At 55.2% G+C, this 60948-nt stretch overlaps 2 protein-coding genes across 2 annotated transcripts; one reads left to right on the top strand and one right to left on the bottom strand.

The window, feature by feature from the left end:
- The first annotated feature begins 2702 nt into the window (after positions 1-2702).
- On the top strand, positions 2703-5415 carry LOC119945282 (melanocortin 2 receptor accessory protein). Its single transcript, XM_038766393.1, has 3 exons — positions 2703-2839; positions 4386-4485; positions 5003-5415. Exons 1-3 carry the CDS (start codon positions 2734-2736, stop codon positions 5226-5228), a joined length of 432 nt encoding a protein of 143 aa, XP_038622321.1. The 5' UTR covers positions 2703-2733; the 3' UTR covers positions 5229-5415.
- Positions 5416-5743: 328 nt separating this feature from the next.
- URB1 (URB1 ribosome biogenesis homolog) lies at positions 5744-46794 on the bottom strand. Its single transcript, XM_038766254.1, has 39 exons — positions 46592-46794; positions 43437-43576; positions 42458-42609; positions 40077-40209; positions 39496-39592; positions 39130-39215; positions 38372-38497; positions 36722-36843; positions 36064-36259; positions 34855-34992; positions 33209-33382; positions 32791-32908; positions 31631-31753; positions 30548-30660; positions 29902-30021; positions 29241-29357; positions 28365-28503; positions 25496-25666; positions 25106-25299; positions 24033-24284; positions 21532-21711; positions 19777-20602; positions 18752-18962; positions 18408-18591; positions 17542-17600; positions 15232-15449; positions 14508-14618; positions 14194-14257; positions 13551-13722; positions 13328-13430; positions 11407-11567; positions 10478-10589; positions 10040-10146; positions 9086-9229; positions 8473-8582; positions 7741-7920; positions 7262-7503; positions 6413-6988; positions 5744-6323 (listed from the first exon to the last, which is right to left on the bottom strand). The coding sequence occupies exons 1-39, from the start codon at positions 46740-46742 to the stop codon at positions 6112-6114; spliced, it is 6834 nt and encodes a 2277-aa protein (XP_038622182.1). The 5' UTR covers positions 46743-46794; the 3' UTR covers positions 5744-6111.
- Between the last annotated feature and the right edge of the window lie 14154 nt (positions 46795-60948).

The following is a 60948-nucleotide window of genomic DNA, read 5'->3' as shown; positions in this document are numbered from 1 at the left end:
CTGTATTAAGCGCTTGGGAAGTCCAAGTTGGCAACACATAGAGACCGTCCCTACCCAACAACCGGCTCACAGCCTAGAAGGGGGAGACAGAGAACAAAACATGTAGACAGGCGCCAAAGTCGTCAGAACAAGTAATTAAAGCTATATGCTCAACATTAACAAAATAAATAGAAAATATGTCCAAGTAAAATAGAGTAATAAATCTGTACAAATATAGATACAAGTGCTGTGGGGAGGGGAAGGAAGAGAGGAAACAGGGGGCTCAGTCTGGGATCTATCTAAATCTAATCTAAACGCCCGGACAGTTTCCAACTGGATCGGGAGCCGTTGGATACTTGAGTAGCCTACAGTTATTGTCCTCTCCCTTCCAGTGAGAAGTCTGATGGCCAGGTTTCACTTAGGTAGCTGGACAGAATCAATCAATCAATCAATCGTATTTATTGAGCGCTTACTGTGTGCAGAGCACTGTACTAAGCGCTTGGGAAGTACAAGTTGGCAACATATAGAGACAGTCCCTACCCAACAGTGGGCTCACGGTCTAAAAGGGGGAGACAGAGAACAAAACCAAACTAACAAAATAAAATAAATAGAATAGATATGTACAAGTAAAATAGAGTAATAAATATGTACAAACATATATACATATATACAGGTGCTGTGGGGAAGGGAAGGAGGTAAGATGGGGGGATGGAGAGGGGCACGAGGGGGAGAGGAAGGAAGGGGCTCAGTCTGGGAAGGCCTCCTGGAGGAGGTGAGCTCTCAGTAGGGCCTCGAAGGGAGGAAGAGAGCTAGCTTGGCGGGTGGGCAGAGGGAGGGCATTCCAGGCCCGGGGGGTGACGTGGGCCGGGGGTCGACGGCGGGACAGGCGAGAACGAGGTACGGTGAGGAGATTAGCGGTAGAGGAGCGGAGGGTGCGGGCTGGGCTGGAGAAGGAGAGAAGGGAGGTGAGGTAGGAGGGGGCGAGGGGATGGACAGCCTTGAAGCCCAGGCTGAGGAGTTTCTGCCTGATGCGCAGATTGATTGGTAGCCATTGGAGATTTTTGAGGAGGGGAGTAACATGCCCAGAGCGTTTCTGGACAAAGACAATCCGGGCAGCAGCATGAAGTATGGATTGAAGTGGGGAGAGACACCTGTTGTATTACAGTCCAGCCTCTGATCTTGGGCAAGAGACACTACCCACTCTTCCCTTGAACGTTGGGTTCCAAATCCCTCACCTTGGCATTGGCCCAGTTCACTCAGACTCACGGGACAGAGCGGGCCCGTCAGCCCCCTTCCACACCCCTCCCAAAAGCCGGCCGACCTCCCGCCAGGAGCCCCCCACTCACCTCGGCGAGGCCCCCTACAATCCCCCAGACCGGCGTGACATCAGCGGTGTCCTGGGCAACTGTTATCAGCAGGCCTGATCTTCCTCCCTGGAACACAGTGTTCCTGGCAGCAGAGCCCAAGGACCCCGCTCAGTTCAAATCCCGGCTCTGCCAATTGCCAGCTGGGTGACTTTGGGCAAGTCACTTCACTTCTCTGGGCCTCAGTTCCCTCATCTGTAAAATGGGGGTGAAGACCGGGAGCCCCCCGAGGGACGACCTGATCACCTTGTAACCTCCCCAGCGCTTAGAACAGTGCCATTTTACCTCCTTCCCTTCCCCATAGCACCTGTATATATGTATATATGTTTGTACATATTTATTACTCTATTTATTTTACTTGTACATATCTATTCTATTCATTTTACTTTGTTAGTATGTTTGGTTTCGTTCTCTGTCTCCCCCTTTTAGACTGTGAGCCCACTGTTGGGTAGGGACTGTCTCTAGATGTTGCCAACTTGGACTTCCCAAGCGCTTAGTACAGTGCTGTGCACACAGTAAGCGCTCAATAAATACGATTGATTGGTTGATTGATTGCACACAGTAAGCGCTTAATAAATGCTATCATTATTATTATTATTAATTCCTTTGGGAGAGGACCTCCAGTCAATCGTCTGGGGCTGTGGGGAATAAACCGTCCAGAAAGAATTTGTGAGTGTGTGTGTTTGGGGTTGCATGCACGCATATTTCTCTCGACTTTAGTTGGCTCAGGGAAATGTTAGCTAGTGAGAGGGCACCAGGTTAGGACGAAGGGTTTGGAATTTCTTGGTGACCTAGGGCCCGTGGTTTCTGGGATGTCATGAAAAATGCCACAGGGTTGTTCTCCAGCCTTGCCCCCTCACTGACCTCCCAAGGGGGCTCCCCGACTACCTTCACCCCCTCCTCCTCCACAGGTCCCGCACAGAGAACTGGCCGGGACCTTTCGGAGCAGCTGGGACGGGGCCAGGGTTTCTCTTCCACTCAGCAACTGTTCGCTTTAGACTGTGAGCCCACTGCTGGGTAGGGACTGTCTCTATATGTTGCCATCTTGTACTTCCCGAGCGCTTAGTACAGTGCTCTGCACACAGTAAGCGCTCAATAAATACGATTGATTGATTGATTGATTGATTGATTTAGAGCCATGGCCACCGACAGGGAGGCCTACAGACCCCCCTCAACCCCACAGACCCTGCTCCCGGGGGCCCCGGACAGCGGTCGACTGGCTGCCGCGGGCAGGGGCCCGGGGGGAGCGCTGGGCGGTGTACGCGACGCCGTCCAGTCGGGGAGGATGATTTACTCCCCCTCCCTTACGCAACCTCCTTTTAGGGGCGGCCTGCCACCAAGAGACGACGTAAAAGGCAGCCCCAGCCCCGAGCCGCCCAGAGAGGCGGAGATGGACAACGGGATGAACTCTTCCAGCTCGCAGATTCACTACGAATACTACCTGGACTATGTGGATCTGGTGCCCGTGGACGAGAGGAAGCTCAGTGCCAACAAATGTGAGTTTGAAGCCCAAGCCGAGGGGCTCTCCGGGAGGGGCTGGCTCGGAGCCGGCCTACAGGGCTGCCGGGCATCCAGGAGCGAGGGAGCCCGCTGGCCATAGCTTACCGCTCCGCCTGATTCGAACTACGGTGTCGGTTCAACGCCGTGCAAAGCACTGTACTGAGTGCTGTGGAAGATACAGAATCATTAGATCGGACCCAATCCTGCCCACTGCCCAAAGGGCCGCCTCACCGCATGTGCCGTGGCCCAGGGAAAATGAACCCCTGCACCCAAGCAGTGGGTTGGGGGTGGAGGCTATCGACGACTTAGCCCACGCCATTTATCCCGTGAGACTGTGAGTTCCTTGTGGATAGGGATCGTATCTACTATTTTTTTTTTGGTTAAAGCTATTTGTTAAACCCTCCCTATGAGCCAAGCGCTATTGTAAGGGCAGCAGTAGATACAAGCTAATCGGGTTGGACACAGTCTCTGTCCCACATAGCTTTAATCCCTTTTTACAGATGAGGGAACTGAGGCTCAGAGAAGTGAAGTGACTTCCCCAAGGTCACACAGCAGACAAGTGGCGGTGCTGGGATTAGAATTCAGGTCCTCCTGAATCCCAGGCCCACACTCTACCCATTACCACTGTTGGGCAGGGACTGTCTCTATATGTTGCCAATTTGTACTTCCCAAGAGCTTAGTACAGTGCTCTGCACACAGTAAGCGCTCAATAAATACGATTGATGATGATGATTAGGGCATTCATTCATTCATTCATTCATTCAATAGTATTTATTGAGCGCTTACTGCGTGCAGAGCACTGTACTGAGCGCTTGGGAAGTACAAGTTGGCAACATATAGAGACGGTCCCTACCCAACAGTGGGCTCACAGTCTAGAAGATGCTGAGAAGCAGCGTGGCTCAGTGAAAAGAGCGTGGGCTTTGGAATCAGAGGTCATGGGTCACTTCACTTCTCTGTGCCTCAGTTACCTCATCTGTAAAATGGGATGAAGACTGTGAGCCCCCCCGTGGGACAACCTGATCACCTTGTAACCTCCCCAGCGCTTGGAACAGTGCTTTGCACATAGTAAGTGCTTAATAAATGCTATCATTATTATTATTATTTTTCTCTCACACTACCTACTCTATCGTTCTGGACTCTCCAGAGCAGTTAGTGCTCTCCGCACAGCAGGTGCTCAATAAATACCACTGATCGATCGATTGATTATCCGGGCAAGTTGGGGGTCAGGTCGGTCTCCCCTCGATGGCAGACAGATGTGAGAGGATGGGCGGGCGGCAGAGACTGGGGCTCAGCCCAGGCTCTTCCCCTGCCCCACCCCACGGGGTTCTGTCTGCCTTCCGACAGAAAAGTATCTGGGCGGCAGAGTGTTGCCCTGTTCTGTTCCCTGCCCATGACGAGCTGGCACAGCCGTGATGACCGGCTCTCTGGAGGCCCCAGCGTATTCCCCTTCCCCTACTGAGCCTCTGCATCTCTCCTCCTCCTCCCCTGCCTCCCTGTGGGGCCAAGACTGCCCTGACTGCCCCGTTTTACCGTCCCTGGCAGACTCCATCGTCATCGTCTTCTGGGTGAGCCTGGCGGCCTTCGTGGTGCTTCTCTTCCTCATCCTGCTCTACATGTCCTGGTCAGGCTCAGCCCCGCTCAAGTAAGGTGGGCGGAGGAATGCCGGGTGGCAGTGGGCCGAGCCCTGGCGCTCGGGCTCTCGGTCTCAGACACCTCGCTTCCCTTTGTTCCCCCGGGGTGAGGTGGCCTGGGCCCGGGAAGCGGATGTGGGCCGGCCCTCCGGGTCACAAGGGTGGTGCGGCGTGGTTTGCCGGGCTAGCTGCAGGAGGACCATGAGGATGGGTGGGATGGACCCCTCAGACACACTCCACTGGGCTTCCAGTCCTCTGGGGTCACCTCAGTCCCCACAGTCCCGCCTCCTTCGCGGCTGCCTCACCAGCCGGAGGCTCGTGGGCGTGGGTCCCGGGACCCCGAGAGCTAGAGGGGCTCAGGGCGGACAGCCGCTTTGAACCTCTCAGCTTCTCCCACCAGTTCCACTCTCCCTCCCTGCACGTGCCCAGCATCGGGTACTTCCTCACGGAGCCGGGCCCAGGCCCTTCCGCCTCCTTTCCGACAGTCCTCCGCAGCCCCTGACTCCCGTGCCACTGGTCTACCCGCAGGAACTCCGGCTCCCGCCCCAAGTGCCTGTGGAGTCGCCTTCTCGACCAGCTTGTCCAGAGGCGGGCCGGCCCCTCCCTGGACAGGAGCCGCGTCCGCGGGTCTGAAGAGAGCAGCCGGAACTGCGAGCGGCCCCCGGCTGAGGGCAGCGGCTGTGCCCCTGCCGTACCCGCTCCCCCGGCCCCACCCTCCAGCCCCTTGGCCCGTGGCGAGAGCCTCCCGGTCTGAGACCCAAAGTCCGGAGCTCACCGGACTCACGGCGGGAAGGTTCCCCTGGAGCCCAGCTCGCTCAATGGCCAGTCCGGTCGGTGGGCCTCCTTCCTGGAGCGCTAAGGTGACTTGGGCCAGCCTGTAGGTCCCGCCCCCGCCCCCCGCCCGGCCCCCCAATCGTCCCAAACGCCAACAGGGGATGCGGATGGATGGATAAATGGTCCGAGACTCCATTGTGTGGCTGTCCTCTCTGTGTGGGCCAGCCTGGCTCTGTCCAGTGCTCCCATGCTACATTTCAGACTCAGCTGCCACTCCGAGGGAGATCATAGGGACCTCGGGTTGGCTTGCAGCTCGGGGCTGAGGTCGCTGGAGTGGGGTGTTGGAGGAGGAAGGGGGGGAGCAGAGGTCTCAAGGGGGGGACTTAAGGGAGGGGAGAAGACGGGGTGACTAGGCTGGCAGGGATGCCGCCCGTCACCCAAACTAGAAGAAGCCGCGGTCTGCGTGACCTTCCTCAAAAACCCATGACCACGGACTACGAAACCAAATCCTTTATTAATGGAAATTGACGGCGGCCGTCATCCACCCTTCTGAAAAATATCTTCTCTATCCTTGGAGCCCTCATTTCTGTCGGGTGGGGGGAGTTTCCCAAGTCTCTGAAGAGACAAATCGACAATAATTACACCCTCCCGCCTCTTTCCCAAGCTAGTGTGGGGATAACGTTTGAGCTGGGACTTTCCCTTTCGCACCCAATCACCTTCCCGTTGGGCGCTCTCTGCACGGCCCCAAAGTCTGGAGCGCTGAAAGGGCCAGGCACACAAGCAGGCCACCGGACGGGCTCCAACTGCCCCACCGCTCCCAGCCGCCAGCTTCCCTCTCTCCTCACCGGGATGGGGAGGAGCGTCTACTCTCTGGCCTCCCCCAAGCTGCCCATGGTGGCAGCCAGGTCCCTGCATAGCGCCACGATGGGGTCCTGCTTCCTGCCCACCGCCGCCCCTTCCTCCTCCTCCTCCTCCACAGAACAGATCAGCTGCACGTGGGCCCGCAAGGTGTCGACTCGCTCCACTTCCAGCCAAACATCTTTGACGTAGAGAGACACCAGGAATGCTGCCGCAGCTGCGGAAGGATGAGGAAAAACACATCGGGCGGCCGCTCTCCGGCCACCTGGCCCCTTCCCGCTCCGGCTTCCCGGAGCCAGGTCTCACCTTGCCTCGCCTCGTCCTCCTCGCTCTCGGAGGAGCGGGAGAGCTCGTCCACCACCGCGTGCAGGGAGCTCTCCCTGGGCGTCCCCCGCACGGCCAGCAGCCGCAGCATGAGGGAGTTGAACAGGCAGAGCTCGGTCCGGCCGGCCACCCCTCCCCGAGTCCCCGCGGCCCGGCACACGCGGCCGTACAGCCGGAAGAGGCCGTCGGTCACCACGGCGTCACCGAGGAGCTCCTCCGCCACCGGTGGGAAGGGCAGGATGCTGCTTCCGAACCAGGCCAGGAGGGCTCCGGTGGTCTCCCGGGCCTCGAGGGGGCCGGCCAGCGTCCTCAGCATCCAGCGGGCCGTCAGGCTTGCTGCTGCCAGCTCGGGGCCACTGGGGGACTCTGCCGGCTCCGGGGGGCTGACGGGGGGCTCGGGCGTCCAGTGGGTCACGATGTCCCGCAGAAGGCTGCGGCACTGCTCCGGGCTGGGGCCCGCTGCCTCGGCCGGACTGTCTGCCGCCTCCGCCTTCCTCCGGCCACGCTGAGCTCTAGCCCGAGCTGGAGCCAGGGGCTTGTTTCTGTCCTTGATAGCTCCTGCTCAAGGAAGGAGGGAGGGAGGAGGGAAGTAGGGGGGGGAGAAGAGGAAGGATAGGGAGAGAAGCCCTTCAACACCAGGCCCAGAACAGGGTGGTGGGTGTGGGCCTCTTCCTCACATCTCGTGGAGGAGGACTGCTGGGAATTGCGCCGCGGCAGGCCTATTCCCAGCCAGCCTCCTGCTGCAGCTCTACCGTCACCCTGAGGTCCCGCTGCCCAGCAGCTCCGTGTTCCCCGGGACCCAGCACCACCCACTTCCCAGCCTCCACTTACGCAGCAGCTCCGTGAGCCGGTATTTCTCAGCGGTCGCTCGCAGGCCGTCCTGGAGCTGACCGTCCTTGTCTACAACACTCCAGTGGTGCAAAAGCCAGAGAACGTCGCCGGTGGACAAGGCCCGCTCGCTCACGGTGAAGCGGCCCAGGGCCCTGAAGGCCGCCAGAGCGGCGTCCCGGTGTCGCAGCACGGAGCGGAGCGTGCTCAAATAGAGGGTCAGCGCGGAGCCGTCTAGGCCGGGCCTGGGGCGACGGCAAACGCAGACCCTCAGAGAGCGCACCGCGCAAGCCCTGAGCTGCCTCTCCCTCCCGATCCGTCCAGACACCGGGCTGAACCAGACCCCTGGGTGCTCAGGGTGGGAGAGGAGACCCATCCCAGGCCGAGATTTCTCCCACCTCTCATGATCTGTGACTCCATTCCACAGAAAAATGGAGGCACTCACGCAGGCACACAACCACCCGCCTGTGCGAGACCCTTACCGCAGCTGTCGGGCCAGAACCATCAGCACGTAGAGGAATTCACCGATAAAGTGCAAGGCCAGCAGCTTGGGGGCCTGCGGCTGGGAGGCCGGCCCCTCCGATCCTTTGTCGCCCAGGTTGGTCACCCACAGCGTGTGCACAAGCGAGATGATGCCAGAGAGCAGCCGGCTGGGCGGAACCCTGAAACCAATCCACAGACCTTTCACCCCCTGGGCCCCGCCAGCCCGCCTGGCAGCCAACAACCCACAGCAGAGAGAACACGAGCAAAGGGGAAGGCGGCCTCCTCTCTCTCCCAGACAGCATCTCAGCCGGCGCTCAGGCCTTCGACGGGAATCCGTTCCCACGCAGGAAAGACAGGCTGGCAGTTGAGGGGAGCCGTCCCCTCTGGAGCCAGGGGTTCGTGGGAAAGCCCGGCCTCCCCCGAAGCCCCCCAAAAGCTCCTGCAGGGCTTTCCGAGTCAGTCAGATCTCAATCCGGCCTGGGAATTGGGCGCTGGGGAGAGTCGGGGGAAGATGCTCATTCCCTGCCACCCCCTACCCCCTGCCTGGGGGAAAGGGAGAAGGTACAGTCCTCGGCAGTCTCAGACACCCAAACGAAACAGACAGAACCAGCCCGTGAGCTGGAAGGCCCCGAGTCAGACTCCGACAGTCGCCCTTTGTCTCTTCTACCTCCTTCCCAATCCCCAGAACAGCCCAGAGACGGCCCAAAGCTGGGCCCCATCCCCACCCTCACTTTTTCTCCAGGACGTATAAGATCCAGGTTAGGAGGCTGTGATCCCGTATGAGCTCGTAGGCAGACTTGGTGACCCGGGCGGAATTTTGCAGGATTTCTACGATCCAGTTCTATAGAAAGAAAACGATCCGCAGAGAGAAAACATTTCCTGGGGCGCCTGAGCTGACGGGCCCACCCCACCCTCTGCTCCGGGCCAGGCCGACGCGATTACCAGGAGAGGGAGGGCTGGCTGGGACAACGAGCCAGGACCCAGGAGGCCAGGATGCGACTCACTGGCATGACCGTGGCTAAGGGAGTTTCCTTCATTTGAGGTAGAATGAACGTACCCTCAGCCCCCTCCCCAGTAGAGCCAACTGCCAAGGAGCTGGGCTTTAATGGCACAGGATGGGATCCGAGTCCTGGGCCCCGGCCTCGACACCCCCGGGTTCCCCGAGTCTGCCTGCTCAATCTGGGCACATGCCCCCGTCTTCAGTGCCAACAGCATTTTCTGGCCAAGGGACCCCCGCAGTGGGCGGGTGGACAGAAAGGCTAAATCTCAGATGCCAGGGAGGGTCTACCGGGATGGCCGGCGACTTGGGGAGCCCAGGGACGCTGCTCGGGTTGGGGGCTTCACCTGCATGACGTCGTCGCACAGGGGGCTGTGGAAGAAGCACAGGAGGATCCGGAAAATCCCCTGGGAGGCATACAGCTCGTAGCAATACTTGTCACGCATTCCTCGTCGCAGGACTTCCAACACCCATTCCCTCTCCGCTCGATGCTGGAGCCCAAGGGAAGAAAACGTGCCCCCTGCTTGGTCATCGGCGCCAGGGGACCCCCGGCCTGTCCACCGTCCCTCTTTCGCCCACCAAGCTCCATCCCCGGGGCCGTAGCGGGAGGTCACCCGGAACGCTTCCCTCCTCCGGGAGACTACCATTCCCCGGTTCAGGGGCCAGCGGGAGAGGCCCGGCCAGGGTGGACTCCAATCCAAACCAGGACCCCCCCCATGCCCACCTTGAAGCTCCCTCTGCTACCAGGAGGACAGGCACAAGAGGGGAAGTTCAGGAGTTGGAAGTTGGGGCAGTTCTGGCTCCACTGAGGAGGGGAGAGGCCCCAACACTCAGGGCCTGTCAGTCAATCAATTTCTATTTATTGAGGGCTTACTGTGTGCACGACACTGTACTAAGTGCTTGGGAGAGCACGCTATACCATGCCTTTTTGTTGCTTTTTTAAAAATGGTATTTGTTAAGCACTTATTATGTGCCAGGTACTGCTCTAAGCGCTGGGGTAGATAATCAGGTCGAATAGAGTCCATTTCCCACATGAGGTTCACAGTCATAATCCCCATTTTGCAGATGAGGTAACCGAGGCACAGGAAAGTAAAGTCACAAAGCAGACAAGCGACGGAGCCGGGACTAGAAGCCAGGTCCTTCGGACTCCCAGGCCGGTGCTCTATCCACTGGGACATGTTGCTTCTCAACACATTCCCTGCCCTCAAGAGCATACAGTCTAGAAGGGTGCCAGTGGACAAGGCGTCTGCCAGTGTCTGCTGGTCCCAGGCCCTGTCCAGCCTGGCCATCCGGGGGATCACCTCAAAGCCGGAGCTGTAGAAAAGCTGATAGAAGCCGGGAACTTTGTTCAAATCCAAATACTCGTGCGACAGGAGGAATCTGTTGATCTTCATATACATGTGCTCCTCTGGGGGCAGATTCAGATAGGGCGGAGGCAGGTCAGGCCAGAGGGCAGGCCGACGGTCACACGGACACAGCCCTACCCCTGGGGACAGTGGGCGGGGAGGGCAGAAAACGCGCTGGACAGCCTGTTCCCAGGGAGGGGTCAGTGTCTATGTTTATTCGATGGTCAGCAGCCTCAGGGACCCAGCCGCCCGTCTCTGAGGGACGGTCCTCAGGAGCCAAACGGCCTCAGGCCCCATGGCTGACCCGAACCCCACCAGGGCTCAGATCCCGGTTGCCCCTGGACCCCGGGGGCTGTCGGCAGAAATGGGAACATCCAGTCCCTCCCACGGTACCGGGGCTCAGCATCTGCCGGGCGGCCTTGGCGATGAACAGCGTCAGGGAATACGTGAGCCTCAGGTTCTGGGATCGGATTCCGCCTTGCACCACGTCCAAGAGATACAGCAGCTTTGAGAGAGAGCACAGCCACGGGCGTGAGGACCCGCGGACCCCAGACCTCCCCCTCCCGTCGGTGACACCAGCTCCTCCCTCCCGGGTCCCCTGCCTCGCTCCGATGCCCCCCGACACAAAGTAGGAGGATTAGGCTGACGTGGCAGGGGATTAAATCCTCCAATTTAGACAGTGCGTCCTATGTGGGGCAGGGACCGTGTCCAATCTATCCTGTGTCGTGCCCAGCGCTTAGGACGGTGCTTAATCAATCAATCAATCGTATTTACTGAGCGCTTACTGTGTGCAGAGCACTGTACTAAGCGCTTGGGAAGTACAAGTTGGCAACATATAGAGACAGTCCCTACCCAACAGTGGGCTCACAGTCTAAAAGGGGGAGACAGAGAACAAAACCAAACATACTAACAAAATAAAATAAATAGAATAGATATGTACAAGTAAAATAGAGTAATAAATATGTACAAAATAGAGTAATAAATATGTACAAACATATATACAGGTGCTGTGGGGAAGGGAAGGAGGTAAGATGAGGGGGATGGACAGGGGGATGAGGGGGAGAGGAAGGAATGGGCTCAGTCTAAAAATGGAACGCTTAACCCATAGTAAACGCTCAACAAATACCACAATTACTATTATTATTTTTAACGATCCCAGTGTCGCACACGCCAGGGAAGAGACAACAGATGCGGCCCCCGTTTCTGGCTCGTGGGGATGGACACCGGACGCCATCCCCCGGTGCAAAGCCCAAGGACGCTGCCGGAATCGGTGCTAGAGACGGGCGTCGGGATCGCCGACAGACCCCGCGGCCGGGGCTCACCTGCGACTGTTCTCGAAACCGGGCCCCTTCCAGATGGCCGTGGAAGGAGAGCAGGACGTAGTACGCCGCGGCCCTCATGTTGGGGTCGTAGCTGCTCAGTGCGGTGACCACCAGGCCCAGGGCGTTGGCCTCCACAAACTGGTGGCAGTCCACCACCAACTCTGCAGGTGGGAAGGGCGAGGGGCACTGGTTAGAGCAGTGGGCCCACTCTCCCTTCATTTTCTCGGGGGGCAGCCGAAGTGGGGGAAAACCCCCTCGACGGGAAGCTTAATATATATTATTATTATTACGTACGGAGAAATCAGATCAGATACAGTCTCTGCCCGACATGGGGGCTGCTAGGGAGAGAAGAAGAGAAGGTCCACACCTCTTCAATCCTAAACATACCCCAACCACTCCCTATCTCTCTCCACATCCAAGTGAGATACCTCCTGATGGGCTGCCAGGCTGCCCACCGGTTCTCCTCACCTTACACAGGTGCTTTCTTCACCCACTCCTCCCCAGGCAACCTTCTAGGTGTGCCTGGCTGCCAACTCTGTTTTGTCCCTTCGCTCACATTGGTCCCCGGCTTAGGGACTCCCCACCGCCCTCCAGCCCAAATGCTACAGAACACAGAGCTCCGGCAACCCCACTTCCTCCAACACTCCTTCCCCGATGATTTCCTCTGAGAAGCGGCATGGCTCAGTGGAAAGAGCCCGGGCTTTGGAGTCAGAGGTCATGGGTTCAAATCCCAGCCCTGCCCACTGTCAGTTGGGTGACTTTGGGCAAGTCACTTCACTTCTCTGGGCTTCAGTTACCTCATCTGTAAAATGGGGATTAAGACTGTGAACCCCCTGTGGGACAACCTGATCACCTTGTAACCTCCCCAGCGCTTAGAACAGTGCTTTGCACATAGCAAGCGCTTGGTAAAGGCCATTATTACTATGATTTCCCAGCATCATCAGCTGTATCAGCCCCTCGGCCAGCCTCACGTAATCCCCATCCTCAGGGCCCGGGCATCACATCGGCTTCACTGGGCACTCATTCATTTGCTTGGATGGCGCTATTTCAAGCTATTTTCATGTCCTCTCCCCAGTTAGATTGGAAGCTCCTTCAGGGCAGGGAACTCTTTGGGTTCTGCTGTGGGGCTAACCCAAGCGCTTAGCAGTGCCACGGTCTCAGTGTCCGCCTCCGCATCCAACAGAAACTCCGCACCATTAGCTTGAAGGCCCTCAATCCCCTGGCCCACTCCGACCTCACCTCGCTACTCTCCTACTACAATCCAGCCAGCACATTTCACTCCTCTAACACCGACCTACTCACTGTACCCTGATGACGTCTACCTCAACGCTGACCCCTCGCCCACATCCTCTTTGGTCTTTAACTCCTTTCCCCCCTTCATATCCAACAAAGTATCATTCTTCTTCCCTTCAAAGTCTTATTAAAATCACATCTCCACCAAGAGGCCTTCCCTGACTAAGCCTTCCTCTCAATCAATCAATCAATCAATCGTATTTATTGAGCGCTTACTATGCGCAGAGCACTGTACTAAGCGCTTGGGAAGTACAGATTGGCAACACATAGAGACAGTCCCTACCCAACAGTGGGCTCACAGTCTAAAAGTCACTCTTCTCCCACTACCTTCTGCGTCGCCCTGACTTGCTCCCTGCATTCATCCCCCTTCTCAGCCTCACGGCACTTAATTACACATCTGCAATTTATTCAGATTGATGTCTGTCTCTCCCTCTAGACTATAAGTTGATCGTGGGCAGGGAATGTGTCTGCTTTATTGTTCTCTCCCAAGCGCCCAGTACAGTAATCTGTACACAGAAGTGCTCAATCGATACGGCTGCCTGATTTTCTGACTGGCGGGTGCTCGGCCAACAGGGACACCACTCCGGCAGACAGCGGCAACGATCCTGGGCCCCGAAGGGCTCCTTACCTGGCCTGGTGAGCTCGCTGAAGAGATGCAGCAGGAAGCAGGGATCATAGAGGTCCTCGAGATCGACGCCGCTCCTGTCCGTAAAGATCGGTTCCTGGGAGCCCTGGAGCAAGGAAGATGGCCGGAATTTAGCCACTGTAACCGAGGAAAGGGGCTGAAGACCAGTCACCCAGAGGGACCCCGGGCCTTGGCGGGTGGCGGAGGGTGGGCCCGGAGCCCGTACCTCTGCGGGCAGCAGCCGGCGGTTCTGCGGGAAGTGGAGGATGGTCTTCATCATCCGGTCTCGGTCCAGGAGGCCCAGGATCTCCCCGACGCCAGGCTGTTGCCACAGCGACTTGCCCAGCGACTTGCACGTCTCGTGGTGCGCCACGGCGGCAGGGCCCCACAGCAGCAGCCTGAGGAGGTGGGGCCAGAGGGCTCCTTGGCAGACGGCCGACCCCACGGGCCCGGAGCCCATCCGTCCCTCTCGTCAGATCGCCTGGGTTTGGGGCCCTGGCTGTCAGCTAGTGGTGGGTGGTCCCCCTTTCTCCCACTGCTCCTCCCACGGGTCTTGACCAGCTCAAACCTCTGCTCCTGGGAACCAAAGGGAAGTGTTGACAGAGCAGGAAGCGGGTGGGTCGGGTGGGGGGGTGGCGGTGGCCGTGCAGCGGGAGGTCAAGATCAGACAACTTCTTGCCTCAAAGGGGGTGATCGAAGCCACGGGAGCCCCCCCCCCAGGTTTCGAGGACATTTCCTTCCATGGCCACAGCTCGGCCTGACGTCAGGGAACGGATGCCACAAAATTCCCAGACGATCTCTCGCCCCTTCCCCTTCCCAGGCTACCTCTCACCCCTTCCCCTCTCCAGGCACTCTCCACCCAGGTTCACCTGAAGCTGACAAGGCTGTGGTCGTTCTTTTCGTATGCCCGGAGAAGCAGCAGGATCTTCTGGTCTAGAACCCAGATTCCCGCCTCAGTTTAACCGCCCAAGAGCCGGGGCCCTGCGCTACTGGGATGCTGGGGAAGTCAGAGTGTGGCCCCCAAGCCCGGGGAGCCTGGGAGATGACTCCTGGCACTAGTCCCATCTTCTCCACCCCGGCAGCCCCAATCCTCAGTGCTTGCCCCGCTGATCTATCCCTGGGTGAGAAAGGGGGGAATCGTCCGTTCTCTAATGGCCGCTCCCCGCTGCGATGTCCCCCTCACCCAGAGTGCCGAGGCCGGCCCCGTAGGCTCCCAGCAGCACTGCGAAGTGGCTGCTCTCGCACACAGAAGGACAGAGGTCCACGATAGTTACGAGGAGGTCCACGACGGCTTCTGAAACACAAGCCCCCGGGAATCGTGAGCCACATGGGAGACTTGCACCGAGTCTCAGAGGAAAGGAGAGGAAAGGGGAGGAGCCCCGGGGAATCCAGGAGTAGCCCGATGGCTCCTGCACCCTGAAAATTAGGGCAGGATGGGGGAGGCATTTTGGGAGTGCCCGCTTGGTGTACGAAGGAAAGGAATGGAGGTCGGGTGGGTGGGTGGGTGCCCAGCTTGATAGAGCCACCCTGGGTGGCCCTCTACCCACCAGGGGTCTGACACTGGGTTCTGGTCCAGGGAAATGAGCGAACCGGCCCCTCTCATCATCATCATCAATCGTATTTATTGAGCACTTACTATGTGCAGAGCACTGTACTAAGCGCTTGGGAAGTACAAATTGGCAACATAATGCCTCTCATCCCACCCCAAACCCCGCCCTGTCCCCGGCGGTTCAATCTCAGTACGATGCTGCCGCCACCCCCATGTCTCCTTCACCCAGGCCAAGGAACACTTGGAAGCCGGACGTATGGCCGTGCCGGAGAAGACTTTCCCGACTCCGAAAGAAAGAACGGCCCCCGAACTGGTCCCGAGCCGGAAGCGATTCCGGGGAGGAAGGGGAGCGCCCCACCTTTCACTCGGGCACTTGGGCTCTCCTGCTCTTGCTCCTCCTCCTTCTCCTCCCGCCTCGCTCTCAGGACGGTCGGAAGGAACAAGGAGTGCTGAGTTACCATCGTGTACACCAGCGGCAACGGGACCAGCGTCTGGCTGAGGGAACTGCCCGGCCGGTACAGCAGCTGGATGGCAGCCCGCAGGGCCGTGAGGAAAGGGCGGTCCCGGTAGCGGAATCTGTAACCCGACGGAAGAGAGGGGCGGTGAGGTGGGTGCCTCCATCGGAAACCGACCGAGGGAAACCCGAACCCGGGCCCGGTGAATGGGGCTAGCCTAGGGCCCTTGGTGGTTTTCGGCTGGAGCCCCAGCCCGGGTGACTGGGTTTCTGGGGCCAGGCCCCGGTGGACACTCACACTCGGCCCAACCAATTTTCTCTGATATACTTGAAATAGCCATTTCTTCCTTCCTGCTCACCCTCCCACCTTCTCTAGATTGTAAGCTCGGTGTGGGCAGGAAATGTGTCTATCATCATCATCATCAATCGTATTTATTGAGCACTTACTATGTGCAGAGCACTGTACTAAGTGCTTGGGAAGTACAAATTGGCAACATACAGAGACAGTCCCTACCCAACAGTGGGCTCACAGTCTAAAAGGGGGAGACAGAGAACAAAACCAAACATACTAACAAAATAAAATAAATAGGAAAGATATGTACAAGTAAAATAAATAGAGTAATAAATATGTACAAACATATATACATAATACAGGTGCTGTGGGGAAGGGAAGGAGGTAAGATGGGGGGGATGGAGAGAGGGACGAGGGGGAGAGGAAGGAAGGGGCTCAGTCTGGGAAGGCCTCCTGGAGGAGGTGAGCTCTCAGCAGGGCCTTGAGAGGGTTTACTCTCCCAGGCATTTAGTACACTGCGCTGCACGCAGTAAGCACTCAATAAATACAACTGAATAAATGAATATTCCAGCATGTCCCGGGAGCCAGAAGGATCTGCATTCTAATCCAGGCTCTGCTACTACTTATCTGCTATTCATTCAATCGTATTTATTGAGCGCTTACTGTGTGCAGAGCACTGGACTAAGCGCTTGGGAAGTCCAAGTTGGCAACATCTAGAGACGGTCCCTACCCAACAGCGGGCTCACAGTCTGGAAGACTTGTATAAGTGCTAAAATTATTGACCTGTATAAGTGCTGTGGGGTTGTGGGTGAGGTGAATAAAGGATACAAATCCAAATAATAATAATAATAATAATAATAATAATAATAATAATAATAATGGCATTTATTAAGTGCTTACTATATGCAAAGCACTGTTCTAAGCCCTGGGGAGGTCACAAGGTGATCAGGTTGTCCCACTGGGGGTTCACAGTCAATCCCCATTTTACAGATGAGGTAACTGAGGCACAGAGAGGTTAAGTGACTTGCCCAAAGTCACACAGCTGACAACTGGCGGAGCCGGGATTTGAACCCATGACCCCTGACTCCAAAGCCCGTGCTCTTTCCACTGAGCCACGCTGTTTCTCAAATGCAAGGATGATGCAAAAAGGAGAGAGAATAGGGGTAATTAAGGTTTCACTGGGGATGACTGGAGACAGTGCAGAAGGCTTTGAAGTTGGGGAAAGTGGTGGTCTAACATATACGGAGGCCAGGACAGAGTCAGGATGTGGGAGAGGGGTCGGTGACAAGAGAGAATCAAGACAGAGGTACATGAGTAAGTTTGGATTAGACAAGTGAAGTGAACATGCTGGGTTGTAGTAGGAAATTAGGTAAAGATAGGAGAGGGGAAGGCGAGTCAATGATAAAGTGTTTTTGTTAGATGTAGAGGTAGATGGGCACAATCTTTCAGACTGTGAGCCCACTGCTGGGTAGGGACTGTCTCTATATGTTGCCAATTTGTACTTCCCAAGCGCCTAGCACAGTGCTCTGCAAATAGTAAGCGCTCAATAAATATGACTGATGATGATGGGCAACCTCTAGAAGGTCTTGGGAAATGGAGAGACGTGGACTGAACTTTTTTAGGAAAACGATCTGGGCAGAAGTGTGACGTACGGACTAGAGTGCTATGTAACCTTGGGCAAGTCGCTTCAGTTTTCTGGGCCTCGGTTACCTCATCCGTAAACTGGGAATTAAGACCGTCAGCCCCAAGTGGGACAGGGATTGTGTCCAACCCGATTTGCTTGTATCCACTCCAGCGCTTAGGACAGTGCTTGGTACGGAGTAAGAGCTTAACAGATACACAGGGACTGTTACTCCAGGTCCCATCTTTCCCACAAGGCGGTCGGTGCCACTTCGCCCCGACTCCACGGCGAAGTCGCTTACCTCAACCCGGCCTTCACCAGCTTCTGCCAGTCAGCAGGGTCCATGGTCCCAGTGGAATGCTGGGAGGGAGAGTGGAATGAAAGGTGATTTCCCCAATCCTCACACTTCCCCGACACCTATTGGGTCGTGACACCCCACCGCCACGCTGGTATTTCTGAACTCTGGCCCGCACAAGCAGTCAATCAACCAACCGGTGGAATTTACTGAATGCCCACTGCGTGCAGACCCCAGGACCGAGCGAGGGCCTCCCCGACTGGCTTCACGGCGCCCTGAGGTCAGGGTGGGCCCCTCGCCCATGGTCCTAGAACCCCAAGTGGGTCCGACTGTGGAAGGAAGACAGGGCCGAGTCCTGATCCTAGAGTTGCGGTGCGCACGACTGGCCAGAAAAACATCCAGGGCACCGGGGTTGGTGTAGATGATAATAATAACGATAGCATTTATTAAGCGCTTACTATGCGCAAAGCACTGTTCTAAGCGCTGGGGAGGTTACAAGGTGGTGAGGTTGTCCCACGGGGGGGCTCACCGTCTTAATCCCCATTTTCCAGATGAGGGAACTTAGGCCAGAGAAGTGAAGTGACTTGCCCAAAGTTACACAGCTGACAAGTGGTGGAGCCGGGATTAGAACCCATGACCTCTGACTCCAAAGCCCGGGCTCTTTCCACTGAGCCACACTGCTTCTCTAGATGGAACTTCTGGCACCTGGTCACAGTTCTAAAACTGCGGAAAGGGTGGAACCCGGCACAACGGGGACCCCCCAGGCCCCATCTGGCCAGGGAAGACCCACTTGGTGTCCTTTCTACCCCACGTTCCCGCTCTAGCCGCGCCGCCAGCCCCTGCCCGGAGAGAGAAAGGAAAAGGTAGCAGACCAGCAGCTCCTGCAGCCTCGACAGCATGGACTCCTCCGTCTCACGGGTGACCTCCTCGGCCTCCCCACGGCCGAACGAGGCGACGAGCCACCGGGCGCAGGCCCGCAGCAGGGCCTTCCTCCAGGCCGCGGGCGTCTCGGACGACCGCTCCAGCGACGCCGACACGGCCGCGGCCACCACCCAGCTGCGGGAGCCGGGCCCGGACAGAGTACGGTTTGGGTCGGTCCGCCTCAGGGCACCACGAGCCCGACACGGTGAGCACCCTCCCCACCCAACTCCGCCTCCCGACCCGCCGTGAGCTCGGCCTCGCCGACACGCTAGGGAACTCGCCCGGCCCCGCTCACCTCCTGGGCTGCTCCTCCTTCTCCAGGACGTCAGGCAGCCCATCTTTGAGGGCGGCCAGCTCCTCGGCTCCCAAGTCCTCCATCAGGCCCGCAAGGACCTCGGGCGGCAGGCCCTGCTCCGCCCGCTTGGCCCGGGGGCCGGGCCTGAGGACTCGGCACTGCAGCCGCTTCCAAAGGGCCTTCCGCAGGACCCGTGTGACGGCGGACTCCACTGTGCAAAGGAAATGGTGCGGGTTGTCCCCCCCGACACGCCACGCCCGTCGGGGGACGGAGGGGTGGCGTGCAGGACTGGAACAGTCCAGGTCCCAAAACCAGGATCAGCAGATGGGCGGGAAATGTGTTTGTTCACCGTTAGACTGTACTCTCCCTAGCACTTAGTACAGTCCTCCGCACACAGTAACCACTCAGTAAATGACCGACTGAATGAATAAATGAATGAAAGTGAAGCCCTGCCACGTGGGTAATGGCGATGAGGACCAGCGGGTGGGCAGAATCCCAGTCCCTCATGCTGAATAGAGAGGTCCTCTTGGGGGATGCAGCCCCCAGGACCACACGGACTTGGCTAGCAGAGCCACGATGCCTGGACAGAGCAGCCATTCGGGTCCCGGGCAGCGGGAGTTGAGGAGGCCAAGGCCGGCCCCTCCCCGCATACCCAGCCCTCGCCGGTGACCAGAAATGGTGCCGTTCTTTGTCTATGGCTCCTGGACCGTCGCCTGGGCTTACTGGTTCCCTGTTCCCATTCGTTTTAGGCTGTGAGCTCTATAGGGGCACCGTCCGGACACTCACCCCTTAGGAAGACAATGCCCAGGGTCGGCAGGATAGCCTCTGGGCCTTGAAAAACGTGCCCTGGTCTGCGGAGAACCGAACCAGGCCGGCACAGATCTAATGTACGACGACTGGGGGAACAGCCCCAAGACTGGCGCGGTCCCATCCTCAACCTCGCTCTGTCCCTGTCCCCAACCGATCTCTTCTCCCCACCCAGGCCCCGCTCACCACTACCCCCGGCCTCAGTTGGACCCATTTACCATGGTGGGGCCGGGCGGGTCTTCCCCGTGCCCTGCACTGCAGGTAACGGTGGAGCAGCGGGAGGAAGGCATCGACGTGCCGTCGCAGGTGCCCCACCGTGTCCGGGCGCAGGCACCAGAGCTCGAACCGCAGCAGCTGTGTGGCGCTCTCCTCTATCAGTGCGGCCGCGGCGGCCAGCGTGGCTTCCGTCCCCCGGTCCAGGCAGTAGGTCAGCACTCGGCCCCCGACCCCGTGGGCCGCACCGGGGTCCCCGCGCAGGGCCCGCACCAACGCTGCGTCCAGTTCGTCCACAGCCAGCGCGGGCAGCAGGGCTGACAGCGCGCGGACGTGTCCCGGGGTCAGCGGCGCTGGCTCTCCGTCACCAGGCTCCTTCTCCGAGGCGGCGGTCAGCAGCCGCACCAGGGCCGTGCCCGGCCCGCTCAGCTGCCGCTCCCGCTGCGGGCCCGACTTGGTGGCCAGGCTGGCCCTGGGCAGCTCCAGGAGCGCCTGTGTCACAGCCCGGAGCCGGGCGGGGCCCAGGTACCCATGTAGCACCCTCAGGGCCTCGAGTGGGATAGCGGCGGGGCGTCCGGCTCGCAGCTCCACGAGGACGCCGTCCACCACGGCGTCCAGGTAGCCGGAGAGCAGGTGTAGGCGGCCTAGGCGCCGGGCCAGGGGCGCGCTGACCTCCAGGAGCCGCAGTACGCCGCCGCTCAGCTGGGCCGAGAGCTGCCGGACGCGGGGTGGGCGGAGGGAGTGCAGGGGCAGCGCCTGTCGCTCCAAGGCTAAGAACCAGCTGGACAGCGTGGGGTGGCTCAGGGTCCCGCTGAGCACCTCACCGAGGGTCTGCAGAGTCACAATAATAAGAACAGGAATAATTGTGGTATTTGTTGAAGACTTGCCACGTGTCAGGCACTGTACTTCGCGCTGCGGTAGGTACAAGCAAATTGGGTTCGACACAGTCCCACGTGCCACATAAGGCTCCCGGTCTTCATCCCCATTTTACAGATGAGGGAACCGAGGCACAGAGAAGTGCCTTGCCCAGGTTCACACAGAAGACAGGTGGCAGAGCCAGGATTAGAACCCTATCCTTCTGATTTCCAGGCCCACGTCCTATCCATCAGGCCACGCTGCTTCTCAAGGCACACGGCCAGGCCGTCAGAGGGCAGGTGGGCGGGCGGACTGGGGCGGCGAGCGAGACTCCCGCCCCCGGGGACCCCCAGCTCGGTCCCCCAGATACGGGCCGGCTGCTCTCTCCCCAAGGCCCGCCCTGCCCGTGGGTTCCCATCCCAAATCCCCACCGTCGCACTGTCGGGCCTTGCCAATGCCCTTTCCTCGGTCCCCAACCTCTCCCTTGGTGCCCACGCGAGCGGGGTGGGCAGGCGGTTGCTAGGGCCTTCGCCATCATCAATCGCATTTATTGAGCGCTTACTATGTGCAGAGCACTGTACTAAGCGCTTGGAAAGTACCAATTGGCAACATATAGAGACAGTCCCTACCCAACAGTGGGCTCACAGTCGCCAGACACACAGTCAAAATCCCAATGCAGCCTCGTGGGCCGGCCCGCCCAAGCAGGGGAAGCCCCTATACCCACAACTGAGCTGTGGCTACCCATCACCCCGGCTCCCGGTCATTCCCCAGAATGCTCTGCAACAGCTGGTGGCAGGAAGTGTCCCTCTCACACTCAGAAGGCAGGGGGAACTGAGGCAGGCCGGTCCTCTACCCACAGGACACGGACCCCCCCACCCCCCCCGTCACCCGGGACCCGCAAGTACCTGGTCACCGGCAGACTCCGCCAAAGCCAGGGACTCCAGGTCCACGAACAGATCCGACTGCGCGCGAGCTGCCTCGCATCTGCGCTGGTAGCGTGCGTCCAACTGGCCACAGTGGTCCACCAGGCGGCTGAGTAGGTCCAGGAAGAAGCGGACCAGGGCGGGACCCATGCTCTGCTCCAGCTGAGGGGAAGGGGCAGTGGCGGCCGTCACCAAAGAGAAAGTGAGAAGGCCCCCTCAGCCCAAATTGCTAATGGGAAGGCTCCACAGGCTTGCTCCCCCACCCACCCACCCACCCACCAGGGTTGCCGCAAGGATCCGAAGGCAGGAAGAAATCCCTGGCCGGGGGGCGGGACCAGATCCCGGCACACAAACGCCAAGGGGACACACGTTAACACAACATCCTGTCTTCCCCACAGGCCTGACCATCTCCCCGATCCAACACCAGATCAATCAATCAATCATATTTATTGAGCGCTTACTTTGTGTAGAGCACTGTACTAAGCGCTTGGGAAGTACAAGTTGGCAACATATAGAGACAGTCCCTACCCGACACCCCCTTCCTCCTCTTCCCCCACCCCGGGCCCCAGACCCCAGGCAGGCGTGTGTGTATATTGCTTCCCCTCCACCCACGCCCCCCTACCCACTGCCAGACCAGGGATGGCAGACCTGTGGAAGCCCAGTTCAGTTAGCCCTGGGGTCAGCTACTTTGGTTCCACAGGGCCAGTCCTTTCCCACCCCCTACCCTCATAATCAACGCCAACTGTCTCCTCCGATCTGGCTTCTGTCCCTTACACTCCACCAAAACTGCCCTCTCAAAGGTCACCACTGACCTCCTTCTTGCCAAATCCAACGGCTCCTACTCTATCCTCATCCTCCTCAACCTCTCAGCTGCCTTCGACACTCTGGACCATCCCCTTCTCCTCAACACGCTATCCAACCTTGGCTTCACTGACTCCGTCATCTCCCGGTTCTCCTCATCTCTCCGGCCGTTCATTCTCAGTCTCCTTCGTGGGCTCCTCCTCCCCCTCCCATCCCCTTACTGAAGGGGTTCCTCAAGGGTCAGTGCTTGGTCCCCTTCTGTTCTCTATCTACACTCACTCCCTTGGTGACCTCATTCGCTCCCACGGCTTCAACTATCATCTCTACGCTGATGACACCCAAATCTACATCTCTGCCCCTGCTCTCCCTTCCTCCCTTCAGGCTCGTATCTCCTCCTGCCTTCAGGACATCTCCATATGGATTTCTGCCCACCATCTAAAGCTCTGTATGTCCAAGACTGAACTCGTCTTCCCTCCCAAACCCTGCCCTCTCCCTGACTTTCCCATCACTGTAGACGGCACTACCATCCTTCCTGTCTCACAGGCCCGCAACCTCGGAGTCCTCCTCGACTCCGCTCTCTCGTTCACCCCACACATCCAATCCGTCACCAAAACCTGCCGGTCTCACCTCCACAACATCATCGCCAAGATCCGCCCTTTCCTCTCCATCCAAACCGCTACCTTGCTGGTTCAATCTCTCATCCTATTCCAACTGGATTACTGCATCAGCCTCCTCTCTGACCTCCCATCCTCCTGTCTCTTCCTGCTTCAGCCTATATTTCACTCTGCTGACCGGATCATCTTTGTACAGAAACGCTCTGGGCATGTCACTCCACTTCTCAAAAATCTCCAGTGGCTACCAGTCAACCTACGCATCGAGCAAAAACTCGTCACCCTCAGCTTCAAGGCTGTCCATCGCCTCGCCCCCTCCTACCTCACCTCCCTTCTTTCTCCAGCCCAGCCAGCACCCTCCACTCCTCTGCTGCTAATCTCCTCACTGTACCTCGTTCTCACCTGTCCCGCTGTTGACCCCCGGCCCATGTCCTCTCCCTGGCCTGGAATGCCCTCCCTCCGCACATCCACCAAGCTAACCATCTTCCTCCCTTCAAAGCCCTACTGAGAGCTCACCTCCTCCAGGAGGCCTTCCCACACTGAGCCCCCTTTTTCCTCTCCTCCTCCCCATCCCCCCGTCCTACCTCCTTCCCCTTCCCACAGCACTTGTATATATATTTGTACATATTTATTACTCTATCTTTTACTTATACGTATTTACTATTCTATTCATTTTGTTAATGATGTGCATATACCTTTAATTCTATTTGTTCTGATGACTTTGACAGCTATCTCCATGTTTAGTTTTGTTGTCTGTCTCCGCCTTATAGGCTGTGAGCCCGTTGCTGGGTAGGGACTGTCTTTATATGTTGCCAACTTGTACTTCCCAAGCGCTTAGTACAGTGCTCTGCACACAGTAAGCGCTCAATAAATACAACAATGAATGAATGAGTGAATGACTAATCCAGCTTCCCAGGGTTGTTGGGAGGCCTGTATCGTCCCCTGCTGAATCAGTGTGGAAAAGTCGGCTTCCGGCAGGCAGCAGGTGAGCAGACCTAGAGCTTCGGCACCAATAGGTGGGCGAAAAGGAGAAGAGGAGGAGGAAACGGTGGGAGAAGGAGCGAGTCTCACCGCAGCAAAGTTGTCGACGGAAGTCTTGAGGTAGAGCAGCACGTGCTTTGTGGCGATTGGCAGCTGCGGGCTCTGGAGTCGAGCGATGGCCTCGGTCAGCTCAGCCTGGACCGCCTCCTCCAGCAGGCGGTGGGCAGCGCTGCCCGCGTAGGCCTCCTGCAGCAAGGAGCAGAAGGCACCGCCCTGCAGGGGCGGGGAGACGGCCAGGACGAGGGGGGCGGGGGCTGGCAACTGCTCCCCGGGGGCAGCAGACTGGGAGGGAGAAAAAGGAGAACGGGAATCGGCTTTTAGAACAAGCCCGTCCGTCGGGCCCCTGGCCCGTGGGCCCGGCTGCGTGACGGTCCGAGACCAGGGGAATGCCCGGAGCCCACAGCGATGCCGGGCAGGCCAGGGCTGCCCGGTCCAGCTCCAGGAACGCCCCCCCGGGGCCCTCGCCACCCGGTCGGCTGCTGTGTTCAGGACCTACTAGAGAAGCAGCGTGGCTCAGCGGGAAGAGCCCGGGCTTTGGAGTCAGAGGTCATGGGTTCAAATCCCGGCTACACCGTCAGCTGTGTGACTTTGGGCAAGTCACTTTACTTCTCTAGGCCTCAGTTCCCTCATCTGGAAAATGGGGATTAAGACTGTGAGCCCCACGTGGGACAACCTGATCGCCTTGTTTCCCCTCAGCACTTAGAACTGTGCTTTGCACATAGTAAGCGCTTAACAAATGCCATCATCATCATTATTATTATTACTTAGACTGGGAGCCCCATGTGGGACAGGGACTGTGCCCGACCTCATCATTTCATTATCTTGTATCGCCCCAGTGCTTAGTACGGTGGTTGGCCCAGAGTAAATGCTCAACAAGTACCAAAACAAACCAACCCCACCATCTAAGTGGGTCAAAGAGGGCCCCACGACGTCCTACGCCAAGTTGGTTAGCTCTCCCTCGGCCTTTGCTTGCGGCCAGGCCTGACCCGCCAAGTCAGCCCTCTGGCCCGTTCACCCGCCCTCGCCAGTGGGCCAGGCAAATCCTGCAGCCTGGATCTCTCCACCTCAGTGTCCCGATCTGGGCAACGGGCCGCATTCCTCACCGTGGTGTCCTGGGCGTGGGCAGGGATCCACAGGCGGTAGTAGGCGTTGAAGCGGCGCAGCTGGGCGGCGCGTGCCGAGCTCGGGGGCTGCTCCTGGTCGTAGGCCTGGAACAGCAGGCACAGGGCCAGGGGGTCCCGCTGGGTGTGCAGGAGGTCGGTACCCACGGTCACCAGGAAGTTCACCACGCTGTCACCTGCATGGGGCGGACGGTCGGGTCAGCCTCCCCTCTCCGGCCCCGCCACAGTGTCCGCCGCACACCCTGGCTGCCCAGTCCAGTTCCCCATGCACCGGGGGCAACCAGGGCAGTTCTCAGGACACCACGGGTGGCCAGCTCCCAGCCACGCTGAACGTACCCCGTCCGGCCCCACCCCACAGATCCCCCGGCCTACCCGTCGCGCTCTTGCCCTCGAGGAGCAGTTTATTCCGGGCCTCCAGGGCGGCGGGTACCAGAGCGCTGAAGGGGAAGGTGAGCAGGATCATGTCCTCTGTCAGAGACACACCGAGCTCCTGATCCAGGTCTTCGCTGTCCTCCACCAGCACGTCTACCATGTGCAGCACGTCTGCGAGCGGGGTTGGGGGGAGTCAAATATGGCTTCATCATCATCATCATCATCAATCGTATTTATTGAGCGCTTACTGTGTGCAGAGCACTGTACTAAGTGCTTGGGAAGTACAAATTGGCAACATATAGAGACAGTCCCTACCCACCAGTGGGCTCACAGTCTAAAAGGGGGAGACAGAGTACAAAACCAAACATACTAACAAAATAAAATAAATAGAATAGATATGTACAAGTAAAACAAATAGAGTAATAAATATGTACAAACATATATACGTATATACAGGTGCTGTGGGGAAGGGAAGGAGGTAAGATGGGGGGGATGGAGAGGGGGGCGAGGGGGAGAGGAAGGAAGGGGCTCAGTCTGGGAAGGCCTCCTGGAGGAGGTGAGCTCTCAGTAGGGGCTTCAGGCTCTCCACAAGATGGGGAGGGTGTCCAGACTGCCTCCTCTCACTCCTTGGGGCCAGAGTGAGCTGAGAAGCTGGAGGAGGAATCACCAACTGGCTCTGGGCGTTAACCTCCCCATGATTCAGTATTTGCTGAGCATCTACTTACTCTGTGCAGAGCAGTGTGCTGAGTGCTTGGGAGAGCACGGCAGAGCGTGTGGACATACTCCCTGCCCTCAGGGAGCTCCCAGTCTAGCGGGGGAGCCATTCATTCATTCATTCATTCATTCATTCGATCATATTTATTGAGCACTTGCTGCGTGCAGAGCACTGGACTAAGCACTTGGGAAGTACAAGTTGGCAACATATAGAGACGGTCCCTACCCAACAGTGGGCTCACAGTCTAGAAGAAGCAGCGTGGCTCAGTGGAAAGAGTATGGGCTTTGGAGTCAAAGGTCATGGGTTCGAGTTCCAGCTCCACCACATGTGTGTTGTGTGACCTTGGGCAAGTCACTTACCTTCTCTCAGCCTCCGTTAGCTCATCTGCAAAATGGGGATTAAGACTGTGAGCCCCATGTGGGACAACTTAATCACCTTGTATCCCCCCTAGCGCTTAGAACAGCGCTTTGCATGTAGTAAGCGCTTAACAAATGCCGTCATTATTATTATTATTATTATTAGAAGGGGGAGAAGGGCTCTAGAGTCTAGAAAGGGTAGCCAGGGACTACCATAAAGGAGGAAGAAGAGGAGAGAAAGATAGGCGAAGTGTGTCGGTCAAAATGGACAGGAGGGCAACTGGTGGTTAGGAGGGTGTGACCTAGGAGAAAAATACCCCTCCAGGAAAAGGCATCCATAAAGCCTTGAAGAGGGGAAGAGCCGAGATCCGGCGGCAGTGAAGAGGGAAGGAGGACGTGAGCTGGGGCCAGGGGGCTCAGGATGAAGCAGGGTGACCTGAGAGCGGGTGAGCTGGAGTATAGTGGGAAAAGCACGAGGATAAGGAGAAGGCATACAGCCCATCAGTGCTCGTCTTCAAGCTGAAGGTGGGGAGTTCCTGCTTGATGCGGAAATGGATAGGCGACCGTTGAGGAATTCTCCCCTGCTTCCATATACTCCAGGCCACCACTCTCTCCATCATCTAAGCTTTATTATAGTCCCATCTCCTCCCAGAAGGCCTTTCCCTATTAAGCCCTCTTTTGCCCTGCTCGCTCTCCCTTCAGTGTCACCTATGCACTTGAATCTGTGACCTTTGGATACTTGCCATTTCCCCCAACGCCATAACGCTTACGTACATATCTTCAAATTATATATTACAAATTACTTATTTGTACTATACTCTTCCAAGCACTTAGTACGGTGCTCTGAATATAATAAGCACTCAATAAATGCAACCGATTATTTATTCATTCTTGGGAGGAACGAAAGAGCGTGTGTCCACATTGGTGAGTGGGTGAGGTGGGGTGGGGTGAAGCAGGAGGTCGGTGGAGGTGAGGAGCGAGAGGAAGTGGGAAGCCGAAAGGTCAACGGGAGCATCCGTACGGATCTGAAGTCCCCGAGGATCAGCGTAGGGATGGAGAGAGAAGGAATGTGAGGAAGGGACCAAAATGGTTAGGCAAATTGTAGGAGGGGCTAGGGGACGGTAGATGACGGCGACTAATGCCTGCAGTGGGTGGCAGAGGTGGATGACGAGGGCTTCAGAGGAAGGGAAAGACAGACATGGGGGCGGGGGTAGGATGGTGGCGCTCAGCACAAGTGATCTGCACCCAGGGTTGTTTAGTAAATACCACTATTACTCCTGCTACAGCACTCGGCACCATACAACGTACCCATGGGCCTTCAATAAATACTATTATTACCTCCACCACAGTTACTCAGCACAGCACACCACACTCAGGAGAACTGAGTAAATACTATTATTATCCCCACTACAGCGCTCAGCGCTATGAACTGCACCTGGGGGAGTTCAGTAAATACCATTACCACCCCCGCTAAAGTGCTCAGCACAATACACCACACTCCAGGATGCTCAATAAATACCATCATTACCCCCACGACAGCGCTCAGCACTATACACCGCATCCAGAGGTATTCAGCCAATACCACTACCCCTACCGCGGCACTCAGCGCAGTGGTCGGCACCCAGGGCTCTCGGTAAACGGTGTTACTGCCACTCTGCACTGACAAGCCTCCAGAACTGAACGAGATTCCTCTCTCTGTTCTGCCGGACCCGGCTCTGACCCGGCGTTCAGAAAGCTGGGCCTGGCAGAGCCCGGGACCCCCGGGGGCGAGGGAAAGGGGGGATACGCAGGAACGCACCATCGATGTGGGACACGGGCAGGCTGACGCTGTCGGCTTCTTGCTTCGAGGCACCGGCTTGGAGCGTGCTGGCTTCTTGGACGAAGTCGGCGGCCTTGTCGGTGTATACGTGGGGGCTGGACACCAGCTTAAGGAAAACCTGGGACCACAGGAAAGGGAGCCGGAGAAAGGCACCATCAACGCTCGGTGGGCACAGATGAGCACCAGTGCCTGGGAACCACATCCTTGCTGCTCCACGAGGAAACACACATCTTTCCACCCGGAATTCTGTGAATAGATTTTTCTACACCTCGCTTGGGGTGCTCAGTGAACATTAAGCCAAGCCCAGGGGGAGTGGACGGGAAAAGGGACTCTGCTGCTGAAGTAGGTAGCTAAAAAGGTCCCCGGGATGGGCCCAGAAGCAATCAGAATTGGTAGTAGCGCCAGGAAAACCTCAGCAGTGTCTTGGAGAAGCGACGTGCCTTAGTGGAAAGAGCCTGGGCTTTGGAGTCAGAGGTCATGGGTTCAAATCCCAGCTCTGCCACTTAGCTGTGTGACTTTGGGCAAGTCACTTAACTTCTCTGGGCCTGTTACCTTATCTGTAAAATGGGGATTAAGACTGTGAGCCCCCTGTGGGACAACCTGATCACCTTGTAACCTCCTCAGCACTTAGAACAGTGCTTTGCACATAGTAAGCGCTTAATAAAATGCCAACATTATTATTATTATTATTGTGGCAATGAGGCTTCCCGCCTTGCAGTCCCTCTCTCTCTTGGGCCCCGGGAACCCCACGTTCCCCACCCCCCAGCTCAGCCCCTGCCAAAAAGCATCCCCTGAACTCGGGCCCGTCGGCCCCGTCACCGCCCTTTGTGACCCGGGAATGTCGGGTCCCCTTACGCTTTCCAGAAACTGGATCACGGTTTCCTTGCTCTCGTCCGCTGTGCTGTCCAGTTGTCCCAGCCACAGTTCCAGCTCCGCCCAGGTGTGCTCAAACACTCCCGTGTCTCGCAAGACCTGTCGGAGGGGAGGTGGCCGGAGAAGCGTGGAATTGACGCGGAAGAGCAATCCCACAATCCCCCGTTTGCGAGCTTAGGACCGGGTCCGCTTTAGTGACTGTGTGCGCTTTGCAGGTTGTGTCTGCTGAGAGGCAGCTACGACCCGAGGACCACGGGGCAGTCCGCCCTATCCGTGTCTTTAATTGGGGTGGGGACGAATTCATCCCCGGAAAACGACTCCAGGGCTCCAGCCCTGTGGTACCTGACAAAGGGTTCTGTCAGGGTAATTACCGGGGGCTGTGAGCTACGATGGGACAGGACGTCCTAGGAAGAAGCCGGGGTTGAGGGGGAAGCCGAGGAGCAGAGGGAGCAGGAAGGGCACAGAAGGTGAACGGAAGGGACAGAAGAGAGGAGGAGGGAGAGCTGGGGAAGCAGGAAGCCGATGCCCAGACCCAGACCAGCCCGGGGTCCTCACTGAACGACTTAGGATCCAAAATGCAGCCTGGGTGGATCTTCGGGGTGGGGAGGGAGGGAGGGCAGGTGAGGCCTGGGGAGAAGCTCACCTTCACGATCAGCTGCTTGGTCGAGGCTTTGAGTTGCGAGTGGTTGCTCGTCACAAACATTTTCATCAGGAGGTAGAACACTGACCTCTCTCCGCCTGCGGTCTCTGGATCCGGGCCCTCCTGCGGGACGGGACAGGCCGGGGCCCGAACGGGAACTGCTCCGACTCTGGGCACGGCCGCATTCCCTGCCCCAGATGACCCCCGGCCCCACCCACACAGACAACGGCCGCCCACAGCGGGGTCACTGACAGACAAGGTTCTCGTCCTTCTGGCCTCGACCCAATCTCCCTCCCCACCGGCTCCGAGACAGCACCCGTCCGTGATTGTCTGTCACCTCCCTGGAAAATCAGAAGTCAGAACCCCTCCAGTGCCTGGCTCAGGGAAAGGGACAAGGGGACGGAATGAGATGGGAGCGGGCAGAGAAGGGTGCTTCAGGGAGTGGCGACCGCATTCTCACCCAGGGTGGCAGCCAGTGGGTGGGAACGGGGAGGGCCCGGGCGATGGAGTCCGGTTTCCCCCCAACTTTCAGGGCCCCCCCAATTATGACCTCCCCAATCGCCTCCCCTCGCTCCCTTCCCCACGCCCGTTCCACCACACAACAAGCCACAACAAAGCCTCTGGCTCTTGGCCTGGCCGGTGTCCGTACCTGGGCCCGGAACCAGGAGAACTTGCTGGCCGGCAGCTCTAGGGCCACCTTCAAGATGTGGTACTGGAGGACGGGGGCGGTCTCCTGGCCGAGCCCCTTCTCCGTGACAATCCCTGCGGCATGCAAATCGGGGGATATGTGAGGAAGGCACCAACCCACTGGCTTACCGGCCATTCCCGCACCCCCACCCTCAGCCCGGCTCCCCGCCGGGAGCCTCGACTGTCCGCATCCCAGCCCCGGGAGACAGGGAGGTCCGTTTCCATTGTACGGACGGGGAACCTGAGGCCCAGAGAGATCAAGTGATCTGCCCGCGGTCACACAGCAAGACGGGGCAAAGTCAGGATAGCCTGTGGAACGTCCAAATGGTCCCGGCAACACTCGCCGCAGCCAGCGTGGCTCACCCGGGCAGTCTGTGTTGCCCTCGAGCGGACAGGAAGCCACCAGCCTTGGTGAGCGGAACGAGAACTGCAAACCCGTGGCTTCAAGCCCCCAACTGCCCCAGCTCAAGCTCGGCTTCTGCCCGGGGAAATCCCCTCACTGTGCCCCGCCTGACATCCTCCTCTGAGCTGCAGGACACATGCTTTCCCCCTGCCTGGAATACCTTCCCCTCTCCTCCTCCCCCAACACCCTGAAGTCCTTGAGGGGGGGGGAAGGTCTTTCTGCCGTCAGTTTTATTCATCCGTCTGTGCCTCCACCAGAAAACATGACAAAACTAGTAGAGAAGAAGGCCGGCGAGGCGTGGGAGCGTTCAGGGCAGGGCCTCGGGGCTGGAACGGGAACCCATTTCCCCTACTTCCTGTCCCTCGTACATCGCCTACGCTCTTGGATCCGTACCCTTTAAGCCCTTGATATCCACCCCACCCTCAGGCCCACGGTGCTTACTCACACAACCCTAACCGTCTGTCTTCCCCGCTAGACCGTAAGCTCCTCATGGGCAGGGTAGCTGTCTGCCAACTCTTGTACTGTATTCTCCCAAGCTCTTGGTCCAGTGCTCTGCACCCGGTAAGCGCTCAGTAAATACCACTGGGCGGGAGAGGCCCGACCCCGGAACCATCGCCCCCACGCCGGGCCGGACCGACTCACCTCTCAGCAGCTTGCTGAAGTCGAAGTTGTACTGCAAGACGAGATGGGGCACCGTCCTCTGGTACAGGCAAAGGACTTGCAGCACGGCCGCCTTCAGGAGGGGGACCTCCACGTCCTCTGGCCCTGCGCACCACGCAGGGGATAATCAATCAGTCAATCAATTGTATTTATTGAGCGCTTACTGTGTGCAGAGCACTGGACTAAGCGCTTGGGAAGTACAAGTTGGCAACATATAGAGACAGTCCCTACCCAACAGTGGGCTCACAGTCTAAAAGCACCGGGCTAGCACCGGTCCCCATGGCCATGCCTCAGTCGGCTCCCCGCAAGTCTTCCCTGACCACTCGCCTCTCCACTTCTCCTCCTGCGTCGTCTCTGGATGTGCGCTTGGGTGCCACATCCCCCGAGCTCTTGGGGATTCTCCCCCCACCCCCCACGGCCCTTACCCCCGTATCCTGATATTCTGCCGCTCCCTCTCCCTGGCACCCACCTTCGTGCCTGTCTCCCTGGCTACTCTGTAAGCTCACTGATGCCAGGGAATCGTGTCTACCAACTCTGCTGTCTTCTCCCAAACGCTTACAGAGCTCTGCCAACAACAAGGCTCGATAAACACCACTGACTGGCTGACAGCCTGGGCCTCAGCTGCCCAGGGTGGGCACCTGGATACAGGAGGCTACAGGGAATGAACAGCCCCGATCCCTCGCATTTCACCAGGCAGCCCGTACCAGACGCTCGGGAGATGTTAGTCCACCCACAGTAGGGCCCACCACAGCCAGTCTCCAGGGCCTCCCCATCTTATTTCATCAATGCGACTGCCTTGGGCAGGCCTAGAGAGGCCAGCCCCTCTAGGGTGCAAGCTCCTTGTAGGCAGGGAATGTCACTGTTTATTGTTGTATTGCACTTTCCCAAGCTTTTGGACGGTGCTCTATACAATAAGCGTTCAATAAATACGACTGACTGACCTAGTGCTGCGCTCCGCCCATACAGGAGGCATCCCTCCGCCCACATGAGGTGCCTAGTCAATACCGCTGAATGAGACGCAGGGATGACCGCCCCATTATATAAAGAGGGGGAAAATGAGGCTCAAAGACCTACAGGCAGCCGGCGGCCCAGTGATTCAGTGCCCAGACCCAAGCTGGCCAGTCCCGGCCAAAAGTGCTCACCAAGGTCTCCGGTGGGGCCGGGCTCCTTCCTGTCCCCCGCCGGCCCGTCCTGGGGCTTCGCCTCCTGCCTGCACAGCGACTGCCACGCCGACACCACGCTGTTCAGATCCGGTAACAGCTGGAGGGGAGACAGTCAGGCTGGGGCGTCGCCACTGACAGAATGGTGCCCCCCGGCAAGGGCAGGGAGGTCCCGGGCCCAGGGCGACCCATACAGGGAGGACCCACACCGGGTTCCCTAAGGGGCCAACCTCCTTGCCCCCAGAGACGACTCTGACCCGGGCGCCCTCATCAAGGCCAGCAGGCAAGCAAGTGGACGGGGGAAGACAGGGCGGTCCTGGCTCTCATCCCCTCGCCGAGTCCCTGTCTCCTCCCTCTCCCACAGCCCGGGCCCCAGGCCGAGGCCCCGTTCATCGCCTACCTTGCTCAGGGACTCTCTGTAGAGACGCACAAACTCCTCCCTGGCGGCTGGCCCGATGGGGGCCGATGCCGGCCACGCTTCCTGGTCCAGGCAGTGGTCAATGTTCTGCAGGGCTCTCTTCAGGACGGTGGACACGAGGGTCAAAACCGTGTGCTTCACGATCCTGTTCTCCAGCTGGAGAGATGAGTCGACCTAAGCCCCGGCCCAGCGCGGCTGCGACCAGCCAGCGCAACGCCCGGGCTCCGCCTCCCCTGGCGGACCCGGCTGGTGAGCCCGGGACCCCGGAGGGAAGGAGAGACCCCAGCGGGGAGGATGGACCCCGGGAAGAGCGGTCAGGGGCAGGACGCCAGGCCTATAACCCACGAGGGAACGTGAGCAGACAGAACAGAGAAGCAGCGTGGCTCAGTGGAAAGAGCCCGGGCTTTGGAGTCGGAGGTCATGGATTAAAATCCCGGCTCCGCCAGTTCTCAGCTGTGTGACTTTGGGCAAGTCACTTCACTTCTCTGGGCCTCAGTTACCTCATCTGTAAAATGAGGATTAAGACTGTGAGCCCCCCCGTGGGACAACCTGATCACCTTGTAACCTCCCCAGCGCCTAGAACAGTGCTTTGCACATAGTAAGCACTTAATAAATGCCATCATTATTACTATTAATAGGGAAGCCTCAATTCAGACCCGGGGGAGGTGGGAAGGGGGTCTACTGAAACTGTCCCATCCGGCTGGGACCAAGACCACTGCCCGCCAATGACCAACGGCCCCTGCCACACCCGCCTGCCAGGTAGAGACATCAGCCGGATCCCGGGCGGCCCCGATGGCTCCAAGAACAAAACGGAAGGAGGACAGATCTGCCGGCGGCCCTTTCACACCTGGCCGCTTGGCAGCGAGACTGAAATCTCCTGGATGGGGCCCCGGACCTCTCCCTCCCAAACCCTGGAAACGCATCAGACGCTTGAATCCCCCGAGGGCACCGAAGGCCCCTGCCAACTCCCTACCCGGACCACTCCCCGCCCCCACAGTCCACCAGTCTCGGCCCCAAAAGGCAACAGAAACCTCGGATCGGAAAGGCCCAGGCCTGTCCCTTCGTCACGCGACAGCCTCCGCACGCGCCTGGTTTTGTGGCCCCGCAGACACTCCCACCGTCACCCTCCAAGGTGTGACCGGGACTAAAGTCCGGAGCCCCAGTCCCACAAGACCACAGACACCCACCCCGTCCGGCTGGAGAACCCAGAGATGCGGACCCCAAGGAGGGCCAGCGGCCGGCAAACACAAGCCCCCGGAGCCGGCTACGGAGTCAAGGCCCGAGCAAAGCCCGCCGCCCTCTTTCCGGCGTCCCATGCCAGCTGACTGCTTTGCGTCCCCTCCTCGGGATGTCCTCGGAAGCACGGTGGGCTGACGCGAAGGCAGGGGTTCGGAGGACTTTCCGGGTCCAGACGTTCCCCCCAGCCCAAGACCCTCCCCACTCCCCGAGCACTGGCGCGAAGGGTCTGCACTGAGCTTTGGGAACACCATCCTTGGAAGGACGGGCTCTCTGAAGCCCCAGGGCTCTGGGAGGGCCGGGTCCGACTCAGCTGCACGCCCCAGGACATTCCCTGGCCACGCTCTCCTCCGCCACATGGCTCACAGAGACACAGAGACACAGACACGTACGTTCAGGCCCTGGGTGAACATGGCCTTGCTGCACACGGCGGGCACGGTGGTCACCATCACCATGGAGAGCAGCCTCGATGGCGGGATGAACTCCGTGCTGTCAAAGGCCCTGGAAACCTCAGGCTGCGCCTCGTAGATCTGAAGGAAGATGACAGAGTGGGACTCTTGTCTGGAGGCCCCAAGGGGCACCCACTAGCAGAGCCCCCAAGAGAGGGAGTCAGCCAAGGTCAATGACCAAAGCTTAGGGCTAGAGACCACTGGGGCTGGACTGGTGGGGGGAAGGAGCGGAAGTTGGGGGTCTGAGAGCAACAGGAAGGGGAACCTTCTTGAGGGTCTGAGGTCAGCCAGTCGTGGGGTGAGATACCCCCGGAGGAAAGCCCGGAAACAGGGCAGGAACCCGGAGACCCCACCACCAGGATGTCGCCCGCACCCTCTTTTGGCCCTAAGCTCTCATTTCCTTTTCTCCCACACCCTTCTACGTCACCCTGATTTGTTCCTTTATTTACTTCTCCCTCAGGCCCATGCCACTTATGTACAGATCCATAACTTATTGATTTATATTAACATCCGTAAGCTCGACCTCTATCTCGTCTATCTCGCAGACGACCGCTCGGCCGTGTCCTGCCTCTGGCCTGAAACGCTCTCCCTCCTCATTTCGGCCAGACAATCACTCTCCCCCCGTTAAAAGACTTATTGAAGGCACATCTCCTCCAAGAGGCTTTCCCTAAGTCCTCCTTTCCTCTTCTCCCTTCTGCATCGCCCGAATTTGCTCCCTTTATTCATCCCCCACCTCCCTGCCCCACAGCACTTATCTATATATCTGTTGGTTAATCTATTTTTATTCAGGTTCCCCTCTAGACTGTACATTCGTTGTGGGCAGGGAATGTGATTGCACTTACAGTGCTTTGCACAAAGTAAGTGCTCAACAGATACGAACCGACTGATTGATAGTCGCCAGGGAAAGGGAAGGGGTGGCCACCTCCTCCTCCTTCCAGACCCACAGATGCTCAGGCCGACACATCTTTCTCCCAGGCCTATGGCAATGTGACTGGATGCAACTGCAAGACGGGGAAAGTGTTCTTCTCCAAGAAACCAGCAAGGAGCACCCCGGTCCTGCACTGCGCACTGATGTTAGGGATGGGGTCGGGGCCGGACGGATCCCGCCCACCCAATCAGCACGTGCCGGCCACCCTCCCTGGCTGGCCTCACCTGGGTCAGGAGCCTGATGTTGTTGAGCCAGGCGGACTTCAGCCTGGGGACGAAGGAGAAGTTGACCTCCTTGAAGTACTTGTGCAGCAGGTCTGGACACACTTTGAGGATGTTGACGACCAGGTCGGCCACCAGCTCGTCCTCGGGGGCCGTCTTCAGCCCCAACAGGAAATGCAGGAGGCTCAGGTTTCCTCCCCTGGGAAGGGAGAGGGGGACAAAGGCAGACAGACCCGCGTTCAAAGGCACAGGTCTAGGCTGTCCCGAGAACGGTACCCAAGCCGGTTCCCGTGCCCACCCCGGCGCTGCAGAGCCCCGGCCCAGGTCCGGACCCCGGACACGGGGCCGCAACTTGGACTCTTCTCTGGAGGGTTGGCTGTGGTCAGCGGGAGACCAATCTGGAAGTCACCCTGGCCAAGTTGGTGGTGGACTCCCTGGGGCAGGGTTGAGCCTGTGCCCGCTCCAGGCTCCCTTCTGAGTCATCTTGCTGGACTGCCGACACCTGTTCCCTTACGCCTCCATGGTGGCAGTGCAGACGCCTCACTCCCAGCGTGGGCAGACCACGTTCACCCCCGGCTCATGCAGGCTACGCTCTCAGCGGGCTACCCACAGTGAAGCCTCCTCGCTCCCAATCCATTTAGACCCCAAAGAGCTCTCTCACCTGCCTGCAGTGCCTAGTGACGCATCGTAGAAATTAATTCCATGCTTCAGTGAGCAGCAGAGATCCATGAGGAAGGTGTGGGTCATCTCTCTGACCATGGCCTTGCCACCTCCTTCGGTGTCCTGGGTGGAAACCAAGGTGAAAATGAACTCCGTGTCCTGTGTTGAGGGAGACTAGGGAGGGAACAGTGGGGGTAGACTCCCTTCCGTTTGCATTTATCAAGCTAAATCTTTTCTAGCAAGACATGCTGAAAACTGTGCCTCGCATATAACAGCGGCTAATCGCCTCCTACTTCTCTTCCACCTCTAAATCTAACTCCAGCCCCCTGGGAGCTTGTTGGGGGGTTGGAGATTTCTGGCTGGAAAGGGTGATGGGGGAGGGTCCAGCTGGCAGAAGGGGCCAGGCCAAGGGCAGAGCCCTGGTACCAACAGAGAGAAAGGCTCAGAAACTCACATGCCAGATCTAAATGGGAATCGGCAACTGGGGCCTTTCACTTTCTGGCTCCGAGCAAGCTTTGGGAAGCTCCGAGTGAAGCTCAGGAATCAAGAGAATGACCCAGAGACCATCATTATCACCGATGGTATTTATTGAACGTGAACTGTGTGCAGAGCACTGTACTAAGAGCTTGGCAGAGTACACTACAACAGAACTGGTCGACCAAGGAACGAGGAGTAGGCATCTTGTTGGGACTTGGACCCTCTGGCTCTGAGCAAGCTCAGGAGAAGCTCCAAGCGAGGCTTGAGGAATCAAGAGAATGACGCTAGTGCCTACAAACTCTGTGGTATTTTCTTCAATCATTCATACATCTAGCTGCTTTTACTGAGCGCTTACCGTGTGCAAAGCACCACATTAAGCACTTGGGAGAGTACAATATAATAACAACAAACAGACATATTCTTGCCCACAACAAGCTCGGAGTGTAGAGGGGGAGACAGGCATTAATATAAATAAAATTTTACTCTCCCAAGTGCTTAGTACAGTGCACTGCATCCAGTAAGTGCTCAATAAATAGCACTGATTAACACCTTGGGCCACGTCTGAGTCGGGGAAGGAGAAATCTCATTCTGAAGCACCCAGGTAGAGTGCCAGACTTCTATGCCAGTGGGTAACAGTGTTTCCCATCACGCCACTACCCCAGATGGCAACCCACAAGGAGGATGACAATTCTCTTAATTTTGGGGCTCCCCACCCCTGCCCATCTGCCCAGGTCTCAGGTGCGGGACCGTCCGGAGCTCTTCCCGCCCCCGGGCTCCCCGTGGGAACTGAGGACTCCCGGCTCTCCCCACCACGGAGCCATGGACAGTGGGGTTTGGCAACGCCAGCTCTCTGTTCTTGGCTCCAGTCACGAGGAGGAGGAGGGAAGAGGAGAACCAAATTCTCCAACATCCTCAAGTCCTGGCCAGAAAATATCACCTCACGCCTTCGGAACCCTAAGGACCCAAAGCCGCCGACCGGCCATTTGGGGCCCCCAGGCCCACCCGGGGCCGGCAACGCAATGACAGCGATCCCCGTACAGAAAAGTGGGTGACTATCGGGGCAACAGCAACAAAAGAGCAAAAGAGGGGCCATCATCGGCACGTGTTTAGGGAGATGGCATTTGGTGATGGTGGGAGGTCAGTGTCACCCCGTTCGGGGTCCCGGGGACCGTACCTGGATGTCCTCGGTGCTGACGTCTTGGATCCCGTTCCAGCGGTACAGCGAGGCCAGGTGGTTCAGGACTTGCCCGGTGAAGAAACGCACCTTCTGGGTCTTGGTGATGCTCTTATTATGAACCACCTGAAGAAACAGACGGACCGCGCCGGGCCGGGAGACACGGTCATTCCAAACCGTTCACGCCCCCGCCGGGCCAAACCCAGGTCCACCTGGGGGTCCCCAGAACAGATCTGACTTCAGCCTAGCCTCGGGTCAAAAGCCCTGGAAACAAAATGCCGTACGTTTCCTCAGTCCTTCTCCACCTGGAAAAGATGGGTTCTGCCCTGCCCGAGATGGTGCAAGACAGACATCTTTGAGTTGCCAAAAGAACCGTCAAAAGCCACGTCAGCCGCACCGCGAGAGATAAGAGATACTTTGAGGCTGCAATGAGGATGCAGAGGACTAGGTTCCGGGGGCCACGGTATTTCCTGCTGTATCCACAGAGTGAGCACAAAGCAGACTACAAATAAGGAAAGGCAGACACGGCACGGCCAGCCCTCTTTCTTGCCCCTCGGCTTCAGTGTCATCTCTCGTTAAAAAAGGAGCAGGGTCGGTCATCAGGGAGGTCTACCCGGGGGAGGTGGGCAGGGGCCGAGAGGCAGAACGGCTGGGAGAGGCCAGCGGGCCTCACCCAGATGGGCCCCGGGTCCCGTGCCGGGATGCCCGCAACTCGGCCGAGGGGCAGGAAAGGGGGCTTCTGGCTGGTGGGTCTGCACCTTGGATCCCAGGGTGGACAGTAGGAGGTTGATGGTGGAGATTCTGTCTTCTTTCAAGCCGGTGCTGAAAATGGCCGGGATGAAGTCTGCAGGCAGAAGTTTTGTGAGGCTGAAGTTCTCCCCGGGACGGCTCACCATCACCACCCCCGCTTCCGCCCAGTGGCTACCTACGGGTGGCCCGTCTCTCGCCGGCGGGACCGGGGCCCGGCTCCGGCCCGGCCGAGCCCCAGAGGAGACCCGTCCTCCGAGGCTGAACTGTGTGTGGTCCACCGATTCCCGGCCAATCGTCCCGTCGGCTGAGTGACGGCCCCCGGGGCCTCACTCCCGGGTCTACACCGCCCGCTCTGAGGGGACCGGCCTCCGTACCTTTGAGCTCCAGCACCTGCGCGATGGTGTTGTCGTCCCCGGCGATGAGGAAGGAGAGGGCGAACTGAACGTATGCCATCCGGACGTCGGGCAGGCCCTGCGGGGAAAACCGAGAGCTCCCACACCACCCCCCATCCACGAGCCCAGCCAAGCAACCTCCGGGAGCCCCGCGGGTCGGCTGGCTCTGAAGGCTTCTTTTACGGAGGGGGAACACCACCCGACTCTTCCCCGGCCGGACACGGGCCCCAGGAGGGCCAGCCATCCACGAACTGGGGGCCCCCGCTTGAGCGGGATGACCTGCGAGCATCTTTCTAACTGGGGAGAGAGCTGGGCAGAGGCAAGCCAACGAGAAGAAACGGCTTCTGCTACAGCCCAGGAGCGTGGCTGACCGGAAGGCTCGGGATCCCCCCGGCCGGGTGAACACTCGAAGCCCCGCCGGGCTGAGCCAACTTTCCCTCCTATTCCGCCGAGCCGAGCGGGGGGCCCTGCGGGGGTGAGATCCCGGGCAGCTGGATGTCGGGAGCCAGGGCGGTCGCCCGGCCCGGGGGGGCGGTACCTTGCCCGCCCAGTGCCGTCTCTACCTTGGGGTTCCGTTTGGTCACCAGGGCTTGGAGGGGCTTCTTGTTGAAGTCGAAATGGCTGTAGACGTCGCGGGCGGCATCCGGCCCCTGGGCCACCATCGCCGACATGAGGTTCAGGCAGGCCCGGGACATCCTGTGAGCGGAAGCAACGTGACTGCTCCAATGGCTACCAATCAATCTGCGCATCAGGCAGAAACTTCTCACCCTGGGCTTCAAGGCTGTCCATCCATCACCTCGCCCCCTCCTACCTCACCTCCCTTCTCTCCTTCTACTGCCCAGCCTGCACCCTCTGCTCCTCCACCACTAATCTCCTCACCATACCTCGTTCTCGCCTGTCCCGCCATCGACCCCCGGCCCCTGTCCTCCCCCGGGCCCGGAATGCCCCCAATCCCTCTGCCCCTCCGCCAAGCTAGCTCTCTTCCTCCCTTCAAGGCCCTGCTGAGAGCTCACCTCCTCCAGGAGGCCTTCCCAGACTGAGCCCCTTCCTTCCTCTCCCCCTCGTCCCCCTCTCCATCCCCCCATCTTGCCTCCTTCCCTTCCCCACAGCACCTGTATATATGTATATATGGTTGTACATATTTATTACTCTATTTATTTATTTATTTATTTATTTGTTTTACTTGTACATTTCTATCCTATTTATTTTATTTTGTTGGTATGTTTGGTTTTGTTCTCTGTCTCCCCCTTTTAGACTGTGAGCCCACTGTTGGGTAGGGACTGTCTCTATGTGTTGCCAATTTGTACTTCCCAAGCACTTAGTACAGTGCTCTGCACATAGTAAGCGCTCAATAAATACGATTGATTGATTGATTGATTGATTGACTGCGAGAGGGCGAGCACCCCGGGGAAACGTGGCGGCTGCGGTCGGCGGGGGCGGGGAGCAGCTGGGCCCTGACAGACCCAGCCGGGAGAGAGAAGGCAGGCGGGTGAGGGGACGGGGACGGGCATGCCTCCCTGGCGGAAAGAAAGGTTATACTCCCCGGCAGGGAAAAGGCCTCCAGGAGAGGCAACTGGAACGTGGGAGCACACCGTCCCCGCTCAAATCTGACAATGACTCTCCCCACCCCCTTGAAAGCCTTACCGAAGGCCCAACTCCTCTAAGAGGCTTCCCCTGACTAATCTTTCCTTTCCTCTTCCCTCACACCCTTCTACTGCACCCTGACTTGCCCCCTTTATTCATTCCCCACTTCCAGCCCCACAGCACTTATGTAATCAATCAATCAATCGTATCTATTGAGCGCTTACTGTGTGCAGAGCACTGTACTAAGCGCTTGGGAAGTACAAGTTGGCAACACATAGACAGATGTACACATCTGTCATTTATTTATTCATATTAAGGTCTATCTCCCCCTCTAGACTATAAGCTCACTGTGGGCAGGGAATGTGCCTCTTTACTGTTACACTGTACTCTCCCAAATGCTTAGTAGCGAGGCCTGGTTTGTGCCCTTTCGGGCCTTTTAAGAAGCAGCGTGGCTCAGTGGAAAGAGCCCGGGCGTGGGAGCCAGACGTCATGGGTTCTAATCCCGGCCCCGCCACTTGTCAGCTGTGTGACCTTGGAGGAGTCACAACTTCTCTGTGCCTCAGTTCCCTCATCTGTAACATGGGGATTAAGACTGTGAGCCCGTGGGACAACCCTCTTTCCTCTCCCCCTCCCCCCGCCTTATCTCCTTCCCCTCCCCACAGCACCTGTATATACGTACATATGTTTGTAGGGATTTATTACTCTATTTATTTTATTTGTACATATTTATTCTATTTATTTTATTTTGTTCATACGGTTTGTTTTGTTCTCTGTCTCCCCCTTCTAGACTGTGAGCCCACTGTTGGATAGGGACCGTCTCTATATGTTGCCAACTTGTACTTCCCAAGCGCTTAGTACAGTGCTCTGCACACAGTAAGCGCTCAATAAATACGATTGAATGAATGACAACCTGATCACCTTGTATCCCCCCAGAGCTTAGAGCAGTGCTTCGCACACAGTAAGTGCTTAACCAGTGCCATAACTATTACTATTATTAGTAGTACAGTGCTCTGCACACAGTAAGCGCTCAATAAATATGATTGAATGAATGAATGAATGAGCCTCTCCAAAGACAGAGTGCTTCGGGGGAGGGTGCCGATAAGGCCAGAAGGGGAGGGGAGGAGTGGCTCGCCGAGTCCCGCCTTCGGAGAGTGGGAGACACGATCCAGAGAGCAGGCGGGCCGGCCCGGACACCGGGAACGGTCTGACAAGGCAGCCGGGCCCACGGCCGAGCATCGGCGGCGACTCGTGTGGCCGACGGCTTCCTGCTGCTCGGGCCCCACACGCCCCAACGGCCCCTCCGTTCCCGAGGAGGCGAGGTTCCCCTCCCTCCCGGCGACCCCGTGGCAGAGGGACTCACTGGTAGCCTGAGGCGAACAGCGACGCGTAGAGCACCTTCATGTGATTGTGGATGAGGGTTTTGACGATGTTGGTCCCCACGATGCGCAGGTGGGCCAGGTCGCTGGCCGTGCGCAGCAGGATGGCTTCCAGGGCCTGCAGGACCAGCAACATCTGCCGAAAACCAACCCACGGTATTTATCGAACACCTGATACGAGTGGGGCACCGCGCTAAGCGCTCGGGAGAGTGTAATCCAACGGAGTCGGCGGACGCGTTTCCGGCCCACACCGGGCTCGTGGTCTAGAGAGAGCGGAGGGCTGAGACGTCACCCACCGATCAACCGGGGAGAGGGGGGACAGCCATCCGGGGACGCCGGCCGACGATCCGCACGGCAGACTAGGGTCGGAGCTGGGATTAGAACCCAGCTTTCCCTGATTCCCTGATGTATATATGTTTGCACATATTTATTACTCTATTTATTTATTTATTTTACTTGTACATAGCTATTCTATTTATTTTATTTTGTTAGTATGTTTGGTTTTGTTCTCTGTCTCCCCCTTTTAGACTGTGAGCCCACTGTTGGGTAGGGACTGTCACTCTATGTTGCCAATTTGTACTTCCCAAGCGCTTAGTACAGTGCTCTGCACATAGTAAGCGCTCAATAAATACGATTGATGATGATGATGATGATGATTCCCGGGTCCGGGCTCTACCCGCTAAGCCGTGCGGCTTCTCACAGAGAAGCACTGTACTAAGCGCTGCGGTAGAGACGAGATAAGCAGGTCCCACATGGGGCTCAGACTCCAAGGAGGAGGGAGACCAAGTACGGAAATCCCCTTTTGGCAGATGGGGAAACTGAAGCACAGACGAGCTAAGTGCCTTGTCCAAGGTCACACAGCAAGTAAGGGTCAGAGCCGGGATTAGAACTCGTAACCCTTGAAAATGAAGGACAGCGAGGGCCGCTCTCTCTGTCCTGAAGGTTCAGATCTCACTCCCTCACCTCCCTCTCAGGCCTCTTCTCGCCACCGAACAGCTGGAAAATCTCCGCGCACTCGACGGAGATCTTGATGTACTCTTCCACGACATCACGCAGGCCAGCCTGAGGCAACTTCCTGGCCGTGGACACGAAAGCCTCCAGAGCTGAAAGAGATGTGGGTAGAGGTAAAAAAATTAATAAATCGTAATTTTTGAGCGCTTACTGTGTGCAGAACACTGTACTAAACGCTTAGGAAAATACAATAAGGCAATAATAAGAGACAATCCCTGGCCGCAACGGGCTCGCAGTCTTGGGGGGGGAGACAGGCATCGAAGCAAGTAAACAGGCATCAATAAAAGTTAGCAGAATTATAGATACACACCAAAACAAGTAAACAGGCATCAGTAGAAATAAAGAGAATTATAGACCGATACATATCAAATACGCAGGTGTCGATGGAAATAAAAAGAATTATAGATACACATCGAAGCAAACACGCAGGCATCAATAGAAGTAAAATTACAGATAGATACACATCATAACAAGTGAGCAGGCATCAGAAATAAATGGGATTATAGGTAGATACACATCAGAACATGTAAAGAAACATCAATATGAATAAGAATTATAGACAGACATAAATAGAATTGTAACTATAAGCACATCATTAATAAGAGTAGTAAATATGTACAAGTAAAATAGAGTAATGTGGCTCAGTGGAAAGAGCATGGGCTTGGGAGTCTATTTATTTTCTTAATGGTGTTCTTAATTATTTTCTTAATCTAAATAAGATTATTTTCTTAATATAGCTTTAATTCTATTTGTTCTAACGATTTTGACACCTGTCTACATGCTTTATTTTGTTGTCTGCCTGTCCCTTCTACAATGTGAACGCGTTGGTGGGTGGGGACCGTCTCTATCTGTTGCCGACTTGTCCTTCCCAAGCGCTTAGTACAGTGCTCTGCGCACAGTAAGTGCTCAATAAATACGATGGAATGAATGAGTCGTGGGTTCAAATCCCAGCTCCACCACTTGTCAGCTGTGTGACTTTGGGCAAGTCACTTAACTTCTCTGGGCCTCAGTTCCCTCATCTGGAAAATGGGGATGAAGACCGTGAGCCCCACGTGGGACAACCTGATCACCTAGTATCCTCCCCAGCGCTTAGAACTGCGCTTGGCACATAGTAAGCGCTTAACAAATGCCATTATTACTATTCTTCTTCTTCTCTGGGCCTCAGTTCCCTCATCTGTAAAATGGGGATGAGGACTGTGAGCCCCAAATGGGACAACTTGATCACCTTGTAACCTCCCCAGCGCTTAGATCAGTGCTTGGCACATAGTAAGCGCTTAATAAATGCCATCATTATTATTCTTCTCTGGATCTCCGTGACGTCATCTGTAAAATGGGGATGAAGACTGTGAGCCCCACGTGGGACAACTTGATCACCTTGTAACCTCCCCAGCGCTCAGAACAGTGCTTTGCACAGAGTAAGCGCTTAATAAATGCCACCTGTCACGTTGTAACCTCCCCAGTGCTTAGAACAGTGCTTGGCACATAGTAAGAGCTTAATAAATGCCACCATTATTATTATTCTCTGGGCCTCTGTGACGTCATCTGTAAAATGGGGATGAAAACTGTGAGCCCCACGTGGGACAACCTGATCACCTTGTAACCTCCCCAGCGCTTAGAACAGTGCTTGGCACATAGTAAGCGCTTAATAAATGCCATCATTATTATTATTCTGTGGGCCTCCGTGATGTCATCTGTAAAATGGGGATGAAGACGCTGAGCCCCACGTGGGACAACTTGATCACCTTGTATCTATCCCAGCACCTAGAACAGTGGTTGGCACATAGTAAGCGCTTAATAAATGCCATCATTATTATTATTCTGTGGGCCTCCGTGACGTCATCTGTAAAATGGGGAGGAAGACTGTGAGCGCCACGTGGGACAACCTGATCACCTTGTAACCTCCCTAGCCCTTAGAACAGTGCTTTGCACAGGGTAAGCGCGTAATAAATGCCATCATTATTATTATTATCCTCTGGGCCTCAGTGACACCATCTGTAAAATGGGGAGGAAGACGGTAAGCCCCACGTGGGGCAACTTGATCACCCTGTAACCTCCCCAGCGCTTAGAACAGTGCTTTCCACAGGGTAACCGTGTAATAAATGCCATCATTATTATTATTATCCTCTGGGCCTCAGTGACACCATCTGTAAAATGGGGAGGAAGACGGTAAGCCCCACGTGGGACAACTTGATCACCCTGCAACCTCCCCAGCGCTTAGAGCAGTGCTTGGCACAGAGTAAGCGCTTAATAAATGCCATCATTATTATTATTCTGTGGGCCTCCGTGACGTCATCTGTGAAATGGGGATGGAGACGGTGAGCGCCACGTGGGACAACTTGGTCACCACGTATCCATCCCAGCGCTTAGAACAGTGCTTGGCACAGAGTAAGCGCTTAATAAATGCCATCTGTCACCTCGTAACCTCCCCAGCGTTTAGAACAGTGCTTGGCACATAGTAAGTGCTTAATGCCATCATTATTATTATTCTGTGGGCCTCCGTGACGTCATCTGTAAAATGAGGATGAAGACGGTGAGCGCCACGTGGGACAACCTGATCAGCTTGTAACCTCCCCAATCAGTTAGTCGTATTTATTGAGCGCTTACTGTGCGCAGAGCACTGTACTAAGCGCTTGGGAAGTCCAAGTTGGCAACATCTAGAGGCAGTCCCTACCCAACAGCGGGCTCACAGTCTAAAAGAGGGAGCCCCACGTGGGACAACTTGCTCACCACCTATCCATCCCAGCGCTTAGAACAGTGCTGGGCACGTAGTAAGCGCTTCCCAAACGGAGCAGCAGCGTGGCTCAGTGGAAAGAGCCCGGGCTTTGGAGTCGGAGGTCATGGGTTCCAATCCCGGCTCCGCCACTTGTTAGCTGGGTGACCTTGGGCAAGTCACTTCACTGGGCCTCAGTGACCTCATCTGTAAAATGGGGATTAAGACTGTGAGCCCCACGTGGGACAACCTCATCACCTTGTAACCTCCCCAGTGCTTAGAACACTGCTTGGCACATAGTAAGCGCTTAATAAATGCCATTAAAAATAAAAAACGGCACCACTATTCTCCTTCTTCGTATTATTGCGATTCCACAAGCGTTTTGGGGCTGACTCACCGTGCGGGCCGGACTCGGGGTCCCGCAGCTGCGCCTTCAGCTGCAATCCGGAGGGCTGCCGGGAGGCGGCGGCAGCGGCGGCGGCGGGCGGGGGCCTCTTCCCCGGGGGGTCCTGGTGGGGTTCCTTCCTCTTCCGGCCGGGGCCCCCCATGCCCAGGGCTGGGCGCTCAGTACAGTGCTCTGCACACAGGAAGCGCTCAGTAAATACGGTTGATTGATTGATTGATTGAGTGGGCGCCCGTTGCGCCCCCTCACGGCGCAACAACGCCCCGCACCCCGAGGCCAACCGCCGCCGGACCGGAAGGGGCGGGGACAACACCGGAAGGGGCGGGGACAGAGCCGGGAAAGGGGCGTGGCCACAGCCGGTAAATGGGGCGGGGCCACAGCCGGGGAGGGGCGGGGCCAGAGCCGGGAAATGGGGCGGGGCCAGAGCCGGGGCAAAGGGGCGGGGCCGGAGCCGGGGAAAGGGGGCGGGGTCAGAGCCGGGGAAAGGGGCGGGGCCAGAGCCAGGGGAGGGGAGGGGCCAGGGCCAAGGGGAAAGGGGCGGGGCCAGAGCCGGGAGGGGGCGGGGCCAGATCCGGGGAAAGGGGCGGGGCCAGATCAGGGGAAACGGGCGGGGCCAGATCCGGGAAATGGGCGGGGCCAGAGCCGGGAAAGGGGCGGGGCCAGAGCCGGGGAAGGGGCGTGGCCAGAGCCCGGGGGAAGGGGGCGGGGCCAGAGCCGGGGGAGGGGCGGGGCCAGAGCCGGGAAAGGGGGGCGGGGCCAGAGCCGGGAAAAGGGGCGGGGCCAGAGCCGGGGGAAAGGGGCGTGGCCTCGCCCCTCCTCTCCACGGGCGCCCCCATGCGGAGCTGGCGTAGTAATAATAATAATATCTTTTTTCGTAGCATTTTTTTTAATGGCGTTTATTAAGCGCTTCCTATGTGCAATGCACTGTTCTAAGCGCTGGGGAGGTTACAAGGTGATCAGGTTGTCCCATGGGGGGCTCACAGTCTTCATCCCCATTTGACAGATGAGGGAACTGAGGCCCAGAGAAGCGAAGTGACTTGCCCGAAGTCACACAGCTGACAATTGGCGGAGTCGGGATTCGAACCCATGACCCCTGACTCCATAATAATAATAATAATAATGATGATGATGGCATCTGTTAAGCGCTTACTATGTGCAAAGCACTGTTCTAAGCGCTGGGGGGATACAAGGTGATGAGGTTGTCCCACGCGGGGCTCACAGTCTTAATCCCCGTTTGACAGATGAGGGAACTGAGGCACAGAGAAGTGAAGTGACTTGCCCAAAGTCACACAGCAGACAATTGAACCGGGATTCGAACCCATGACCCCTGACTCCAAAGCCCATAATAATAATGATGATGGCATTTGTTAAGCGCTTACTATGTGCAAAGCACTGTACTAAGCGCTGGGGGGATACAAGGTGATCAGGTTGTCCCACGCGGGCCTCACAGTCTTAATCCCCATTTGACAGATGAGGGAACTGAGGCCCAGAGAAGTGAAGTGACTTACCCAAAGTCACACAGCTGCCAATTGGTGGAGCCGGGATTCGAACCCATGACTCCTGACTCCAAAGCCCGTAATAATAATAATGATGATGGCATTTGTTAAGCGCTTACTATGTGCAGAGCACTGTTCTAAGCGCTGCGGGGATACAAGGTGATCAGGTTGTCCCATGTGGGGCTCACAATCTTAATCCCCATTTAACAGATGAGGGAACTGAGGCACAGAGAAGTGAAGTGACTTGCCCAAAGTCACACAGCTGACAATTGGCAGAGCCGGGATTCGAACCCCTAACTCCAAAGCCCATGCTCTTTCCACTGAGCCACGCTGCTTCGCTCAACGTTTGTTAAGCGCTTACTATGTGCAAAACACTGTTCTAAGCGCTGGGGGGATACAAGGTGATCAGGTTGTCCCTCGTTGGGCTCACAGTCTTTTCATTCATTCAAGTGTATTTATTTTTTTTCTAGCATTTGTTAAGCGCTTACTATGTGCAAAGCACTGTTCTAAGCGCTGGGGACGATACAGGGTGATCAGGTGGTCCCCCGTGGGGCTTCCAGTCTTTTCATTCATTCATTCAATCATTCTTCTTTATTTTTTTTATAGCATTTGTTAAGCGCTTCCTATGTGCAAAGCACTGTTCTAAGCGCTGGGGAGGATAATAATAATGATGGTATTTGTTAAGCGCTTACTATGTGCAAAGCACTGTTCTAAGCGCTGGGGGTACAAGGTAGTCAGTTTGTCCCACGTGGGGTGCACACTTTTAATCCCCATTTTACAGAGGAGGTAACTGAGGCCCAGAGAAGTGAAGTGACTTGCCCAAAGTCACACAGCTGACAAGTGGAAGAGCTGGGATTAGAACCCACGACCTTTGACTCCCAAGCCCAGGCTCTTTCCACTGAGCTACGCTGCTTCTCCGAGATGCGAGGCGGAAAAGCAGGGCCACCAGGGGATTAATCAATCAATCCTATTTATTGAGCGCTTACTGTGTGCAGAGCACTGTACTAAGTGCTTGGGAAGTACAAGGGGATGCCAGGTGGGTACTTGCTAAGCGCTTATTATGTGTCAAGCACTGTTCTGAGCGCCGGTGTATATATAAGTTAATAATAATAATAATAATAACAATAATAATAATGTTGGTATTTGTTAAGCGCTATGTGCAAAGCACTGTTCTAAGCGCTGGGGGGGACACAAAGAGATGAGGTTGTCCCATGTGGGGCTCACAGTCTTAATCCCCATTTTACAGATGAGGGAACTGAGGCACAGAGAAGTGAAGTGACTTGCCCAAGGTCACACAGCAGACATATGGGGGAGGCGGGATTCGAACCCATGACCTCTGACTCCCAAGCCCGCGCTCTTTCCACTGAGCCACGCTGCTTCTCTATAATAATAATGGCATTTATTAAGCGCTTACTATGTTCTAAGCGCTGGGGAGGTTACAAGGTGATCAGGTTGTCCCACGGGGGGCTCACAGTCTTCACCCCCATTTTACAGATGAGGGAACTGAGGCACAGAGAAGTTAAGTGACTTGCTCAGGGTCACACAGCTGACAATTGGCAGAGCTGGGATTTGAACCCATGCCCTCTGACTCCAAAGCCTGTGCTCTTTTCCACTGAGCCACGCTGCTTCAGGTTGAACACAGTCCCTGTCCCACACGGGGCTCACAATCTTAATTTCCATTTTACAGATGAGGTAACTGAGGCCCAGAAAATTCAGTGACTTACCCAAGGTCACACAGCAGACATGGGGCAGGGCTGGGATTAGAACCCAGGTTCTCCTAACTCCCAGGCTTGTGCCCTAGCCACCGAGCCAGGCGGCTTCTGGGCCTGGTGCCATCATCATCATCATCAATCGTATTTATTGAGCGCTTACTGTGTGCAGAGCACTGTACTAAGCGCTTGGGAAGTACAAGTTGGCAACATATAGAGACAGTCCCTACCCAATAGCAGGTGCCAGGCTTTCCCCGGGATCCAGACCCCGCACAGGGGGCAGGAGAACAAGGCTGACAGCGTGGCTCTGGGGAAATCAATCAATCAATCAATCAATCAATCGTATTTATTGAGCGCTTACTGTGTGCAGAGCACTGTACTAAGCGCTTGGGAAGTACAAGTTGGCAACATCTAGAGACGGTCCCTACCCAACAGTGGGCTCACAGTCTAGAAGGGGGGAGACAGAGAACAAAACCCAACGTACTAACAGAATAAAATAAATAGAATAGATATGTACAAGTAGAATAAATAGAGTAATAAAGATATCAATCAATCAATCAACCATATTTATTAAGCGCTTACTGTGTGCAGAGCACTGTACTAAGCGCTTGGTAAATACAAGTTGGCAACATCTAGAGACAGTCCCTACCCAACAGTGGGCTCACAGTCTAAAAGGGGGAGACAGAGAACAAAACCAAACATACTAACAAAATAAAATAAATAGAATAGATAGGTACAAGTAAAATAAATAGAGTAATAAATATATCAATCAATCAATCAATCGTATTTATTGAGCGCTTACTGTGTGCAGAGCACTGGACTAAGCGCTTGGGAAGTACAAGTTGGCAACATATATACAAACATATAGGCCGGGCTTTGGAGTCAGAGGTCACGGGTTCAAATCCCAGCTCCCCCGCTTGCCAGCGGTGTGACTTGGGGCAAGTCACTTCATCATCATCAATCATCATCAATCGTATTTATTGAGCACTTACTGTGTGCAGAGCACTGTAGTAAGCGCTTGGGAAGTCCAAGTTGGCAACATATAGAGACGGTCCCTACCCAACAGTGGGCTCACAGTCTAGAAGGGGGCACTTCTTTGTGCCTCAAGTTCCCTCCTCTGTAAAATGGGGATTCAGATTGTGAGCCCCCCCCATGGGACAACCTGATCACCTTGTATCCTCCCCAGCGCTTAGACCAGTGCTTTGCGCATAGTAAGCGCTTAGCAAATACCAAAGTTATTATGATTATTACCTGTCTCCCCCACATCCCAATCCCCTCCCAAAGTCTGTGGGCTCGGGGAGGCTGAGGGGGGGGGTTTCTGGCTGCAAAGATTTTGACCTTGGGCATTAATAATGACAATAATAATGACATTTGTTGAGCGCTTACTATGTGCAAAGCACTGTTCTAAGCGCTGGGGGGGGGGGGGATACAATGTGATCAAGCTGTCCCACGTGGGGCTCCCAGTCTTAATCCCCATTTTTCCAGATGAGGTAACTGAGGCTTAGAGAAGTTAAGTGACTTGCCCAAGGTCACACAGCAGAGCCGGGATTGGAACCCATGACCTCTGACTCCAAAGCCCGGGCTCTTTCCACCGAGCCACGCTGCTTCTCAGTGGCCCCGTGGAGCCGCTGGGCCCCTCTGCCCTTCCTTCCCTTTGGGCCTACTAGCCCAGCCCGCTCCCTGACTTGCCCAGAGCTCTGCGGGGTCCGGCCCGCAACTTGAGCCGCTGTGGGAGCATCCTCATCATCAATCGCATTTATTGAGCGCTTACCGTGTGCAGAGCACTGTACTAAGCGCTTGGGAAGTACAAATTGGCAACATCTAGAGACGGTCCCTACCCAACAGTGGGCTCACAGTCTAAAAGGGGGAGACAGAGAACAAAACCAGACATACTAACAAAATAAAATAAATAGGATAGATATGTACAAGTAAAATAGAGTAATAAATATGTACAACCATATATACACATATACAGGTGCTGTGGGGAAGGGAAGGAGGTAAGATGGGGGGAGCAGAGTCCTCGGCGGCCGGCGGGTCCCACGGGGGACACGAATTCCCCATTTGTGGCTTTCTAAAAATACCCTCTTCCTCTCCCGCTGTTGAGAACACTCTGCTTCCCTCTCCGGGACGGAAGGTCCGGTTCTCAAAGGCGACGAGGAGGCCGCAGGGGAAAGTCGGTCAGCAGCAGGCGAGGGAGGGCCTGCTCCAGGCAGAGAGCTTTTCCACCAGCGGGCAAAGCAGGAGCCTGAAAACTTTCCAAACTGGGCCAGAATCTGATGGGTGGACGATCGATCAATCGATGAATCGCATTTATTGAGCGCTTACTGTGTGCAGAGCCCTATACTAAGCGCTTGGGATGTACAAGTTGGCAACATATAGAGACGGTCACAGTCTAGAAGACTTTGCGATGAGGCGCTGAGGTGGGGGCAGCAGGGTTATCATCATCATCATCAATCGTGTTTATTGAGCGCTTACCATGTGCAGAGCACTGTGCTAAGCGCTTGGGAAGTACAAATTGGCAACATATAGAGACAGTCCCTACCCAACAGTGGGCTCACAGTCTAAAAGGTAATAATAGTAATGTTGGTATTTGTTAAGCGCTTACTATGTGCAAAGCACTGCTGGGGGAACACAAGGAGATGAGGTTGTCCCACGTGGGGCTCACAGTCTTAATCCCCAGTTTACAGATGAGGGAACTGAGGCACAGAGAAGTGAAGTGACTTGCCCGAGGCCACACAGCAGACGTGGGGGAGGTGGGATTAGAACCCATGACCTCTGCCTCCCAAGCCTGCGCTCTCTCCACTGAGCCACGTTGCTTCTCTGAACCACATGAAGCGAGGGAGGGGGAAGGGGAACAGGGCTGGGAATCATCATCATCATCAATCGTATTTATTGAGCGCTTACTATGTGCAGAGCACTGTACTCCCCCCCAAGCTTCAAAGCCTTATTCAAGGCCCATCTCCTCCGAGAGGCCTTCCCAGACTAAACCCTCCTTTCCTCTCCTCCCTCTCCCTTCTGCGTTGCCCTGACTTGCTCCCTTTATTCATCCCCCCTCCCAGTCCCACAGCATTTATGTCCACATCCGTAATGCATTCATTAAGATTAAGGTCTGTCTCTCCCTCTAGACCGTAATAATAATGAGGACATTTATTAAGCGCTTATTAGGTGCCAAGCACTGTTCTAAGCACTGGGGAGGTACAAGGTGATCAGGTTGTCCCATGGAGGGCTCACAGTCTTAATCCCCCTTTTTACAGATGAGGTCACTGAGGCCCAGAGAAGTGAAGTGACTTGCCCAAAGTCACACAGCTGACAATTGGCAGAGCCGGGATTTGAACTCATGACCTCTGACTCCAAAGCCCGGGCTCCTTCCACTGAGCCCCGCTGCTTCTCTTCCGTATTCATTCATTCACTCATATTTATTGAGCGCTTACTGTGTGCAGAGCACTGTACTAAGCGCTTGGGAAGTACAAGTTGGCAACATCTAGAGACGGTCCCTACCCAACATTCATTCATTCATTCAATCGTATTTATTGAGAGCTTACTGTGTGCAGAGCACTGGACTAAGCTCTTGGGAAGTACAAATTGGCAACATCTAGAGACGGGCCCTACCCAATACTCATTCATTCATTCAATCGTATTTATTGAGCGCTTACTGTGTGCAGAGCACTGGACTAAGCGCTTGGGAAGTACAAATTGGCAACATCTAGAGACGGGCCCTACCCAACATTCATTCATTCATTCAATCGTATTTATTGAGCGCTTACTGTGAGCAGAGCACTGGACTAAGCGCTTGGGAAGTCCAAGTTGGCAACATATAGAGACGGTCCCTACCCAACAGTGGGCTCACAGTCTAGAAGACTGGGAAGACTGTGAACTCCGTAAACTCCCTGTGGGCCGGGAATGCGTCTGTTTATTGTTGTACTCTCCCAAGCGCCCAGTACAGTGCTCGGCACACAGTACCACTGAGGACTGACTAACTGATGGGAAGCCAGCGAGCCCTCAGGGACAGATGCAGCGTGGCTCAGTGGAAAGAGCCCGGGCTTTGGAGTCAGAGGTCAGGGGCTCAAATCCTGGCTCTGCCAATTGTCAGCTGTGTGACTTTGGGCAAGTCACTTCACTTCTCTGGGCCTCAGTTACCTCATCTGGAAAATGGGGATTAAGACTGGGAGCCCCCCGTGGGACAACCTGATCACTTTGTAACCTCCCCAGCGCTTAGAACAGTGCTTTGCACATAGTAAGCGCTTAACAAATGCCATCATTATTATTATTACTTGCACATAGTAAGCGCTTAATAAATGCCATTGTATATATAAAAAAAGATGCCCGCCCACTCATGCCCCGGAGCCAGGAACTGAACTTTTTTCTCCCACTCCCTGGATCGATTGTCCATTTATCCCCTACATTTAGTGAGCTGCCAAAGAAGCAAGGACAGAGTGTAGCAGAAACCTCTAAGTAAATATTGGTGATGTTTCACTGAACCTTGTTCTCCCCTCACCTCCCAGCAGACCTCTTGTAATAATAATAATAATAATAATGATAATAATAATAATAATGGCATTTATTAAGCACTTACTATGTGCAAAGCACTGTTCTAAGCACTGGGGAGAATACAAGGTGAGCAGGTTGTCCCACGTGGGGCTCACAGTCTCAATCCCCATTTTCCAGATGAGGCAACTGAGGTCCAGAGAAGTGAAGCGACTTGCCCCAAGTCACCCACCTGACAAGTGGCGGAGCCGGGATTTGAACCCATGACCTCTGACTCCAAAGCCGGGGCTCTTTCCACTGAGCCACGCTGCTTCTCCAAGTCGTGCTTGTACAACTCTCTCTCCCTGCCCAGGGTTTATTCCATCATTAATTTGTATTTATTGAGCACTTACTGCACGCAGAGAACTTTACTAAGCAACTGAGCTCAATAAATGCCCTCATTATTATTACTATTACAATAGAACAATAAACAGGCCTATTCCCTGTCCACAACAAGCTTACAGTCTAGAGGACTGGTGTCGTCCCCCACCCTTGCACATCAAAAAGACCACCACTCTCTCCTTTAGAAAGAGCCCTTCCCCAATTCATCCCTCCCCTCCCCAGGTCACATTCCCCACAGCTCAATAAATTAATCAATCAGTCGTATTTATGGAGAACGTCCTGCGTGCAGAGCCTTGTACTAAAAACTCTTGGGAGAGGATAAGACAACAGAGTTGTTACACCCAACCCTGCCCACGGTGACTTTATAATCTAGTAGGAGAATCAATCAATCAATCGTATTTATTGAGCGCTTACTGTGTGCAGAGCACTGTACTAAGCGCTTGGGAAGTACAAGTTGGCAACATATAGAGACAGTCCCTACCCAACAGTGGGCTCACAGTCTACAAAAGACACGGTAAAATACATTACAGATACAGAAAGCAACAAATCAATCAATTGTATTTATTGAGCACTTACTATGTGCAGAGCACTGTACTAAGCACTTGTGAGAGTACAACACCAGATAATTAGCGGGCATATTCCCTGCCCCTAATGAGCTTACGAGTATAGAGAAGCAGCGTGGCTCAGTGGAAAGAGCCCGGGCTTTGGAGTCAGAGGTCATGGGTTCAAATCTCAGCTCTGCCAATTGTCAGCTGTGTGACTTCGGGCAAGTCACTTCAATCAATCAATCAATCAGTCGTATTTATTGAGCGCTTACTGTGTGCAGAGCACTGGACTAAGCACTTGGGAAGTCCAAGTTGGCAACATATAGAGACGCTCCCTACCCAACAGTGGGCTCACAGTCTAGAAGGGGGAGACAGAGAACAAAACCAAACATATTAACAAAATAAAATAAATAGAATAGATATGTACTTCTCTGGGCCTCAGTTACCTCATCTGTCAAATGGGGATGAAGACTGTGAGCCCCCCGAGGGACAACCTGATCACCTTGTAACCTCCCCAGTGCTTAGAACAGTGCTTTGCACACAGTAAGCACTTAATAAATGCCATTGTTATTATTTTAAAGATAGGTACACAGGTGCTCTAGGGAGTGGGGTGGGGTGAGGTGAATATCAAAGTGCTAGGGGGTATGAAACAATCAATGTTATTGATTGAGCATATATTGGGTGCATAACACTATACTAAGCATTTAGGAGAGAACTGTAAAGGAGTTGTTAGACTCCTTAGCTGTTAGTTATTAGTTCCCTGCCTTCAAGGAGCTTACAGCTTAGAGGAGCAGATAAAAGAATCATTTATTAAAATAAATTAATTAATCATTTATTAAAATAAATGATGGCTATGCGCAGAAGTGCTGTGGGGCTGAGGGTGGGGATGAATGGAAGTTAATAGACAATGGGAGATTGAGAGGTTATTTGGGAGGGCTTCCTGGAGGAGATATAATCAATCAATCAATCGTATTTATTGAGCGCTTACTGTGTGCAGAGCACTGGACTAAGCGCTTTAATATAATGCTACTAGAGCTTGGGAGATGATGGAGAGGGCAGTGGTCTGTCAGTTATGAAGGGGGAGGGTGTTTTTCACTAAAGCTCCACATGCCCAACTGCCTGGGGCCCTTAGGAGCCTATTTTATAGACCCTATTCCTTTAGCGCTCACTTGTCTCCTCTCTTCCTCCCTATCTCCCCGCCTCTGCCCTACCCCCTTCCCCTCCCCACAGCGCTTCTATATACTTGTACAGATTTATTACTCTATTTTAATTATCCATATTTACTACTCTATTTATTTTGTTAATAACATGCATTTAACTTTACTTCTGTTTGTTCTGACGACTTGACTCCCGTCCACATGAGCCCACTCTTGGGTAGGGACTGTCTCTATACGTTGCCAACTTGGACTTCCCAAGCGCTTAGTACAGTGCTCGGCACACAGTAAGCGCTCAATAAATACGATTGATTGATTGATTTTGTTGTCTGTCTCCCCCGTCTAGCCTGGGAGCCCGTTGTCGGGGAGGGAGCGTCTCCATATGTTGCCGACTTGCACTTCCCAAGCGCTCAGTACAGTGCTCTGCACACGGTAAGCGCTCAATAAATCGATTGAAAGAATAATTGAATACATGCCACCGGTTTCCTTCTTCTGCCCGTCAATTAATCCTTTTGAGGGTTAATCTCCCCGACTAGATTATAGAAGCCACTTGGTCTAGTGGAAAGAGGCCGAGCCTACGGACCCGGTTTCTAATCCCGGTTCCACCACCAATCTGCTGTGTGACCTTGGGCAAATCGCTTAATAATAATAATAATAATAATAATAATAATAATAATAATAATAATAATGTTAGCATTTGTTAAGTGCTTACAATGTGCAAAGCACTGTTCTAACCACTGGGGAGATACAAGGTGATAATGATGGCAAATTCCCTGTCTACAAGGAGCTCAGAGTCTGCACATTTAATAATAATAATAATGATGGCATTTATTAAGTGCTTACTATGTGCAAAGCACTGTTCTAAGCGCTGGGGGTGTACAAGGTGATAATGATGGCAAATTCCCTGTCTACAAGGAGCTCAGAGTCTGCACATTTAATAATAATAATGATGATGGCATTTGTTAAGTGCTTACAATGTGCAAAGCACTGTTCTAAGCGCTGGGGGGATACAAGGTGATAATGATGGCAAATTCCCTGTCTACAAGGAGCTCAGAGTCTGCACATTTAATAATAATAATAATAATAATAATGGCATTTAAGTGCTTACAATGTGCAAAGCACTGTTCTAAGCGCTGGGGAGGTTACAAGGTGATCAGGTTGTCCCACGTGGGGCTCACAGTTTTAGTCCCCATTTTACAGATGAGGGAACTGAGGCCCAGAGAAATGAAGTGGCTTGCCCAAGGTCACACAGCTGACAATTGGCGGAGTCAGGATTTGAACCCATGACCTCCGACTCCAAAGCCCGGGCTCTTTCCACTGTGAGCCATGCTGCTTCTCGCTTAACTTCTCTGTACCTCAGTGCCCTCATCTGCAAAATGGGGATTCAAAACCTGTTCGTCCCTCCTCTTTTTAGAATAATTGTGGTATTTCTTCATTCATTCATTCCGTCGTATTTATTGAGCGCTTACCGTGCGCAGAGCACTGGACTGAGCGCTTGCGAAGTCCAAGTCGGCAACATCTAGAGACGGTCCCTCCCCAGTCACGGGCTCACAGTCTAGAGGGGGGAGACAGACAAAACAAAACATGGAGAAAAGTGTCAAAATCGTCAGAACAAATAGAATTAAAGCTATATGCACATCATTAACAAAATAGAATAGTAAATATGTGCAAGTAAAATAGAGTAAATAAACCTGTACAAATCAATCAATCAATCAATCGTATTTATTGAGTGCGTACTGTGTGCAGAGCACTGTACTAAGCGCTTGGGAAGTACAAGTTGGCAACATATAGAGACAGTCCCTACCCAACAGTGGGCTCACAGTCTAAAGGACAAATCTATATCCAGCGCTTAGAACAGCGCTTTGCACATAGTAAGCGCTTAACAAATGCCATCATTATTATTATTACTATTATATACAAGTGCTGTGGGGAGGGGAAGGGGGTAGGGCGGGGGTGGGGAAGCACTTACTACGTACCAGACACTGTACATTGTGGCTCAGTGGAAAGAGCCCGGGCTTTGAAGTCAGAGGTCGTGGGTTCAAATCCCGGCTCCGCCAATTGTCAGCTGGGTGACTTTGGGCAAGTCACTTCTCTGGGCCTCAGTTCCCTCATCTGTCAAATGGGGATGAAGACTGTGAGCCCCACGTGGGACAACCTGATCACCTTGTAACCTCCCCTAGCGCTTAGAACAGTGCTTTGCACATAGTAAGCGCTTAATAAGTGTTATTATTATTATTATTATTATTACTAAGCGCTGGAGCGGATACAAGCAAACTGGGTTGGACACAGTCCCTGTCCCCCACGGGGCTCACAGTCTCAAGTTATAAATCATTTTACAAGTTCTCTGCCCCCAGCAGAGAACTCAATCCGCAAAAGAGAAGCAGCGTGGCTCAGTGGAAAGAGCCTGGGCTTTGGAGTCAGAGGTCGTGGGTTCAAATCCCGACTCTGTCACTTGTCAGCTGGGTGACTTTGGGCAAGTCACTTCACTTCTCTGGGCCTCAGTTCCCTCATCTGTAAAATGGGGATTAAGACTGTGAGCCCCACGTGGGACAACCTGATTACCTTGTATCTGCCCCAGCGTTTAGAACAGTGCTTGGCACATAGTAAGCGCTAAACAAATACCAACATTATTATTATTAAAAGTAGTTGACTGATTTCCAGCAGTTGTCCAACCTATCTTTGATCTACCCCAGCGCTTAGTACAGTGTCGGGCGCATAGTGAGTGCTTAGAGAAGCAGCGTGGCTCAGTGGAAAGAGCCTGGGCTTGGGAGTCAGAGGTCCTGGGTTCTAATCCCGGCTCTGCCACATGTCTGCTATGTGACCTTGGGCAAGTCACGTAATCAATCGTATTTATTGAGCGCTTACTGCGTGCAGAGCACTGGACTAAGCGCTTGGGAAGTACAAGTTGGCAACATATAGAGATGGTCGCTACCCAACAGCGGGTTCACAGTCTAGAAGGGGGAGACAGAGAACAAAACAAAACATAGTAACAAAATAAAATTAATAGAATAGATATGTACAAGTAAAATAAATAAATACATAGAGTAATAAATATGTACAAACATATATACATATATACAGGTGCTGTGGGGAAGGGAAGGAGGTAAAGCGGGGGGATGGAGAGGGGGAAGAGGGGGAGAGGAAGGAGGGGGCTCAGTCTGGGAGGAGGCCTTCTCTGTGCCTCAGTGACCTCATCTGTAAAATGGGGATTAAGACTGTCAGTCCCACGTGGGACAACCTGATCACCTTGTATCCCCCCAGCCCTTAGAACAGTGCTTCGCACATAGTAAGCGCTTAACAAATGTCATAATAATAATAATAATAATGGCATTTATTGCGCTTACTATTATTAGTAGTAGTGAGGAGGCCTTCTCTGTGCCTCAGTGACCTCCTCTGTCAAATGGGGATTAAGACTGTGAGCCCCACGTGGGACAACCTGATCACCTTATACCCCAGCGCTTAGAACAGTGCTTCGCCCATAGTAAGCGCTTAACAAATGTCATTATAATAATAACAATAATGGCATTTATTGAGCTTACTATTATTATTAGTAGTAGTAGTAGTACAGTGACTGGCACATAGAGCGTGCTTAACAAACACGATAATAAAAAATAAAAATGAAACATTTACGATTCCCTGCATTGGACGAGGTCCCCTGGAAACCTCCCTGCTGGCATGGAATTTCGGATTTTATTCGTACATATCTATTCTATTTATTTTATTTTGTTAGTATGTTTGGTTTTGTTCTCTGTCTCCCCCTTTTAGACTGTGAGCCCACTGTTGGGTAGGGACTGTCTCTATATGTTGCCAATTTGTACTTCCCAAGCGCTTAGTACAGTGCTCTGCACATAGTAAGCGCTCAATAAATACGATTGATGATGATGATGATGATGATCCAGCCACAAGGTGGCAGCGACACTGCGGGTGGAGTAGCTACGACGCCCCCCCCCCCCCCCCGACACCTTACTAGACGCCCCCGACCTGCTGCTGTCTCCGGGGAGGGAATCGGGGGCCGCCCGGCCCGGGGCTGGTGCCCAGGGGGTCGGAGGGTTTAGAGGAGGGGAAAACAGGGCAAAGAGCCCCGGGTTTCATTCATTCAATCGTATTTATTGAGCGCTTACTGGGTGCAGAGCACTGTACTAACCGCTTGGGAAGTCCAAGTTGGCAACATCTATCATCATCATCATCAATCGTATTTATTGAGCGCTTACTATGTGCAGAGCACTGTACTAGGCGCTTGGGAAGTACAAATTGGCAACATCTAGAGACAGTCCCTACCCAACAGTGGGCTCACAGTCTAAAAGGGGGAGACGGAGAACAAAACCAAACATACTAACAAAATAAAATAAATAGGATAGATATGTACAAGTAAAATAAATAAATCAATAGAGTAATAAATATGTACAAACATATATACATATATACAGGTGCTGTGGGGAGGGAGAAGGGGGGAGAGGAAGGAGGGGGCTCAGTCTGGGCTCAGCTCTTAGAACCAGAGGGTCAGTTTGGGGTGCTCAATCAATCAATCGTATTTATTGAGCGCTTACTGTGTGCAGAGCACTGTACTGAGCGCTTGGGAAG

The sequence above is a fragment of the Tachyglossus aculeatus genome, chromosome 24 (genome assembly GCF_015852505.1).
Source record: "Tachyglossus aculeatus isolate mTacAcu1 chromosome 24, mTacAcu1.pri, whole genome shotgun sequence".
NCBI classification, from domain to species: Eukaryota; Metazoa; Chordata; class Mammalia; order Monotremata; family Tachyglossidae; genus Tachyglossus; species Tachyglossus aculeatus.
The sequence above is the reverse complement of the archived record's forward strand: the minus strand, read 5'-3'. Positions and strand labels throughout refer to the sequence as shown.

Coding starts and splice junctions, on each gene's coding strand:
- LOC119945282 (XM_038766393.1), top strand. CDS start 2,734: ATGGACAACGGGATGAACTCTTCCAGCTCGCAGATTCACTACGAATAC. Junction 2,840..4,385: donor GAAGCTCAGTGCCAACAAAT/GTGAGTTTGAAG, acceptor CGTCCCTGGCAG/ACTCCATCGTCATCGTCTTC. Junction 4,486..5,002: donor TCAGGCTCAGCCCCGCTCAA/GTAAGGTGGGCG, acceptor GTCTACCCGCAG/GAACTCCGGCTCCCGCCCCA.
- URB1 (XM_038766254.1), bottom strand. CDS start 46,742: ATGGGGGGCCCCGGCCGGAAGAGGAAGGAACCCCACCAGGACCCCCCG. Junction 25,300..25,495: donor CGAGGGCAAGAGCGCGACGG/GTAGGCCGGGGG, acceptor CGCCCCATGCAG/GTGACAGCGTGGTGAACTTC. Junction 14,258..14,507: donor GGCCGGCCTCGGCACTCTGG/GTGAGGGGGACA, acceptor TCTGGGTTCTAG/ACCAGAAGATCCTGCTGCTT.